The following is a 69,989-nucleotide window of genomic DNA, read 5'->3' as shown; positions in this document are numbered from 1 at the left end:
CCCCACACACACTGCCACCCCCCCCACACACTGCCACCCCCCCACACACTGCCACCCCCCCCACACTGCCACCCCCCCACACACTGCCACCCCCCCACACACACTGCCAACCCCCCCACACACACTGCCAACCCCCCCCCACACACACACTGCCACCCCCACACACACACACACTGCCACCCCCCCCACACACTGCCAACCCCCCACACACTGCCACCCCCCCACACACACTGACACCCCCCCCCACACACTGCCACCCCCCCACACACACTGACACCCGCCCCCCACACACTGCCACCCCCCACACACACTGCCACCCCCCCCACACACACTGACACCCCCCCCCACACACTGCCATCCCCCCACACACTGCCACCCCCCCACACACACTGACACCCCCCCCACACACTGCCACCCCCCCCACACACTGCCAACCCCCCCCACACACACACTGCCACCCCCCCACACACACACACACTGCCACCCCCCCACACACTGCCACCCCCCCCCCCACACACTGCCACCCCCCCACACACACACACTGCCACCCCCCCCACACACACACTCACTGCCACACAGGGCTGCTCTGTGGTTTACAGTAGATCAGTGTTTCCAGTCTCCAACAGATCTCCGAATCTAGAGACTGGTCAGTGTCTGATTTGGAGACCAGTCACTGGGGGCAGAGAATCCGCCCCCTCAGCTCCTGCAGCCAAAGCCCTCACAGATAGGGGGGTCGGAGCTGGACAAACAGCAGGAAGCTGACAGACAGCATATCACACTGTGCATCTTGACAACCTGCGCCTAATACTCTGCGGAATTAGGTAAGCAGGATGTCTCCCTCCAGAGAGAGAGAGCGAGTGCGCATTCCTTCCCAACAATCTAATTGGGGACTTTCCGTATACAGTAAACTTCCGGGTAACCGGATTCAACCCTTGCAGGACCTGACCTGAAAATGAAACATTAAAAAAAATTCTGCGGGCCCCAAATTTCCACGGACAAGTGCCGGCTCCGCCAACCCACATGGCGCCCATGGCTTCCCGCCTTCCCATCCTTCAATGTCCCCGTGTCGGCTTCTTTGTGTTTGTGTTACCCTCCGACACTAACCGTCCGCTGATTTGCTTAGCGAGGTTGGAATCCCGCCAACGGACAATGACAATAACTTTCTGACGTGAAGGCCGCCATACGAGTGTAATTTGTTGTTGTTTATACAGCGCCCCTCATGATTGAGAAGTAACATACAGGGCATTCCCGCATAAAAAACCGCAGCAACAAACATTGCTGGTAAATGCATTATAATGACACTTCCGAAATTCTGGCTCGGTGGTGGGTGGTGGTGGTGGGGGTTACTGTGTAGGTGTATGGCACTCAGTGTGGTTTGGAGACTTTGAGCCCAGTGATGGAGTGAGTGATGGGTTCCCACATGTGTCAGACACACACACACACACACACACACACAACAGCTGGGCAACGACTACACACTGGAGCAGCGGGGCATTGTGGGAAATGGAGGCGCTGGGCAGGTGGAGCGGGGCATTGTGGGAAATGGAGGCGCTGGGCAGGTGGAGCGGGGCATTGTGGGGTGTTGGAGGCTGAGCTGGAGCAGCGGGGCACTGTGGGAAATGGAGGCTGAGCTGGAGGAGCGGGGCATTGTGGGAAACGGAGGCGCTGGGCTGGTGGAGCGGGGCATTGTGGGGTGTTGGAGGACCCGGGGATTGTGGGACGCTGGAGGACCCGGGCAGTGTCTGGCGGGTGGGAGGCCGCTGACGGGAATGGCTGTGACAGGTGAGCGGCGCCGTTGCGGTCTCTGACAGGACAGCGACCCCCATAGCGCGGGCGGGCGGGCGGCGTCTCCCTCCGGCAGGAAAGGCCGGGGATTGGGAGCAGCAACGGCCTCAGCAACAGGCCCCGAACCCCCGGCACAGCCTCGGCCCCGCCCCAGAGCCGCCCACAGACTCGCGCCGTCACAACAACAACAGCAACAATCCCGGCGTTTGACCCGCGCCTCGTCACGTGCTCCAGGCGTCTCAAAGCGCTTCACAGGGTACACCGCAAAGTGTAGTGACTGCGCACTTGTGGGTGAACCGCGGCCGCCGATCGCGGGCAGCGGTGTCCCCGCCAACAGCCGCGGGTTCAGTGACCACATTATTGCTGTTATTATTTTGAAGGGATTATTAGCCCCAGAAAGCGATCCCCGGATCGATGTGCGATAACCAGAGACCGTGGAGTGCGTTACGGTGTCCCCGGCGCGGGGTCGAGCCCCGGTCCTCCCGCAGTAACCGCTGAGCCACAGCCTCAGCACTCGCGGCGTAGTCAGTGAAGCCATTTCAGACATCTCGACCGCATTCTGTCCTCTCGACGCCTCTGTCCGTCCGGTGTTTCCTGCCCAGTGCTCACCCCCCACTCCCCACGGTCAGACCTGATCTCTGGACCTCTCACAAACTCCTTTTCATTCCACTCTCTACAGTATATCCTGTGAAGCGCTTTGAGACGTCTCGAAAACGTGATAAAGCGCTGTGTCAGATGCCGGGATTACTGTGTTAGAATAATCCTCAAATTTGATATCTCCCAATTTTGCAAGGACACGGGGGGCTGGGGGGGCGCGCGGGGCTGGGGGGGCGCGGGGCTGGGGGGGGCGCAGGGCTGGGGGGGCGCGGGGCTGGGGGGGCGCGGGGCTGGGGGGGCGCGGGGCTGGAGGGGCGCGGGGCTGGGGGGGCGCGGGGCGGGGAGGGCACGGGGCGGGGCTGGGGGGGCGCGGGGCTGGGGGGCGCGGGGCGGGGGAGGGCACGGGGCGGGGCTGGGGGGGCGCGGGGCTGGAGGGGGCACGGGGCGGGGCTGGGGGGGCGCGGGGCTGGGGGGGCGCGGGGCTGGCGCGCGGGGCTGGGGGGGCGCGGGGCGGGGGAGGGCGCGGGGCGGGTGGCTCGGGGGGCGGGGCTGGGGGGGGCGGGGCTCAGGGGGGCGCGGGGCTGAGGGAGGGCGGGGGGGGGCGCGGGGCGGGTGGCTCGGGGGGCGGGGCTGGGGAAACGCTATATTGTTGGAAATGCTGTCGGATGAGACATTAAACCTCAAATTGTTTTTATAATGAATCCTGGTGCTTTCGGTGTGGATGCGCTCTCAGTGTCTCCCCCACTGACAGTCTCCCTGTTACAGACACCACAACATGGCGCAGGTAGAGAAGAAAGTGGGGCTTCTCCGCAAAGCCTCCTCCAGCCGAAAGCCTCTGAAGGAGAAAGTGGTGTTAATGTACGATGAGATCTTCAAGGTAAGATTCCACACGTCACTACCTCTGCTGTTTGATATGGCCGTCAGTGTCCATCCTCTTCATGCTGCCCAGAGTTATAACAGCTTCCTATATATCCAGCAGTATGTGTAACAGCTTTATATATACCCAGCACTGTATAACAGCTTCCTATATACCCAATACTGTGTGCAACAGCTTCCCGTATACCCAGCACTGTGTTATATAAATGCAAGTTGTTGTTATACTGTGTTGTATATACTGCACACCGTGCCTGTCTCCCCTATCTCCCCTGCTGGGGTATCGCTGTTGTGGGGAGGACAGACGGGAGGAGTAACAGGATGTTTATGTTGTGGGGGGGACAAATGGGAATGGTGGGAGTAACGGGATGTTGGTGTCCCCCCCCCCCCGCAGAATGAAGACCCGGCCAAGAACAACCCCCGCTTCTGGGAAGAGCTCTTCCTGATGAAGGTCAGTTTAGTCCCTCCCTCACCTGCCTCTCTCTCTCTCTCTCTCTACCCCTCCACCCTCCCCTTTCCCCCCTCCCCTTCCCCTCTCTCTCTCTCTCTCTCTCTTCCCCTCAGTGATCTGCCTTATAATATATAAAAATAATCCTTGCATTTCATATAGAGCCTTATCACATCGTTGAGATGTCTCAAAGCATTTCACAGAATATACAGTCGGGTGAATTGACTAAATATTTTGTGGGTGAAACAGTTGTTGTTGTCAATGTTTATGTGATGTTGTTGTAGTTGGTATTTACATGGTGGTGGTGTGTGTGGAGTAGGTAAACCTACAGTACCTGGAGACCAGGTTAGAGACACTGGATGGGGAGGAGTTGATGAAGCTGAAAGAGAATATAAACAGACTGTTCCAGCACTGCATCACCGCCCTGGGCGAGGAGCACCAGATCACAGTGGTCAACGCCCTGCAGGTCAGTCATTCCCCCCGATCTCCGCTCCAAACACAGTATTCTGTGTGGTGCTCTGTGTGCGCTGTGTGTGACACCATGTGACACTGCGCACTGTGTGACATTTTGTGTGCTGTGTGTGACGCTCTCTGTGTTTTAGACTCTGTGCACTGTGTGTGACACTGCACTGTGTATGACACTGTGTGCTGTGTGTAACACTGTGTGTGTTATATGTGATTTGCTCTGTGTTGCAGACACTCTGTGCACTGATCCGGGGGGTGCATCAGAAGAATAAGCCGACATCCGGCTTCGACATCATCAACCTACTGATGGGGTTCGACAAGGCGGAGCTCAGGATGAAAGTGAGGTCACTGTCTGTGCGTGGGCACTGGTGTGTGTGTGTGTGCGCGTGGGTTTGTGTGTGTGCGTGTGTGTGGGCACCTGTGTGTGTGCGTGCCTGAGTGGCTGTGTATTTGGGTTGGGTGTTGTGTTCTCCTCATGGCTGACCCTTTCTCCTGATTGATGCCTGTTTGATTCTCAGAACCTGATGGAAAGTCTGGACGCTCTGCTCTGCGGTGATGGCTCTGACAGTCTGAAGAGTCTATGTCTGAAGCTGCTGCTCTGCCTTGTGACGGTGAGAACAGCTGTCATCAGCCGTCTGCAGTGTGGAGAGAGCTTCACTCTGCATCTAACCCTGATCTGGGAGTGTGAATGGACAGAATAGATGGAGTCTACTGTGTCTCTAACCCTGACCTGGGAGTGTGGACGGACAGTGTAGAGGCAGATTTACTCTTAACATTTTTTAACTGAGTTCTCAGCTCTGTATCTCTGGTCTCATACACAGTATGTAAACATTCCCCACAGGTTACTGACAACATCAGCCAGAACACCATTCTGGAGTATGTGATGATCAACAGTATTTTTGAGGCGATTCTTCAGGTGAGGCCAGTGATGCTGTGTGTGTGTGGGGGGGGGAGGGGTGGGTGTAGGGGGTCTGTGTATGTTGGGGGGAGGATGGGGGCGGGGTATTATGTGTAAATGTATGTACTGGTGCGTTGATGGGGTCAGTAATTCAGTAGGTGTGGGGGCGCCTATTGGGAGGCTTCGTGTTCTGACTGAAGGTGTCCTTCCAGCATAGCCACCAGATGGCGCTGCAGCACAGTGTCTGACTCCCACCCTCACACAGTGTCTGACTCCCACCCTCACACAGTGTCTGACTCTCACCCTCACACACAGTGTCTGACTCCCACCCTCACACACAGTGTCTGACTCCCACCCTCACACACAGTGTCTGACTCTCACCCTCACACACAGTGTCTGACTCCCACCCTCACACACAGTGTCTGACTCCCACCCTCACACACAGTGTCTGACTCCCACCCTCACACACAGTGTCTGACTCTCACCCTCACACACAGTGTCTGACTCTCACCCTCACACATATAGCTCAGACATTGGCTGCTGAGTTTTCATTTTTATTAAATAGTGATAAATATTCAGCAGTGTGTGAAGGAGCCATCACCCCAGATTAATCACATCCCTGTGTGTGTGTCTGTCGTGTTTGTATCTGTGTGTATGTGTTTGTGTTGATCGTGTTTGTATCTTTGTGTGTTGTTGATGTTACACCAACAACAACACATTACATTTGCACAGCGCCTCTCATGTCGGGAGGACGTTCCAAAGCGATGGACAATGGAGGGGAAGGTGTCACTGAGCGTATGTGACAGGTGTGTGTTGTGATTGGCGCTGACCCACGGCTCTGTCTCTCCCAGGTATTGTCGGTGACATGTAGTCGGGTGCGGCACGGTTACCATTCTGTGGTGCTGCTGGCTCTGCTGGTCAATTACAGGAAGTACGAGGTAAGCGCAGTCCACTCTGCCCGACTCTCCTCATCCTGTATTCCCCCTCCCCGCACACTCCCCTCGCTTCCCTCCCCCCACCGCATCCCCTTCCCTCCACCCATCCCCCCACCTTCCTTCACGCTCTCCACTCCCCCTGCATCTCCCTTCGACACGGACCCACTGCGCCCCTCTCCCCCCGCACTCCCTCATCGCTGCAGTTGGGGTGGCTACTCTGTGACGTATTGTTGTGTCTGACAGTCTGTGAATCCCTACATCGTCAAGCTGTCCATCGTGGATGATGAGAACACACTGAACGTGAGTACCTGCAAGGGGTTGGTGGGGGTGGGAGGGCCTTCATGGAGCTGAACTGGCTCCAAGGTGACATGTTTGGCAACGGAATGTCAGAATCCAGCCAGCGCTCTGTGACGGTCTCTAGTCCAGTTTCTGAGCTAAACGTATCCACAATATCCCAGGGCACTCACTGCTGCTGACAGCACAGCCCGGCCTGTCTCATTGGCAGAACCTGGAAGGGCCGACCAGTCACTGGGGGAATCCTCCCACTAAGCTCCTGTTAACCCTGCAGCCAAAGCCCTAATGGGTGGGGTGGTCCAAGCTGCACAAACAAAGCTTGCCGGACAGTGACATTAATCGCAAGTTATGTGGTTTTAGGTGATTGGATTTACAGCAGTTACCCCAACACAAAGTCTGGGGTCTCCAAGCCTTGGCTCTTGCCAACCTGCGCCTAATACTTTTGCGGACTTAGGTAAGCAGGATGTATCCCTCCAGGGAGAGAGTGCATATTTCTCTCCAACAACTTATCTTTGGGATTTCCAAGTGTAGGTGGGATGCATGGAAATTTCAGACTGGTTTGGAGACTCTTAAGCACGGTGATGGATTTCCGCATATGTCAGACACCCAGCTGACCCCCGCCCACCCTCTCCCACTAAACCCACGTCTGACAAAGCCACAGTGAAACCCTGACAAGCTGACACTCCCAGCACCTGATCTGATGGTATTTGTAACCATCTGTGTTTCTCTTACAGGGGATGGGGCTCGTCATCTCCCAGGCCCTGGCCCAATACAACAGGTAACTAGCTCACTCGCTTACTGCCCACCCACCCACCCACCCACTCACTCACTCACTCACTCTTTCATTCTTTCACTCTCACATTCCAAGATCAGTGAAAGAGAATGAGAAATTAAGGTAAAATGTTTGAGAAGGGGTTGGTGGGGGTGTTTGTGCTGAGACTCAGTGAGGGAGTGATGGCCACTGTTCTCTCTCTGTGTGACAGACAATACAAGGACAAGGAGGAGGAGATTCAGGGCGGCTTCTTCTCTGCTATCAGCAGCATGGTGAGCACCGCCAGCATTCAGGCGCCGTATGTCAGAGGGTGAGGGTGTGGTGGGCAGGTAGGAGGGGAGTGCGTGGGGGGCAGCAGAGCTCGGGGTAACGGCAGTGGGTGTCGAGTGTGTGGTGGCAGTGGGCAGAGAGCGTGCCCCTGTGTGTGAGTGTGTTGTGTGGGTATGTGGTGTGTGTATGTGTGTGTAGCTCAGGGTGACAAGTTTGGTCTCTCTCCAGATGGGCAGTATGTTTATTGCGGACGCCGAGGAGAAGATTTCTGTGCAGTGAGTGACCCACAATCACCCTCAGCTCATACATGTGGTGCTCTGTAACTGAACTTCACTAAACCAGACTCCGTCAGCCCCCACCTCACCACAGGCTCCCCCCACCCCCCCCCCCCCACCAATCTCCCCTGTCGCTCACTCACTCACTCACTCAGTCACTCACTCACAGCATGTACCTGTCAGCACCCTGGGGGGTTTGGGGGGCAGTGTCAGTGCTGGCAGCACTTGCTGGGTTGGTGCTGACAGCCTGGTTCAGTTGGGCTGTTAATCCTGTGCCCACAATGTGAGTGTGTCTGTACTGAGGTTCAGAGTCCTCTTTCTTTGCATCTCTCTCTCTCTCTCTCTCTCTCTACCTCCTTTTTCTCCCCCGCTCTTTCTCTCGCTTTCTCTCTGTTTCTCCCTCTCTCTCCCCCTCTCTCTCTTTCTCTGCTTCTCTCTCTATCTCACTCTCTCAGAAGACAAATCCTGCACTCTATATAGCCTTACCATGTCAAAATGTTTTGAAACATTTCACAGTACATGTTGTGTATTGACTGTTTTTTGATTGTCTGATATTCAGGGAGATTCGGTGGTGGGATGGGGAGGAGAGGGGCGCGGTGGGGGAGAGGGGAGTGGTGTGGGGTGGTGGGGGGAGTGGGAGCTGTGGGGGATGGGGAGCTGTGGGGGAAGGGGGAGCGGTGGGGGAGGAGGCAGGTCACAGCCTCTTGTACCACAGGCAGACAGGATGTGAGGGATTGATTGTACTGAGGATACAGACTAATCGTGTGTCAGACAATGTTAGGGCAAGTGAGTGTCTCGGCTTGTTATTGGGAATGGGAGCGGAGGACATCTCTCTCTCTCCCCCGGTGCTCACCTGCATTCTCTCCCACTCAGAACCAATGAGGCCATCTTACTGGCTCTGTACGAGGCTGTCCATCTCAACAGAAACTTCATCACCGTGTTAGCACAGGTAGGTATACCACCCTGGGGTCTTCCCTCCCCACCCGCGAGTGACAGGGCCCCCCCCCCCAGGTGGGAGGTGTCCAGGTGGGAGGGGTGGGGAGGACAGAAGTGCAGTGTAGGAACATTTCACAACCAGCCAATGGTGTACTTGGGAGCTTTAGAGTTACAAGCGTTCCCTGTGTGTGTGTGTGTGTGTGTGTGTGTCCGAGTGTGTGTCCGAGCTAACAGGCCCCAGTGCTGTGTTTGCAGGGAGACAGCTGGTAAAGTGTGAACCTGTTATGACGTTCAGTTTTCTGCTTAAATCTCAGAGTCACCCAGAGATTGGACTCAGCACACCCATTACCCCAGTCACCCCGACAACACCCAGCACACCGCTAGGTACCACACCTCCCAGCTCAGACGGCAAGTCCTTCATCATTATCATAATAATAACAGCAATAATAATTCTTGCATTTGATTTAGCGCCTTACCATTTCGTTGAGACGTCTCAAACGTCAAGATACACTCCTCATTATCTCTCTCTGTCTCTTTCTTTCTCTCACTTTGTCTCTGTTTCTGTTTCTCTCTTTCTGTTTGTCACTCGCTGCCTCTGCCTCCCTATCTCTCTCTCGGTTTCTCTCTCTCTCCCTCCCCGTCTCTGTCTCTCTCTCTGTTTGTCACTCTCTCTCCCTGTCTCTCTCACACACACGTGCACACGAGTTATGTTCACCGATTCTTCTTGCTTTCTGCTGTTGCTGCATTAATGATTCTATGTAAAATTTTACTAATTTATTCATCTCCCTCGTCTGTCACTTGCGAGGTAATGAGGCTGGGACAGGCAGCTCTGATGTAACCTCTCTTGACTCTGCTCCTGCAGTAATGAACACTTCCGAGCTCCTGTTAGACCCGAACGTGCAGACGGGAAACCTCCTGATCACCTTCCTCAAGTACTGCTCCATCGTCATGCAGGACACCAAAGGTGCATCACAGAGACAGAGACCGTGCAGAATATAATCTATAATCATCCTTACATTTGATATCACGCCTTATCCCGTCGTTGAGACATCTTGTAGACATAAGTAGACCTTTCAGCTCCTCGAGCCTGTTCCCCCTATCTATAAAATCGTGGCTGATCTGTACCTCAACTCCAATTACCCGCCCTTGCCCCCTATCCCTTGATAATAATAATCCTAGCATTTGATATAGCACCTTATCACGTCTTTGGGATGTCTCAAAGCGCTTCACAGAATATACTGTAAAATGAATTATACAGCCAATTGATATCCTGACCAAACAAACATCTATCCACTCTGCCCCCCCTCCCATTCCAACACTGCCCTCCCGCACCAGCACTCTGCCCCCAACATTCTGACCTCCCCGTCGTTCCAGTCATGAAGATGTGAATGGATTCAGCCATGATCCACAGTCCTTTCTTCCTCATATCCGCGCCACAACTGGCACCGCCTTCCATCACCTCCGGAATATTGCCAGACTACAGCACTACCTCACCCCTCACGCGGCTGAAACTCTGGTCCACGCCTTTATCACCTCAAGGCTGGACTATGGGAACTCTCTCCTCGTCAGCCTTCCCGGCCCTCCCTCCACACTGCAGGTCATTCAGAACTCTGCAGCTCGTGTACTGTCTCGCACCAGACACTAAGACCACATCACTCCCACCCTCGCCCTCACCCTCACCCTCACCCTCGCCCTCGCTCGCCTACACCGGCTCCCCATCCCCCGGAGGATCGAATTCAAGATCCTCATCCTCACCTACAAGGCCATTCACGGCCTCGCTCCCTCCTACCTCTCCAACCTACTATCCCCCTACTTACCTGCCCGTACCCTCCGTTCCTCTGGCTCCGGTCTGCTCCACATCCCCCGCCCCAACTGCCCTACCATCGGTGGCCTTCAGCCCCGAGGCTCTGGAACTCCATCCCCCAGTGCCTTCACCGCTTCCTCCCTTTCCTCCTTCAAGGCCGGTCTCAAGACCTTTCTCTTTGAACGAGCCTTCAGCTCCCCTCTCGACTCTGTACCCCCTCCTCGCCCCCTCCCTTCCCTCCCCTCACCATTTCCCCCCTCCTCGCCCCCTCCCTTCCCTCCCCTCACCCTGACCATTTCCCCCCTGCTCGGGTCCTGACCCAACTGTACAGCGCCTTGGGATGTCCTCCCGACGTGAAAGGCGCTCTATAAATTAAATCTTGTTGTTGTTGTTATGGCGGAGAGAGTTCTAAACCGCTTCACAAAATACACTGTAATTCCTCCCATTGCCCCAGGCCCTACATTGTCAGAGGTGCCGTCCCTCAGATAAGATGATAAAATGAAATTGTGTTTGACTGTTCAAATGAAAGTCCCTGTGATGCAAGTCTGAGCCCAGCTATCGTGTGGACAGTTGTGACTGGCTGAGTTTCTGTCCGTGTCCGACCTGCCTGCCCTCTCCTGCTCATTCCACCCTTTTACCTTTCAGATGAACACCGGCTGAACAGTGCTCGGCTCTGTCTGATTATCCTGACGTGTATTGCTGAGGTATGTCTGAGACACTGTCTCGGCCTGACTGGAGCGATCACACCACGTGTCCAATCACAGCATCTCATCAATTCATCAACAACAACATAGCACCTTTCACGTTGGAGGACGTCCAAAGTCGCTAGACAGTCAGAGATATTGTACCCGAGCAGGGGTTTGGGATTAGGAGGGGTGGGGGTCTAGGGAGGTGGGGATAGGAGGATGCCCGAATGTGCAGTCGAGGATGAGCGTCTTGAGACAGGCCTTGAAGGAGGCAAGGGAAGGGGAGAGGCGAAGGGACTATGGGATGGAGTTCCAAAGGATGGGGGCAGAGAGACTGAAGGCCCGACTGCCGATGGTGGGGGTGGAGGGGAGCGGGCAGAGGACATGGAGCAGGCCGGAGCCCGCTAAGCGGAGGGAGTGGACAGGTCGGTGTGAGGTTAGCAGGTCACATCACTGAGTAACACTCATTCTATTCCGTCTTTACATTCATTCTATCCATCCCTCCCCCAAATAGCATACACTCTGTGTCAGGGAGGAAAGGCAGAGCGTGTTAACTTGTGATTGGAGGCTGTGTGGGTGGGTGGGGGGTGAGGCTGGGGACTGGGCTTGCACAGGTTGTGTAATTAATATGTTCTGTCCTCTCTGGTTCAGGATCAGTACGCTAACACGTTCCTTCATGACGATAACATGAATTTCCGTGTTAACCTGCACAGGATGGTGAGTGGAGCTGGGCAGGCTGGATGGGGGAGTGGGCGGGCAGAGTGTTGGTATGTGGGGGGCAGAGTGCTGGTATGTGGGGGGCAGAGTGTTGGTATGTGGGGAGGGGGGGGCAGAGTGTTGGGGGGCCAGAGTGTTGGTGTGAGGGGGGGCACAGTGTTGGGGGCGCAGATTGTTGGTGCGGGAGGGGGCAGAGTGTTGGTGTGAGGGGGGGGGCACAGTGTTAGGGGGGGCAGAGTGTTGGTGCAAGGGGGCAGAGTGATGGCGCAGGGGAGTGCAGAGTATGGGGGGGGGCAGAGTGTTGGGGAGACAGAGTGCTGGTGCAAGGGGGCAGAGAGATGGTGTGGGGGAGTGCAGAGTGTTGGGGGGGGGGGCGGGGGCAGAGTGTGCGTGCGGAACTGAGATGCAGCGTTATAATGACATTTAACTTATAATTTGCTGTTAGCCCATGAGACATCGCAAAAAAAGTGCAGACAAGAGCATCCCCTCACGGCCTCTGGTGTGCGCAGTGCTCGGTAAGTCATCACACCCTCCCCTCAGCGCTGGGTAAGCCAATCCCCCCTAGCTGGTATGTGACCCCAGCCGACAGCTGTGTGTGACCCCAGCCGACAGCTGTGTGTGACCCCAGCCAACAGCTGTGTGTATATTAATACATCCACAATTTAGACAACATCTGGGAAGGTGATTGTGTCACTGATTTAAATAAGCAAAACAGACTAATTAGGAAACAGACTTTCTCTATCTTGAAGAAAACATACCTGTTTTTTCTGCACTGTGAGCAGGTTTATCTCAGGCTGGAGAGGAAAGCGGGGGATCTGTTACACGTTGGGGAATAGTGAGGTTTAGTGAGAAATATCACACGGGAGCTGATGTTATTAGTGGGGGAATTAAACAGAGGAACCTCTAATTACTGTAATGTGCAGATAGCAGAAATATCACAATATCCCAGTATCCTGCCTTGCACTGCTTCAAACCCAGCAGCAAACACCGTCTCTCTCTCTAACTCTCCCTCACTCTGCCTCTCTCTCTCTCACTCTCCCTCTCTCTCCCTCTTCGCTCTCACTCCCTCTCTCTCTCTCTCGCTCTCCCTCTCTTTCGTCCTCCCTCTCTCGTGTGGGGTCACATTCCAGGCTGATGCTCCAGCACAGCGCAGGAGGGAGAGAGCGCCGCATTGTCAGAGACGCCGTCACTCAGATGAAACTGAGGATCTGTCTGTACTGCTTCAGGTGGTTGTTAAAGATCCTGTGGCGCTGTTGGAAAAGAGAAGGGAGTTCCTCTCTCTCCCTGTGTCCTAGCCAACAGTACCCCAGATACAATTAATCTATCGGCCGTGTTGGCCTCAAAGTACACAGTCACTACATCTGATTGCGATTCTCTGTGAAGAGCTTGAGATGTTTTGGGTTTGTAGGGGCTGGATCAGGTGAAGGGATTATTATGGGATGCGAGAACCAGTGAGAATTAGCAAGGCCTTTCGCATGTGTTGTATGAGTGTGGAGTGTAAAGCCTGTGTAACGCTGACTGTGTCTGTCTCAGATCTCATGGTGGAGTTCATGGTCACGCACATGATGAAGGAGTTCCCCATGGACCTCTACGTGTAAGTTCATCACCTAGAGTTCTTCCTTTCCTCTTTTTGTGGCGTCCTGTAGCAAAGTGATTAACACAAAGGAGCAAGGCCAGGAGATTTGTGGAGCGCTCCATCGCTGAGGGTACAGATGAAGGAAGAGATGTGGATTCCTGTAGCGTAGTCATAGTGGTTAGAGCACTCGCCTCGCAAGCGAGAGGACCTGGCGGGGCAGGACGAAACATTGGGCAAGTTTCCTTACTCCACACGCCTGTTTACCGAGCAGTGAATAGCAACCCGGTTGTTAGTCGATTGGTGGATTGGTTTTCCGGGTGTAATCCCTCCAGATAGTGCAGATGGGCTGGGGGGCCTGGGGGTTGGCTGACTCGGTGACTGGGGTATAAATAAGCTTCTCTCTGGTTTGGTGCCGCATTTGGAGTCTGATCTCTTTCTCTCTCTCTCTCTCTCTCTCAGACGTTGTGTTCAGATTGTCCACAAACTGATCTGTTATCAGAAGAAATGCCGAGTGCGGCTGCACTACACCTGGCGAGAGCTCTGGTCAGGTAAGCCTCGCCCTCACTGACCCCGGCCCACCGGCCCCGTCCCACCCCACATGGCCCCTCCCACCCCGCCAGCCCCTCCGCCTCTGACTGAGGGAATGTGTGAGAATTCTGGTTTAATTTCAGGACCAAGTGATATAAATAGTTTGGCTGCTCTGGGCTCTGCTCCACAGCTATTGGCTGTTGAGAGATGAGGAGAGAAGCTATGTATGTTTCCAACTCACTCACTGTCTCTCACACTCTGGGATTCATTCACTCACTCTCTCAATCTGTCACCCTCTCTCTCTCTCACTCACTCTCAATCTGTCACTCACATTCATTCTCTCACACTCACTCTCACACTCACTCACTCTCATAATTACTCACTCAATCTGTCACTCACTCCGTTTATCATTTATTCACTCTGTTTCACACTCTATATATCTCTCTCTCTCCCTCTCTTGCTCGCTCACTCACTAGGAATCTGTCACTCACTCTCTCGGTCTGTCAGTCACTGAGTTTCTCATTCTCTCTCCCCCTGGATCTCCCCCTCACTCACTCCCTGGCTCTGGCTCAGGCTGGTGCTGGGGCTGTGGACAGCTGTGGACAGCGATGAATAGTTGCACTCTCTCCAGTCTGAATCACTGCTGCTGACAAACTGGAATGTTCCTGACTGGTGTGGACCAGGCCTTGTTTGTGTCGGGAATGGCCATGTCTTATGGATTTGGTGCCATCAATGTAATTAGTCCCCATCAAGTGCTGCACATAGAACCAGAAAAATAATGTGAGCCACTCCAAACAGGCAGCTCCTGTGCCCTCCACTGCCTGTCACTGTGTCACTGCCACAGACTGACCAGGGGGGAGAGGGGGAACTTTCTCTCTCTCCCAAATCCACTCCTCACTCTGAGGTTAGATACAGAGTAAAACTCCCTCTGAGACTCCCTCTGTCTCTAACCCGTAATGTGTGAATGGCGAATTCTCTCCGAGTTGTTCACGGTAGGGATTGTATGGAGGTGGAGGATGTTGTGGTGTGTGTGGCTGGTGTGATGTTGGGGGAGTGTGATTTGCTGACCTGTGCTCTGTGTGATTGCAGCTCTCATTAACCTGCTTAAGTTCCTGATGTCCAATGAGACTGTGCTGCTGGGAAAGTACAACATCTTCACGCTGGCTCTGATGGTGAGATTAGCCGCACAATCCCTCCATACCCCGCCCCCGGCTCTGTCCCTCCATCTATCCCTCTCTCTCTCTCTCTTCTTCCCTCTCTCTCTCTACGCTGCCCCCTCGTTCTCTCTTTGTCCGTCTGTTCCCCCCTCACCACCATGTTGGGATGCAGTAACCATGGTGACCTTTTGCTCTGGGGCAGGTTGTGAATTTATTTAACGTCTTCATCACGTACGGGGACACGTTCCTGCCGACTCCGTGCAGCTACGATGAACTTTACTACGAGATTGTTCGCATGCACCAGGTCTTTGACAACCTGTACTCTATGGGTAAGTCATGCTCACAGCTCTCGCTCACTTGCTCACTCACTCCTCCCTCGCTCATTTGCTATCACTCACTCTCTTTCTCTTTCCTCGCGCTCTCTCCTCGCTCTCACTCCGCGCTCTCTCTCCTCGCACTCACTCCTCGCTCTCTCTCATTCGCCCCCTGTGTTTATCAGTGTTCACTCTCCACCATTGTAGCGTAGTGGTTAAAGCGCTCGCCTCATAAGCAAGAGGACCCGAGTTCGATTCCCGGGCAGGGCGAAATCTTAGGCAAGTTTCCTTACTCCACATGCCTCTGTTTACCGAGCAGAAATTAGGAACCTGGTTGTTAGTCGATTGGCGGATCGCTTTTCCGGGGGTAATAATCCATTTATTAAAAAAAAATTAGTCACTCAATCCATGACTGTTTGAGGGACACTGCTGTACGCAATTGGCTGCCACATTTCACCCCCAAAATATATAGGATTATTATTATTATTATTATGTATAAACCTGGCTGGGATCAGTAATTGAGCCACCGGGCGTTCTCACTCACTGTCCCCCAACGCTGTGTGTGACTCACTAAGGACTCGGGAAGTGCGATGAGTCTCCCAGAATATAGTGGTGAGGAGGCTACAGTGATGTGCTGAGACCCCACACTGACCATTACCCTGGGAGGTCTCTGCTCAACCCCATATTGGCAGTGAAGGTTTGAGATTTTTCTCTGTTGCAGTGTTAAGGCTGTCGACAAACAGTGGACAGTGGAAGGAACCGGCGAGTAAAGTGACACACGCGCTCATCAACATCAGGTGAGAACATGTCGGTAGTGATTTACATGCTCGTGGCAATTTACACCAGCACAGACACGCTGGAGAGAGAGAGCAGGGAATAGGATTAGAGTAGACAGCTCCAGTGAGGGAACGAGCACCAGCACAGACACAATGGGGAGAGAGAGAGCAGGGAATGGGGTTAGAGTAGAGAGTTCCAGTGGGGGAGCGAGCCCCAGCACAGACACGATGGGGGGAGAGAGAGAGCAGGGAAGGGGTTAAAGCAAAGAGCTCCTATTGTGTGTGACAAATGAGTCCATGTATCTACGTTAAGTGGTTTAATTACCTGTGGTGTACTGGCTGAGCAGAGAGCTGGGGTGATGTGGGGGAGGCTGGTGAGTTCAGTCACCCTGTTCATCAGAGCGGCTGACCTGCTCTGCACAAGCTGCCAACAGCTGGTCAATAGGTGAGTCAATCGATCGGCTGAAGCCAGGCTGTGATTCATCCTCCTGTCCTCTTAATCACACGTCCTTGCTGTGCTCCCACGTTTCCTCATACACACCATCTGCATTTTCCTGAGAATGTTTTTTAATGTAACACAACTTAATTAAGTCCTAAACCTATTGATGATTACTCCTGGAGTCCTGTAGCTCAGTGGTTAGAGCACTCACCTCGCAAGCGAGAGCATCCAGGTTTGATTCATGGGCAGGGGGAAACGTTGGGCAAGTTTCCTTACTGCACACACCTCTGTTTACCTAGCAATAAGTAGGTTGTTAGTCAATTAGTGGATGGATCGCTTTTCTGGGGGTAATGATTCCTTCAAAATTTAACAAATACATTTTTAAAGATTTGGTTACTCAATCCACAACTGTTTGTGGGACACTGCTGTGCACAATTGGCTGCCGTGTTTCGCCCACAAAATATACAGGTAATTCACTATATTCAGTGAAGTGCTTTGAGACATCTCAATGACGAGCTAAGGGGCTATATAATAAGGTTTATTATTATGAATCACTTTACATCGAGACTCATTATTAGCGTTGCAGAATGTTAATTTAATTACCAGATCTATTTCATAATCCAATTATTCCACAGTGTGAGCAATTGATATCTTCCATTTCTGTTAAACGATGATCAGTCACTCGGCAGTGAGGCTGCTCTACCCCCACCCTGTGCCCCTCCCCCCCATCCCCCCACCCTGCTGAGACTCCAGTATTACAAGGCTGATCAAATTCAGATTAACAATACAGAAAAGAAAGTGTCTCGGAGTGCTTTACACAGTGTCATTGACTCGAAATGAAGGTGAATGTTATAAGAATCCTGACGTTTGATGTGAGAATGTCAAAACACTACAGAGTTCTGTGTGAAGGGCTGTGTCTGTGTTTGTAGGCGAAAGCAGCAGCCAATTTGCGCACAGCAGTTCCCAACAAATAGCCATGAGCGATTTATCTGGGGGATTGTCAGCTAGGACACTGGGAGAGAGAGAAAAACTCCCTTCTCTTTTATGATAGCTCCGAGGGACATTTAACATCCACCTGAACAGGCACAGACAGGACCTCAGTTTAATGTCTGATAATAATAATGCTTGCATTTGATACAGAGCTTATCAAGTTAATGAGACGTCTCAAAGTGCTTTACAGAATATACTGTAAAGTGAATTGACTATATTTTGTGGGGGAAACGCGACAGCCAATTGCGCACAGCAGTGTCCCACAAACAGTCATGGATTGAGTGACTCAATTTGTTTTGGAGGGATTATTACCCCTGGAAAAACAATCCATCAATCGACAAACTCGTGAAGGAGTGTCCGACAATGTGGCACTCTCTTCCCCCCCAGCAATGCACTGGAGCGTCAGCCTGGACTGTGAGCTTGTGCCCCTGTAACCAGAGGGTGAGGGGCTGAAATTTTTTACAGCACATATTTGTTCTTCATTTTGTGTTTTTTCATAGTAAAGAAAGGGGAGGAATCAGATTTACCTGCTGTTTGCGCTAGAAAATCTAAAGTCAAGATTAACACACCACACACAGGCACCCAAGCCATACCAGACATACACATCACAGATACACCCCCCCCCCCACCACCACACACATACACCCAACCCACAGCACAGAGATAAATACATAGCACACAGGCACTCATCCATAGACACACAGACAGATTTACAGATACACTCACAGACAACACGCGCACAGCACTGTGACAGCTCACTAGCCAGAGATTTACAGCGTGTAGCTGTGGAACCAGAGCCTACAAATGAAGAGTGATGTAACAGGAACAATCTTTCTCCTAAGCTTTTAATTCCCATCATGTCCTCTCAGGACAGCGAGTGGCTGACCTCGGGTAATCTCTCTAATCCATCCCTTTCTCTTCTCTCCCCATTGCTGTAATTACACACACAGCGCATGAGGATCACTTGGTTTGTGGTGACAATCCACTTCAGATGATGTGATCTCATCCCATCCTCGGTCGGCTGTTTAGTTGTTCCGATCCCCTGGTCTCCACCATCCAATCTTCCAACTGTGATCTCCCCTTCCCTGTGTCTGCCCTCAACCACAGCCCCGCCTCCGCCCACTCCAGCCCCGCCTCCGCCCACTCCAGCCCCGCCTCCGCCCACTCCAGCCCCGCCTCCGCCCACTCCAGCCCCGCCTCCGCCCACTCCAGCCCGCCTCCGCCCACTCCAGCCCCGCCTCCGCCCACTCCAGCCCCGCCTCCGCTCACTCCAGCCCCGCCTCCGCCCACTCCAGCCCCGCCTCCGCCCACTCCAGCCCCGCCTCCGCCCACTCCAGCCCCGCCTCCGCTCACTCCAGCCCCGCCTCCGCTCACTCCAGCCCCGCCTCCGCGCACTCCAGCCCCGCCTCCGCCCACTCCAGCCCCGCCTCCGCCCACTCCAGCCCCGCCTCCGCCCACTCCAGCCCCGCCTCCGCCCACTCCAGCCCCGCCTCCGCCCACTCCAGCCCCGCCTCCGCCCACTCCAGCCCCGCCTCCGCCCACTCCAGCCCCGCCTCTGCCCACTCCAGCCCCGCCTCCGCTCACTCCAGCCCCGCCTCCGCCCACTCCAGCCCCGCCTCCGCCCACTCCAGCCCCGCCTCTGCCCACTCCAGCCCCGCCTCCGCCCACTCCAGCCCCGCCTCTGCCCTCCCTAGCCCTGCCTCCACCCACCCCAGCCCTGCCTCTACCCATCCAACCCAGACCCACCTCCACCCAACCCAGACCCGCCTCCACTCACCCAGCCCCGCCTCCACTCACCCAGCCCCGCCTCCACACCCAGCCCCGCCTCCACTCACCCAGCCCCGCCTCCACTCACCCAGCCCTGCCTCCACTCACCCAGCCCCGCCTCCACTCACCCAGCCCCACCTCCACCCATCACTCCCTCTGTGTATGTGTGTGACCCTCTCCCCACCCTGTTCTGTGTGTATGTGCGTACGCATGTATCAGACTTCTCTCCCTCCTCCCTGTGTCCGTTTTCCCCCTTTATGTGTGTGTGTGTCTCTCGCTCAGTGTCAACTCAGTGCATATGAGCTATTGATCAGTGCTGACGTGCAGTGTATCATTTGACAGTAATGGTTATGAGATGAGAGCTCAGAATATGAATGATCAAAGTGCAGCATTTAGCATTTATCCCCTGAACTCCTCCAATACAATCACATCCCAGCCTGGCGCATTGCACACAGTGGGGGGGAGGGGGCTGGTTCAGTGTTAAACCAGCTAACACTAACAGCAGCGATTCCACTAACTGGTGATCTTGTCAGCTAACCAGTGATCCAACACATTAATCCCACTCGTGATCCCACCAACCAGTAATTTCACTCACAGGTGATCCCACTAACCAGCCATCAAACCTGAATGTAGGAGGTTGTCGGTTTTAACCCTGTGTCGGGGTTCACAGTCCAGGCTGAAGCTTCAGCCCGGTGCTGGGTGGAGAGAACGCTGTTTTGTCAGAGACACCGCCTCTCGGATGAGACATTAAACCCAGGTCCTGTCTGTCTATTTTTGTCATCTCCATCATTCACCTCATAGCTGTGTGTAAAATGTCTGCCACAGTTGCCTAGAACACAATGAGGAGTGTGTGTATTGTTCTGACTCACACTCTCGTGGGCTGGTTTACTGTTGAGCCCAGCACAACACAAACCATTTTCCTAGAGACTTTAGGATGTTTGTAAAATATCCCTGATTTTATCTTGGGTACAACATCTGTTTATATATGTGGAGTCCTGTAGCTCAGTGGTTAGAGCACTCGCTTTGCAAGTGAGAGACCTGAGTTCAATTCCAGGCAGAGGGCGAAACCTTGGGCAAGTTTCCTTACTCCACACGCCTAATAATAATAATCCCTCCAAAAAACAAAAACAATAATTAAATTGGTCATTTTCAATCTACGACTGTTTGTGGGACATTGCTGTGCGCAATTGGCTGCCGCGTTAGCCCACAAATATACAGTCAATTCACTTTACACTGTGTTCTGTGAAGCGCTTTGGGACGTCCTCCTGACGTGAAAAGCGCTATATCAAATGCAAGGATTATTATTATTATTATTATTATTATTATATAAAGTGCCCTCAGTGTTGAGTGGGTGGGAGGCTCTGTCTAATTTCTTCCTCCTCCTGTTTCAGAGCCATTGTCAACCATTTTAACCCAAAGATTGAGTCTTACGCTATGGTCAACCACATCTCTCAGCTCTCAGAGGATCAGGTAGGTACTTGTCACCAGCACAGCTCTCTATATTTAGCGAGTCCAATTATTTCTCATTTTCTCCCTGTTGGTGTATTTCCTCTGTGCCCCCAGTCTGGCCTCTCATTGGACACTGGTTACCCTCTCGCCCCCACCCTCCGACCAGTGTCCATGTCCGAGCTCTTGGCAGTGAGTTTGGGCAGGTCAGAGGGGGTTGCAGGTGAGCCTGACCTCTGCCCACCCAGCTGTCACATGTGCACTGCCTTTAGAGAGCACTACAGAGGCACCTGGAGCAGGAAATCTGCCTGGTTTTCTCCTCCCCAACCCAAGGATTATTAGGGGAGTCCTGATGCGTATTGGTTAGAGCACGAGCCTGGAAAGCGAGAGGACCCCGATGTGATTCCTTTTGGCCTAAATTCATTAAAGAGTTATAATATTGGCAAAATAAATAATTTGGTCATTCAATTCACGACTGTTTGTGGAACACTTACTGTGCACGTTTGGCTGCCGCGTTTCGTGAACAAAATATACAGGCAATTCATTTTGCAGTATATTCTGTGAAGCGCTTTGAGACGTCTCAATGATGCAATAAGGCGCTATATCAAATGCAAGAATTATTATGATTTCATTAATCTCCTGCCAGACCTCATTACTACATTGCAAACTGTAGCTCTTCTCAGGCTCCGGCTCCCAGCACAGACACTGTCACACCTGCTGCCTGGTGAGATTCACAGGGCAAACTGCCAAGTCTTCCCTTCTCTCTGCACCTTCACTCACCCACCAACGAGCGAGCAAGGGAAACTAGCCTGTCATCATTCCCGGTGTTGGCCCACATCCAGGCCACTAGAGTGAAGATGAATTGAGTGCTGTTCCCTAAGCCTGTCTCCCAGACAGTGTCTGGGCCACAGAGGAGCAGGAACCAATTTCATTCCGTGCCGTGGCTAGCCCTTTGGCCTAAATGCATTAAAGAGTTACAAAATCAGCAATTTCTTTCTGAGGAAGTTTCTGTGACGCAGGAGTCGGACAGAGCAGAGCTCACCTCAATGCTCGTGACTACTGACTGAATACAGGCCCTGGGGGAGCGAGCACCAACACAGATACGATGGGGAGAGAGCAGGGAATGGGGTTAGAGAGCTGTAATCTCTCAAAATTGGGCGAGTGGCGATGATTTGGGGAGGGTAAATCATCCAGTGCTTTGGGACGTCCTCTTGACGTGAAAGGCGCTGTACAAATGTAATTTGTTGTTGTTGGGATGAGTAACCTTGGCCTATCTGCTGAACGCATCTGTGCAGAATAACGCTTTCAAAGCCTTAGCGAGAGAGAGAGGGGGAGAGAATGTTGCTGCCAATGGCTAAGTAGCACAAGCAAGTGCCAGTATTATTAGGGATTAAGGGATATGGGGATAAGGCAGGGTTAGGTTATTAGCTGGAGTTAGATTAGAAGATCAGCCATGATTCAATGGTGGGGCAGAGGCTCGAAGGGTCGAATGGCCTACGCCTGCTCCTACATGTTATGTTATAAATCCAGCACAGTCCTCAGGCTGAACATCATTAGACTGCCTGCTCATTTACTCCTACAGCAGGGTCAGTGAGAGCAGCGAGCAGTGCGGTCAGACCTGGGCAGCCCTCCCGAGGTGGGTTGATCCTGCCTGTACACATTACACACACAGCAGCAGCACTCTCTGTGTTACTGCTCCTAATTGCTGCCAGGTTGATCTGGAGGGTGATCTGGGCTATTGATGGAGTCCATTAGTGAGGGGATTGTGTGAGGTGGAGCAAAACTCAGCCGTTCGAGTTCTCACCCCGGAGTCTCTCACTGACTCCGAGTTTACAGTCTACACTCGTGCTCCAGAGCAGTGCAGGGGGGATTCATAATAATAATAATAATCTGTATATGGTATAACGCCATATCAAGTCATTGAGATTTGTGCTTCATAGGATATACTGTAAAATGTAGTGGACTGTGTTTTGTGGGTGAAACGCAGCAGCCAATTGCGCACAACAGCGTCCCCCCAAATAACCGTGGATTGAGTGACCCATTTTATTGGGGGTTGTTGGCCAGGACACAGGGAGAGAGAGAGAGAGAGAGAGAGAGAGAGAAACTCCCTTCTCTTTTCCAATAGCACAGTGGGATCTTTAACGTCCGCCTGAACAGACAGACGGGGCTTCAGTTTAACGTCTCACCCGAAGGCCAGAATCTCTAAGACAGTGCAATACATCCCATAGCATTGGAGCGTCAGTTTAGAGACTTCGTGATTCCAAATCCTGACGTGTGGGGCTTGAACCCACAGCCTTCTGACTGAGAGGCGACAGAGCTACCGCTGAGCCCAGCTGCCACACAAGGAGTTGCTGTAATGGGACACAGCAGAGAGCGAGCTCGGTTGCCTGTCAGATGTTATTTTCAAGACAGTGGTATTGATCAGAGTATCAGTGATTTCTTCCCTCTCACAGTCTGATTGCTGGTGAGCACTGCTTCAGCCTTAGTGCTCCCAGTTCATCCCAGAGCCAGTCACAATGAAGTAACCACAGCTACTGCTCATTACTCCCTGACCCGCACCCCCCCCCAGTTATACTCCAGCCTAGAACTCACTCCCAAGGGTGCGTTATTCTATGTCAACCCCCTCCCAAAACCTTTGTATTAGATTCCAGCCTCTAACTAACATCTGGGCGCGTTACAACAGTGACCTTAGGCACAGTTGAAGAGGAAGGTCTTCAGGCACAATCTGAAGATGGGGAAGGTGGGGGCGAGGTGGAGAGATAGAGGGAGAGTGTTCACAGGTGTGTGTATGTGGAGTGGGAATGTTGAGGGTGTACTGTGAGTGGTGTACTGTGGATGTACTTCCCCCGGCTCCGGGTGTGCTTCCTGGCAGTGAGGGGGGAAGTGTGTGACAAGAGAGCAGCCCAGGCACTGACACTGACCTGCCTGTTCCTGAAATAAGTCTGAATGTGTAGGAGGCTGTGTTATTAGAGTGCTGGCTTACAAGGTAGTGAGCAACTAGTTTGGAATGAGGTGGGAGCGTGGCCTGGCTCTGTGTGAGCGCTGTTAATGAAGCACAGATTAACTGTACATCTTGTCTCTTGTGGCATTAGACCCTATTACAGGTCCCCACACACTCGTGCTTATCAGGCAATTCCATGGGCTGATGGATTGTGGTGTGTGTGGTGTGTGTGTGTGTGTGGGTGGTTGTGTGTGTGTGATGTGCATGCTCACTTCTGGTGAATAATAGTCAGAATAATCCTGACATTTGAGCCAGTGCCTGTCATGTTTCAATGTCTCACCAGCCCCTCACAGGCAGTCACAGTCTAGTGTAATGACGGACGCGGCAGACAGTTTGTCTGAGGGCTGTGGTTTGCGCTGGGGCTGGTTTGTGTTGGGCTGAGCTGTGGAGAGGCTGGGCCTGGGTTGCATTGAGCTGGGCCACACTGCGCTGGGCTGTGTTGGGTTGGGCTGTGTGGAGTTGGTGTGTGTTGAGCTGGGCTGGAGGCTTTGTTGTGTTGGGCTGTGTGGAACCTGGGCTGTGTTGGGCTGGGCCACACTGGGCTGCACTGTGTGGAGGCTGCGCTGTGTTGGGCTGGGGCTTTGTTGGGTTGGACTGTGTGGAGGTTGGGCTGTGTCTGGCTGTACTGTAAGCTGTGTTTCTGGCAGGTGCTGGAGGTGGTGCGTTCTAACTACGACACACTGACCCTGAAACTCCAGGACGGCCTGGATCAGTACGAGCGATACTCAGAGCAGCCCAGGGAGGCCGCCTTCTTCAAGGAACTGGTGAGACCAAGAAGTTAATCATTCACACGAGCCTTACAGAGAGGCCATTCAGCCCGGCGTCCATCCATCTGTCTCTCCGTCTGTCTGTCTCTCCATCTGTCGTAAATTTAATTGTGGAAATCTCTTTACTTCCGTCTGAATGTGGAAACTGGTGTCAAATGTCTCAATCTTTACCCCCACAGCTGAGGCCCTGGTGAATCCTTATGGTTAGGAGCTGAGGCCCTGGTGTGGGCAGCTCAGGCCTGAGTGAGGCTTCATATCAACCTGTCTGCTCCCTCTGCTCAGCAGGCTCCGGCCTGCTCCATATCCCCCGCGCAGCCTGCCCCACCATCGGCGGGCGGGCCTTCACCCTCTCTGCCCCCACCTTTGGAACCCCATCCCACAGTCCCTTCACCTCGCTTTCTCCCATGCCTCCTTCAAGGCACATACCTTCTCTCAAGACCCTGCTCTTCGACCGGGCCTTTCGCCACCCTCCTAGCCCTACCTTCCCTGCCTTCCACCCCTCCTGATCCCAACCTCCAGCTCGGGTCCAGATCCCTAACTGTCCGGTGGCGTGGGACATCCTCCCAATATGAAAGTGTAAATGTAACTTCTTGTTGTTGTTGATGAGGCCTCACTGTGTTGTTGTGCCCTCAGGTCCGGTCAATCAGCCTGAACGTGAGGAAGAACCTGGCAGTGAGCACGCTGACCCAGGAGCTCTTACTGAAGGAATTTTCTACCATCTCCTGAAGCTCTCGCTGAGGACCCCACCGTCCTTTCCCACCTAGTGTGATTCCTCCCCACTGCTCCCCGGGGAAGACTTGGCATCGGGTGGGAAGTCGTTCTCTCTCTGACTGTCCTGTGATGAAGTGCTGAGGAACCTCCACACCACTCACTGCTTCACACACAGTGTGGGAGGGGCAGCGATTGTGGGGGCGATGTTGAGATGCTGAGCCGGTGATTGGTATTGGGTATAGTGTAAGCAGTGTGAGGGGTGGGTGGTGGCCTGGGGGGAGGGCTGATACATGGAGGCAGGGGGGTCACTGTGTGGGGGGGCGTCACAGTGTGTTGGGGATCACTGTGTGTGGGGGGGCCACTGGGTCCAGAGAAAGGGGGGACTGGGTTGCAGGGGTGTGTGACTGGGGGAGGTGAGTGGGGGGGGTGACTGCATGAAAGGGGGTGAGGGGTGTGGGTGGAGTCGGGGGGGGGGGTGGGGGTGCTGGGAGTGTAAATATCTTCTCCTGATAACACACTAACATTGACAGAGAATATCTCAGTGACGCAGCGAGTCAGACTCTGCTCTCCGTTCATCCTGCAGTCTCCTGCTCTGTTCTAGGCAGGATTATCCCGGGTCTCTCCGCTTTCTCCAGCTTTTCCTCAGTGTCTATAAACAGTCGTCAGCTTCATGCTCCATTATTTGATTTTTCGCCAAAAGGGTATTTAATTTGAACTACTGTAATTGGAGAAAATTTAAAGGGTTGTGCGTGTGTGTGTGTGTGTGTGTGTTCTGTTATTAATGGCAGTGTATCTATTGAGACTAACAGAGCCCTGTGCAGATTGCAAAATAAAATTGACTTTATAATCGCTTTCTATTTTTCTCCAGCAGCGAATTTAAACTCAGTAAAAGTCACACAACCAGCAGATTCCTTGTCAGGTATTTGAGGACCCTGCGCCCCCCAACCCCCAGCATTGCTCCGTACTCGCAACGTGTGGCCTCAGGGCCACAGGAACGCACAGCACTGGAGAAAATATTTCACTCCATCCAACTGATCCATCTGTCATTCCTGGGAGTGTGGATGCACAGTGTGGAGGGAGCTTTACTGTGTCTGTCAGACATCAAGTTCTGGATGAGAGCTAATTTTCTTCAGTTGAACGTCAACAAGACAGAGGCCCTCCTGATTAGCTCCCGTCAGTACCTCCACACCTCAGGCACTGACAGCATCACTATCCATGGGGCTCACTCCCCCTCACTGAGCCAGTCCAGAACCTTGGGGTCTTGTTTGACCCTCAGCTCTCCTTTCTACCCCACATTTGTGCCATGACCTGCTCTGCCTTCCCCACCTCCACAACGTTGCCCGGCTCCGACACTGTCACACCGCAGGCCCCCGAAACCCTCATACACGCCTTCATTACATCGAGGCTCGACTGTGAACTCATGGCTTGTCGGCCTCCCCATCTCCTCCCTCCACAAGCTGCAGATCATCCAGAACTCTGCAGCCCGTGTCCTCTCCTACACCAAGCTCCGCGACCCTGTCACCCCCATTCTCGCCGGCCCCACTGACTTCCCATCTCACAGAGGATATAGTTCAAGATCCTGGTCCTCACCTTGCTCACTCCGACCTCCTAACTCCTTACCATCCTGCTCGCTCCCTCTGCTCAGCGGGCTCCGGACTGCTTCACGTCCCCGGCCTTGCTTGCCCCACTATTGGCGGGCCTTCCGCCACTCTGCCCCCACCCTCTGGAACTCCATTCCGCAGTCCCTCTGTCCCTTGCCATCTTCAAGATCCATCTCAAGACCCTCCTCTTCGATTGTGCTTTTGATCTCCCTGCTTCCCCCCCACCCTCCACCCTCCCTGACCCCAACCCCCAGCTCGGGTCTGTAACTCTGTCTGTCCAGCACCTTGGAACGTCCTCCCGACTTGAAAGGTGCTTTACAAATGTAATTTTGTTGTTATCTTTAACCCTGACCTGGGAGTGTGGACACACAGTGTAGAGGAGCTTTACTGTGTCTCTAACCCTGACCTGGGAGTGTGGACACACAGTGTAGAGGAGCTTTACTGTGTCTCTAACCCTGACCTGGGAGTGTGGACACACAGTGTAGAGGAGCTTTACTGTGTCTCTAACCCTGACCTGGGAGTGTGGACACACAGTGTAGAGGAGCTTTACTGTGTCTCTAACCCTGACCTGGGAGTGTGGACACACAGTGTAGAGGAGCTTTACTGTGTCTCTAACCCTGACCTGGGAGTGTGGACACACAGTGTAGAGGAGCTTTACTGTCTCTCTAACCCTGACCTGGGAGTGTGGACACACAGTGTAGAGGAGCTTTACTGTGTCTCTAACCCTGACCTGGGAGTGTGGACACACAGTGTAGAGGAGCTTTACTGTGTCTCTAACCCTGACCTGGGAGTGTGGACACACAGTGTAGAAGAGCGTTACTGTGTCTCTAACCCTGACCTGGGAGTGTGGACGCACAGTGTAGAGGGAGCTTCACTCTGTGTTTAACCTGCGCTGTGTCAGGGAGGGATTGGTTGGGTCCAACGTCCCTCAGTGATTGAGCCAACGTCACACAGCTCAAACAGTTATTTCTGAGCAGAAAATGTTGTAAGTTACACACAGCTCCCCTAACCCCCATCTCCACTTTGGTGGTTCAGGGCTGCTGTGTTCATGTGCTCCCATTTTTCATATAGCGAGTTGTTTGGATCTGGAATCATTGCCTGAAAGGCTGGTGGAAGCCGATTTGATAACAACTTTTAAGAGAGAATTAGATAATTATTTGGGGAGGACAAGTTTGCAGGTTTATGGGGAGAGCGCGGGGGAGTGGGGTTGATCAGGGCTATGGGGAGAGAGCGGGGGAGTGGGGTTGATCAGGGTTATCGGGAGAGAGCGGGGGAGTGGGGTTGATCAGGGCTATGGGGAGAGAGCGGGGGAGTGGGGTTGATCAGGGCTATGGGGAGAGAGTGGGGCAGTGGGGTTGATCAGGGCTATGGGGAGAGCGGCGGAAGTGGGGTTGTTCAGGGCTATGGGAAGAGAGCGGGGGAGTGGGGTTGATCAGCGCTACGGGGAGAGAGCGGGGGGAGTGGGGTTGATCAGGGCTATGGGGAGAGAGCGGGGGAGTGGGGTTGATCAGGGCTATGGGGAGGGAGCGGGGGAGTGGGGTTGATCAGGGCTATGGGGAGGGAGCGGGGGAGTGGGGTTGATCAGGGCTATGGGGAGGGAGCGGGGGAGTGGGGTTGATCAGGGCTGTGAGGAGAGAGCGGGGGAGTGGGGTTGATTTGGAAGCTCTTTTCAAAGAGCCGACACAGACACGATGGGCCGAATGGCCTCCTTCTATGCTGTATAATTCTATGATTCTATGAGAGCAAGCGGGGGATCGGCAGATGGTTTCCTGGACACACGTAATGAGCAGATGGTGTTGAGTCTCATAATAAGTCAATCGTATCACAGTCCGACACACAGCAAGTGTGGGAATGAGAACATTTGAAAAAATAACTGTCCAATTTCTTCATATGGAAATCATCTCGACATAGACCTGTTGGGCCAAATGGCCTGTTTCTGTGCTGTGTATTCTATGTAAAAAAACGTTCCACATGAGAGTTTCTCTCTCCAGGTCCTCCCTCCTCATCGCTCTCCCCATCTCTGGACAAGTGCAAAGTGATGATGGAAAGAGAGCAGGGAACAGGAATAAGTGTCTGTGTCTGTGACGGGCAGCACAGTGAGTAGACGTGGTAGTTTGTGGGATTAGACGAACGAGCAGAGGAGATGTTTGACCAGCTTTCCCCAGGGAAATACCCAGGTGTCTGAACGTCAGTGTCTGATTGTCAGTGTTTGATTGTTAGTGTCTGACTGACTGTCAGATTTCAAGATCCTCAAATTTGTTTTCAAATCCCTTTATGCCCCGACACCTCCACCTTCTCCAACCTGCTTACCCCCCAACCCACTGCCTGCTGCCTCCACTTGACTGGCTCCTGCATGTCCCTCGTGCCCTCGGTTCCACCATTGGTGGCCGCGCTTTCAGCCACTACGCCCCGAAACCCTGGAACACTCGTCCCCTCCGTCTTGCTCCTTCCTTCCCCATCTTCAAATTGCACCTGAAGACCTTCCTTTTCGACCGTGCTTACGGTCACCTCCCCCCGACTCAGTGTCGTGCTCCACCACTGTCAAGCGCTCTGGGACGCTGCCCCGCGTGAGGGGCGCTGTTGTCAGGGGTTGTGCATCTCTTAGTCAGTGATTTTCACATATTCCCTCCAGCATCAATTAACATATTTATACTTCATCACATTCAATTAGACACACTCAGCACCTGAGCAGCTGGGAAGCCTTCACATTACACGGCAAACTCACTGGCCCAGAGGGAGTTTCTCACGGCCTCTCACAGGCCCTCATTACCATAAGTCAATCATGTTTATTGTTGTGAATATTCAACTCTGCAAATTTAATTACTAGAGAATAGAATTGATCACACACACTCCATCCAGCGCTCCCAGCTCACCCACAGCACAGGTTAGAGTCACAGTAAAGCTGTCTCTACAATGTGGTTCCACACTCCCAGGTCAGGGTTAGAGACACAGTAAAGCAGTAAATCATGTGAAGTGCTTTCAGATGTCCTCACAATGTAAAATCATTATCAAAAAAGAGCTGATCAGTTTCTTTGGCCAAATGATCTTCAGTTCTGTTTGAATCTCAGCGATTGCCCATTTTCCCCTGTGTTTATCGTTGTTCACTCCCCACTATTGTAGCTCAGTGGTTAGAGCACTCGCCTCGCAAGCGAGAGGATCTGGGCTCGATTCCCGGGCAGTACGAAACCTTAGGCAAGTTTCTTTACTCCACTCGTCTCTGGTTACCTAGCAGTAAGTGGGAACCTGATTGTTAGTTGATTGGTGGATCGCTTTCCAGGGGTAATAATCCACCCCTATATAATAATAATGTGGTCACTGAATCCACAACCGTTTGTGGGACACTGTTGCATGCAATTGGCTGAGTTTTTTCTCGCCCACAAAATAGAGTCACTACAATTTACGCTTTGATGACATGATAAGGCGCTGATATCAAATGCAAGGATTATTATTATTACCTTTGAAGCACTGGGAGACATTCCAGCTAATCAATGCTGTAAAAATCTTTCCTTGTTCTGGAAAGATTCTATTCTCTTCCGCGCCCCCCCACTCCCCTCTCTCTCGCTCTCCTCCTTGAGCCTTACCTCCGAGGACAATAGTGAAGACTTGTCTTTCAAGCCTGTCACTACCTGCCTTGACTCCCGCCCACGCTCCACACTGACATAATAATAATAATCCTTGTATTCCATATAGCACTTTAACATGTCTTCAAGATGGCTGAAAGCATTTTGCATGTCTCAAAGACCTGTAACAAAGGTGATGAGCCCAGACCTGTCTGCCATTGAAGCCGAGAGCTTGTCACAATTCTGGATGAAACCTGCCTTTTAAATCATCCTTTCTCTCTCTCTCTCTCTCTCTCTCTCGCCAGCTCCTCGCTCACCCCGAGGTAGAGAGAGTTCCTGTTCTGTGAGGGAGAGCGAGGCTGAGGCTTAAATAGACATGTTTCAGGGTCAGCTTTCTTGTTCCCTTCTTCCGAGCCATAAAATGGCTATAGTGACCCCAGCTCGGGTATTCAACCAGAGGCTGAGCTAGGTTAGTACTTTACCTGGGGAAGTGGGGGAGACTGGGGGGAGGGGGGAGAACTGTTGTCTTTAGTAGGTGGGGGGGGTGGGTTCAGTGTCAGGGTTGATTGCGGAGGATTGGGGGGAGCTGAGGGTTAGGGTCTCTTTACTTGGAGGATTGTCACACATGATCATTGTCCCAAGTCCTTGCCCATCTCCACTGGTTCCTAGCGGATCAATTTCAAGCTCTGGGACAGCTGTCTCAGGCTTTCTATGTGAGCCCCGCTCTACGCGTCACCATTGGTGGTTAAGGCTTCAGTTCCCATGTCTCTAGCCTTAGGAATCCCCTCACTTACCCCCCCCCCAGTTTTCCTCCCTTCTCTGTCTTTAATCTCACCTTAAATCTTACCTCTTTGAATGTGCCTATAGCCACCTCACCCCTCTCCCTTGCTCAGTGTCTGATCCCATCCCTATATTCACTTTGAGTTACTATCATTTCTCTCTCCTGATGTCCTGGCCAACAATCCCCCAAAATAAAATTGGTCTCTCCATGGTTGTGGGGCACTGCTGTGTGCAATTGTGCTGCTGTGTTTGTCTACAACTACAGTAATTCCTGTGAAGCACTTTCAGATGTCCTTCTGAGGTGATAAGGCGCTGAACCAAGTGCAAGGATTATTATTATTATTGTTATTATTGCTATAATACTCTGGGATGCTCTGCAGACTGAGACCGGGAGGAATTTCCGTGGCTGGTGAAGAGTTAAATCTTCCAATGAAGAAATCAGTTGAGTTCACGTGGCCTCAGCTGCCGTGCCCCAGATACCAACACAGTCTAATCCTCCCAAAAGCCCCACTCTGCTGCATATTTTATACACACAACATGTAGATTCATTAAACTGGATTAAATCCCTCCAGAGTCCAGCATCAGCACTGAGCAGCTGTCAGATGTATTCAGTCTCACATTACACAACGTGCCTGACACAGCATTATTTTCTATATTGTTTGCCCATAAAATACAGTCAATTCACTAATAATAATAATAATTTTTGCATTTGATATAGCGCCTTATCACATCTTCTAGACATCTCAAAGTGCTTCACAGATTACACTGTAAAGTGAATTGCCTGTATTTTGTGGGTGAAATGTGGCAGCCAATTGCGCACAGCGGCGTCCCACAAACAGTCGTGGATTGACTAACCAATTTTTTTATTATATATATTATAACAATACATTATAACATTCTATACATTGTAGTAACTATATAACTCGTAATATATAATATATATTGTACATTATATATTACAACTGTAATATTACACATATTACACATTCAACTGTACGAAGGGCAAATTTCCTACAGTTGAATGTGAACAAGACTGAGGCCCTCCTGATTGGCTCACACCAGTGCCTCAGCACCTCAGGCTCCGGCAGCATCACCTCCATGGTTATACACTACAGCTCACTACAACTCACCAGCCAGTCAGGAACCTGGGGGTCTTGTTCGACCCTCAACTGTCTTCTTCCCCACATCCAAGCCATGACCCGCTCTGCCCTCCCTCACCTCCGTAACATCGCCCGACTCCGCCACTACCTCACCCCTCAGGCGCTGGAACTCTTGTTCATGCCTTCATCACCTCCAGGCTCGACTATGCAAACGCCTGCGTGTTGGCCTTCCCAACCCCTCCCCTCACAGGCTGCAGATAATCCAGAACTCTGCAGCCCATGTCCTCTCCCGCACCAAACTCTGTGACCCCATCTCCCCCATTCTCTCCCGACTCCATTGGCTCCCTATCCTTCAGAGGATCCAGTTCAAGATCCTGATCCTCACCTACAAAGCCCTCCATGGCCTCACCCCACCCTACCTCTGTGACCTCCTAACCCCCTACTAACCCGCCCACTCCCTCTGCTCAGCCGGCTCTGGCTGCTCCACGTCCCCCGACCCACCATTGGCGGGAGAGCCTTCAGCCACTCTGCCCCCAACCTCGGGAATTCCATCCACCAGTCACTCCACCTCGCCCCCTCCTTAGCCTCCTTCAAATCCCGCCTCAAGACCCTCCTCTTCAACCATGTCATCGGTCACCCCCCTTCCCCTTCCTTCTCCCACCCCCTTCCTTCTCCCACCCCCCCCAACCCCAGCTCGGGTCTGAAATGCTGTTACTGTCCCGCGCCTTGGGACGTCCTCCCGACGTGAAAGGCGCTATACAAATGTAATCTTGTTGTTATTGTTGTATGCATGTATTATATATATAGTCCTGTAAGGGTTATTATTATTGGAAGAATTTCCACCATTTGGTCTGCTTCAATGTCAGGATAACATGATCTGACAGATAGGCTGAGACCGGGGGGAATTCAGGCTTCCGGGGGGGGCCACAGAAACTCAGACCCCGGGCCCTGGGGAAAGGATTTATTTATAACCAGGAAATTCTGACACACTCCATGTGTTCTGACTTCCATCATCTGAAAATCAGTGTCAAACGTAGAATTAAACAGCTTCTCACGTGTAGTAATAATAATCTTTACATCTGATCCTGGCCCATTCACTTCCAGAGGATGTCTCAAAGCGCTTCACAGGATTTGTGTAGAGCAACATCTCACAACAGCCATCAAGGGAATGAGAAATTAATCCGGGGATTGTCGGCCAGGAGAGAGAGAAACTCCTTTTTCCGATAGCTTCGATGTGAGGAGAGAGGGTGCAGGGGGATGAGGGAGGGAGAGATAAATGTAAATAGATTACAAACAAAATCCCTTCATCCAACTTGCATTCTCTCTCCCAACAAAAGTGGAGTGAGACTGGGAGCTCGCTCGCTCTCTGTTAGTTGATAAAAATATCTTGGTGAGTGGCTGTGCTTCAGAGACCAATTAATCATTCATTCATTCAGCAATTCAGTGGGAAAGGCAGAACATCAACTTCGTCTGAACTAGTTATTAACATAAAGACCTGGAGATAGACCGAGAGAGTGAGCCCCACATTAGCCCACCCCCCCCCCCCCCCCCCACACACACACACACACTGACCACATCACCCTCTCTAACCCAGGCCACAATCTCCGTGTTTCTCTCAATATCTTTTTATACAGACAAAACATGGCCTCAACACTGGAATCACTGGCAGGTGTAGTGACTGTGGATATGTGGACAAATGCGGCAGCCATTTGGCTCCATAGCAAAGACCCACCAACAGCCAGGAGGTGAACCTGGCTGTTATCTGGAGGATTGTTGGGCAAATGGGAGAGAGAAAGAAACTCCTTCTCTTTGCCAATACTGCCGCAGGATCTTTAATGTCCATGTAAACAGGGCACAGACGGAGGCTGTGGCTTAGTCAATATGTCGGAGACAACGAGGGAGGGTGTGTATGTCATCCTGTGTGTGAGATGCTGTGTGTTTGTGAGATGCTGTGTGTGTGTGTGTGTGTGTGTGAGATGTGTGTGTGAGACACTGTGTATGAGATGCTGTGTGTGAGCCATTCCTCCTCACTGGCTCTCTGATTGGCATCTCAGAGCCACAGCATCATCTCAGCGTCCATCATCTCTGTTGTATTTTATTGCTAGCAATCCTCTGCCACAGCTTCTAATCTGGGCATCATTGCGGTCACTCAGCTTAAAACACCTCACGAGGAATCACCGTCTAGTGGAGTGACTGTATTTGTGGGTGAACATGGCAGACAATTCATGTCAGTGTCCCACAGATATTATTATTATATTACAAACAGACATGAAGTGAATAACTAACTTTATTTGCCGACTGTCGGTCAAGTCACGGGGAGAAACTCCCTTGTTTTCCAATAGCCGCGGGATCGTCAACATCACCTGAACAGGCAGAAGGGACCTCGGTTTAACATCTCACCCAAAGGACGGCACCTCTGACAATGCAGCCGCCCCCCAGCGCTGCAGTGGAGCATCAGCTCACACTGTGTGATTCCAAGTCCCCATGTTGGGGCTTAAACCCACCACCTTCTGACCCCCCCCCCCCCCCCCACACACACACACACTCTCCTCTGTCTGTCTGTATTTGTCTGGTGTGTGTGCGAGAGGGAGAGACAAAGAGAGAGACATTGGAAGATCTGGATATAGAACATAGTTCTGGATGTTGCGGTGCGAAAAATGAACCAGAACTATCCACTCAGTCAGAAACTGTGTGTGTGACAGAGAGAGAAAGACAGACACAGACAGTGAGAGCGGGACAGCAGCTCAGGGAGAGGGGGACAGCAGCTCAGGGAGAGGGGGACAGTGGAGGTTTGGAGAGGAAAAGCTCAGAATTACTGGGAGGAAAATGTCCACAGAAAATAAAAGGCAGGAAACAACCTGCAGGAGATCAGCTGTGATCACAGGAACAACAGCCAGACTGAGTGATGGTGACAGCCACACAGAGGGGGGGAGTGAGAGAGGGGGTAGAGAGAGAGAGACACAGAGAGAGAGAGAGACAGGTACAGAGAGACTGCGAGAGAAGGACAGACACACAGTGGGACAGACAGACAGAGAGAGAGAGACAGACACCAGGAGATAGTGAGAGAGGGAGTGTGATAGAGAAAGGCATTTAAAGAGTGTATCTGAGAGAGAGAGAGAGAGAGAGCGCGTGTGAGAGAAACAGAGGAGAGAGAGAGAGTCTGTGAGTGATTCAGACATAGTGTATGTGTGTGAGAGAGACACAGAGAGAGGGACAGAGAGGGACAGAGAGAGAGAGATAGAGAGGGACACAGAGAGAGAGAGATAGAGAGGGACACAGAGACACAGAGAGAGACACAGAGAGAGAGATAGAGGGACACAGAGAGGGACAGAGAGAGAGAGATAGAGAGGGACACAGAGACACACAGAGAGAGAGATAGAGAGGGACACAGAGAGAGACACAGAGAGAGATAGAGAGGGACACAGAGAGAGACACAGAGAGAGATAGAGAGGGACACAGAGAGGGACAGAGATAGAGAGGGACACAGAGAGACATAGAGAGGGACACAGAGAGGGACACAGAGAGTGGGCGGGGCCTGGGCTCGGGGTGTGGGCGGGGCCTGGGCTCGGGGTGTGGGCGGGGCCTGGGCTCGGGGTGTGGGCGGGGCCTGGACTCGGTGTCCCGGGAATCCTGACGGGATGATGATGATGATGATGATGATGAAGGGGGAGAGCGGGACGCGGATCCCGGAGCGCAGAGCGATGAACGGCTATGATCAGTTATCAGGTAAAACCCGCAGCGCCGCGCTGTTCGCTGCGCTGTTCGCTGTGCGGTGCGGTGCTCTGTGCGGGGCGGTGCGGGGCGGTGCGGTGCGGGGGCCGTGTTCCGGGGTGTGAGCGCCTTTTCCTGGGGCGGGTGTTGCTGTTCTGGTTTATAATAACGATCATTGTACAATATAATAAGATATCAATGTACAAAATGAATATCATAATATAACAATAATCTTTGCATTGGGACAACAGCGCCTTCGAGACGTCTCAAAGCGCTTCACAGATACACTGTAAAGTGGAGTGACTGTATATTTTGTGGGTGAGACACGGCAGTCAATACATTATAATAGGGGCTGACGGGGGGGGGGGGGTGGGGGGGGTTGGGGGGTGGGGGGGGTTGGGGGGTGGGGTTGGGGGTTGGGGGGGTTATGGATGGCAGATATTTCCCCCTCGCATTTCCCCCGGTGAGCGCTCCGAGACGCTGCCCTGTGTGGAGAACGCTGTATGAGTGTAAGGTGTTGTTGTTGTCCCCCCCCCCCCCCCCCCTTACCCCCAGGGCAGGTTGTGTAACAGCTCCTTATCACGTCCTCGAGATGTTTCAAAGCTCTTCACAGAAAATAGGGTAAAGTGTAGTGACTGTGTATTTTGTGGGCGATACGCGGCAGCGTCTGCCCCACAAACAGCCGCGGATTGAGGGACCCAATCTTTTTTGAAGGGATTATTACTCCCGGAAAGCGATCCACCAATCGACTAACAACCGGGTTCATAAAACTCATGTGTCCAGAAAGGGCTGTTCGGGTTAACACTGTACACTCGGTGTCCGCACATAACAAACCTGTACATACTATTGCACCTGAACGTGTCTGAAGTGATTATTTGCTCAAATAGAGCTATTTCCGTGAAAGCCTTTCCCCTTTTCCCCCACTGCACGATTCCTAGTTATCAAAAAAAACGTCTGTTCTGCAAACCTCAACAGATAATGTCATTTAGTGTCACTGCAGTTCACCTTTCTATGCGTGAGCCCGGCTCACGGGCAGGACCGGGAAGGGCCGACCGGTCACTGGGGGCCGGGAATCCTCCCCCTCAGCTCCTGGTAACCCCACAGCCAAAGCCCTAACTAACGGGGAGGGGGGTCCTCGCTGGACAAGCAGCGGGAAAGCTGCCAGACAGCCCTCTCTCTCAATGGCAAGTTATGTGGGTTAGACTCCCAACGGTTACCCCAACACACACTCTGGGGTCCCCCCAACCTGCGCCTGATACTTTCCGGAATTAGGTAATCAGGAAGTGTCCCTCCAGGGAGAGAGAGAGAGAGAGAGAGAGAGAGTGCGTAATCCGTTCCAACAGTCTATCTCTGGGATTTCCATGTGCAGGTGGGATGTGTGGAATTCTCTGCTTGGTTTGGAGACTCTGAGCTCGGTGATGGGTTTCCGTGTGTGTCAGACACCCGGCTGACCCCAAAACAAAACCTTTCTATAATTTCTGTACAGACCCTCCCGGGAAACACTGAATACTGTGTGGTGTGCAGTGTGTCTCTGACCTACTATATGTTATAATCTTTCATAACTGCAGCCGTAGCATTGCAAATCAGACGTATTCCTTTGTAGTAACATTCCCTGACAAAATAATCCTCTGTCCAACATTCCTGGGAACTCCTATTGTTCCTCCAGTCACTTTCCCTCAAACTACATTTTGGGAACTTATTCTATATTTTGTATCAAGTGAAAGAAAAGAAATCCAAGTTTAATATGACTTTGCTTCGCTATAGTCCTCAACCTAACAATCTTCATAATCCTTGCATTTGATATAGGTCATTGAAACGTCTCAAAGTGCTTCATAGAATATACTGTAAGGTGCAGTGACTATGTATTTTGTGGGCGAAACGCAGCACCCAATTATGCTCAGCAGCGTCCCACAAACAGTCGTGAATTGAGTGACCACATTATTGTTTAATTGTGTGTTGTTACATGTATGTGTGAGCAAACACATTGTATGTGCCGAATGGATGGCTATTTTTACTACCTCTGTGCGCTGTTTTAGACTGACGGGGAATGTCACTAATGTCATACAGAATGCACAAGTTTGAATTTACAGTGTATATTAAAAAGAGGAGAGTTATTTTAAAGACAACTTCCTGGACAGTACATCAATGTCATTTTAAATTCCAATGAGAGTAGAGAGAGTAAAAGCTCTGGTTAAACTGTGCGTCCACACTCCCAGGTCAGGGTTAGAGACACAGTAACACTCCCTCTACACTGTGTGTCCACACTCCCAGGTCAGGGTTAGAGACACAGTAAAGCTCCTCTACACTGTGTGTCCACACTCCCAGGTCAGGGTTAGGGACACAGTAACGCTCCTCTACACTGTGTGTCCACACTCCCAGGTCAGGGTTAGAGACACAGTAACGCTCCCTCTGCACTGTGTGTCCACACTCCCAGGTCAGGGTTAGAGACAGTAACGCTCCTCTACACTGTGTGTCCACACTCCCAGGTCAGGGTTAGAGACACAGTAACGCTCCCTCTACACTGTGTGTCCACACTCCCAGGTCAGGGTTAGAGACACAGTAACGCTCCTCTACACTGTGTGTCCACACTCCCAGGTCAGGGTTAGAGACACAGTAACGCTCCCTCTACACTGTGTGTCCACACTCCCAGGTCAGGGTTAGAGACAGTAACGCTCCTCTACACTGTGTGTCCACACTCCCAGGTCAGGGTTAGAGACACAGTAACGCTCCTCTACACTGTGTGTCCACACTCCCAGGTCAGGGTTAGAGACACAGTAACGCTCCCTCTACACTGTGTGTCCACACTCCCAGGTCAGGGTTAGAGACACAGTAAAGCTCCTCTACACTGTGTGTCCACACTCCCAGGTCAGGGTTAGAGACACAGTAACGCTCCCTCTACACTGTGTGTCCACACTCCCAGGTCAGGGTTAGAGACACAGTAAAGCTCCTCTACACTGTGTGTCCACACTCCCAGGTCAGGGTTAGAGACACAGTAAAGCTCCTCTACACTGTGTGTCCACACTCCCAGGTCAGGGTTAGAGACACAGTAACGCTCCCTCTACACTGTGTGTCCACACTCCCAGGTCAGGGTTAGAGACACAGTAAAGCTCCTCTACACTGTGTGTCCACACTCCCAGGTCAGGGTTAGAGACAGTAACACTCCCTCTACACTGTGTGTCCACACTCCCAGGTCAGCTCTGCTGAAGACTGTGTGTAAGCTGCTGATGGTGTGGGAGTGTGTAGCCATCAATGAAATAGATTTATTTAACAATAAAACGTTGTGAAGGTATTAAACTGTTACAGTTTAGATGTTTGAGCAGAGCTGCTGTTTAATTAAAGCTCGTATTGTCTCTGGGTGCTGAGCGGGTCACGGGTATTCGAGAGAGTGTGGAGCGAGAGAGTGCACGAGGGTGTTATGCTTTCTATGGGACATTATATAACATTCTGTAACACGAGTCCAAATAACAGCTCATCCACCCCCTCCCTCTCTCCCTCTCTGTGTCTCTCACCCTCCCCTCCCTCTCTCCCTCTCTCTGGCTCTCACCCTCCCCTCCCTCTCTCCCTCTCTGTGTCTCTCACCCTCCCCTCCCTTTCTCCCTCTCTCTGTCTCTCACCCTCCCCTCCCTTTCTCCCTCTCTCTGGCTCTCTCTCGCTTGGTCTCTCTCTCCCTCGCTCTCTCTTGCTCGGTCTCTCTCGCTCTCTCTCTCCGCCCCTCTTTCTCTCTCTCGGTCTCTCCCCACATGTCTGATGCTATTTAATGTGAAAGCAGATGAATTGTATACACTGTGTGATTAATGACACCTCTTTATTCCCTGTAATTACTCTTTCTCTCTGACGTTCTTTAACTGAAAACCACAGTTTGAAATGATTGTACTTTTATAGCTGAGTGTAATTGTTCCAGTTTTTCTCCACTTCACATATAAACTTTGTTCTTTGTCATTCATCACCATTTCGCCCACAAAATATACAATCAATTCACTTTACAGTATATCCTGTGAAGTGCTTTGAAACGTCCCGAACACATGATTACGCTCTATATATCAAACGCAAGGATTATTATTAACTCCCCCACCCCATGTCTGGCTATGGCTGTATATTATATAATAACACAGTGTGTGACTGGCTATAGCTGTATATTATATAATAACACACTGTGTGTGACTGGCTATAGCTGTATATTATATAATAACACACTGTGTGTGACTGGCTATAGCTGTATATTATATAATAACACACTGTGTGACTGGCTATAGCTGTATAGTATATAACATACTGTGTGACTGGCTATAGCTGTATATTATACAATAACACACTGTGTGTGACTGGCTATAGCTGTATATTATATAATAACACACTGTGTGTGACTGGCTATAGCTGTATATTATATAATAACACACTGTGTGACTGGCTATAGCTGTATATTATATAATAACACACTGTGTGACTGGCTATAGCTGTATATTATATAATAACACAGTGTGTGACTGGCTATAGCTGTATATTATATAATAACACACTGTGTGACTGGCTATAGCTGTATATTATATAATAACACACTGTGTGACTGGCTATAGCTGTATATTATATAATAACACAGTGTGTGACTGGCTATAGCTGTATATTATATAATAACACACTGTGTGACTGGCTATAGCTGTATATTATATAATAACACACTGTGTGACTGGCTATAGCTGTATATTATATAATAACACACTGTGTGTGACTGGCTATAGCTGTATATTATATAATAACACACTGTGTGACTGGCTATAGCTGTATATTATATAATACCACTGTGTGACTGGCTATAGCTGTATATTATATAATAACACACGGTGTGTGACTGGCTATAGCTGTATATTATATAATAACACACTGTGTGACTGGCTATAGCTGTATATTATATAATAACACACTGTGTGACTGGCTATAGCTGTATATTATATAATAACACACTGTGTGACTGGCTATAGCTGTATATTATATAATAACACACTGTGTGACTGGCTATAGCTGTATATTATATAATAACACACTGTGTGTGACTGGCTATAGCTGTATATTATATAATAACACACTGTGTGACTGGTTATAGCTGTATATTATATAATAACACACGTGTGTGACTGGCTATAGCTGTATATTATATAATAACACATGGTGTGACTGGCTATAGCTGTATATTATATAATAACACACTGTGTGTGACTGGCTATAGCTGTATATTATATAATAACACTGTGTGACTGGCTATAGCTGTATATTATATAATAACACACTGTGTGACTGGCTATAGCTGTATATTATATAATAACACACGGTGTGTGACTGGCTATAGCTGTATATTATATAATAACACACTGTGTGACTGGCTATAGCTGTATATTATATAATAACACACGGAGTGTGACTGGCTGTAACACTGTGTTATATGGAGACCGGTGGGGAAGGAGGATCTTTACTGTGTCTCTGAGCTGCGCTGTCTCTGACCTGTGTTTGGGTTGATTGACAGGAGACATGTTCTGTTCCCAGCTCTCGAAAAATTCATCAAAGCCGAGGCTGGGAGCCGCCGGAGAGGAGTCGTGTGCGTCGCTCACTGCCCTTTTGTCAAATTAATTTAATCTATTGTTTGTTCCAAGACCCCAGCGTGTGGGGGAGCCAGGCTGGTTAGTGCTTTACATTAGTGTCTGTCCAATACAGCCTCCCTGTCTCTCTCCCTCAATCCCTGCCCGAGTCTCGGCATTACACAGAGAGTGAGAGAGAGAGAGAGAGAGAGAGAGAGGAATGGGGCAGAGAGGAGTGCAGAATGTTGGGGATAGGGTGAGAGAGGGAGAGAAAGAGAGAGATCAGGATGTAATAGCGAGAGGGACAGTATAATAGTCATTTTTATTTATAAAGTGTCTCATGTAAAAGAACCTCCTGAGGATTTACAATGTCACATTGATCAGAAATGAAGTCAGCGTTGTTACAGAGATGCTTCTGTGAAGCGCTTTGAGACGTCTCAATGACATGATAAGGCACTATGTCAAATGCAACGATTATTATTATTATTAAGTATTTTGGTTAGGACCTTGGGACCTGCAGTGCTGCCGGTGTCTGCATAGTGTCTACCGGGCGTTTGGTATAACTTTTGTTTCTTGCTCGGCCGGTGTCCGACACATTCAGAAACCCAACACCATAAGAGAATCGAAACCAAACTCCGAGTTCACATCATGTAAACCACCGGCACCTGGAAATGCTCAGGTCGGGAGTGGAATGTGCAGTCTCTGTCTGGAGGAATGCATCTTCAGAGCGTTACGGGATCTTTAATAATCCAATCACCTGAACAGGATACAGCTTAATGTTTAACGTCTCATCTGAAGGATGGCGACTCGACAATGCTGTGCTCCCCACAGCACTGCACTGGAGTGTCAGCCGAGACTGTGAACTCAACGTCCCTGACATGGAGCTTGACCCCACAACCTCCTGAGCTGGAGCTTAGCTGGGCTGACCCTGAAACGGAGGGGAGGGTGGGCCGAATGGCCTTGTTCTGTGCTGTAAAACACTGGGATTCTTTAAACAGTTTCCCCTTTTCCGAACTTCCTTAAAACCAGTGACTATGTTTCTCTGCCTTTGGTCCTGTGGCTCCAGTACAATACACAGCAGCTAAACCAGCCCCATACCCTGTGTTTAGTGTTTCACTGGTTACAGAGAGTTGGGAGCTCCATCTACTGGAGAATAATACTAATAATCCTTACATTTGATATAGTACCTTATCACGTCGGAAGGATATTTCAAAGCGCTTCACAGGATTTGCGGTGAAATGAAGTAACTGTGTATTTGTAGGCAAACTCGGCAGCCAGTTACGTCCCACAAACCCCATGAAACAAGTGAGCAATTTTACTTGGGGGCTTGTCAGCCCGGAGACCAGGAGAGAGGAACACCATCTTTTTCTGAATAGTGGCACAGGATCTTTAACATTGACCTGAACAGGCAGACGGGGAGTGAGGTTTAATGTCTCCAAAGGACAGCACCTCCTGACAACGCAACACACACCCAGTGCTGCATTGGAGCATCATCTTAGATGGGACTTGAACCCACAACCTTCTGACGGTGAGGAGAGAGTGCTACCACTGAGCCAACCTGATAGAAGCAGCACCACAGGAGAGTTGCAGAATTATTGCAGCCCCCACCCCCCCCCCCCTCCCACCCACTGTTCAGATTATCAGAAGAAGCCCCTCTGCGCACACTGTCCCTGGAGGCACGAACCTTCTTGACCTGATTTCTGAGAGGATTAGGTGTCGGTTGGCGAGAATCCTCCACAATGGTTCAACGTTACAGGTGTGAGATGCAGTAGCAGGTCTGTCCGTCCCCCGCAGGGGGAGCAATAGAGCACGTTTGGGGTCCGCAGTTGCTGGTCACCGCCAGGAGGGGGCGGCGCTGCTCCATCTTATTCACACTCCACCCACTGCCAAAGCAGCAGTTCACACAGCAATCAAAGGCAATGTCCGGAAGCTTCTGAGGGATTTGTGTTTGGGGTCAGGCAGTGGTGTCCGGCACGTGCAGAAATCCATCACCACCGCTTGCTTAAGCCTCCAACAGGTAAACTGGGTCTCCTCGTTGTTGAACCAGCTCCAATGTGCCATTGCTGGCGACGGAATCTCCGCAGCTGTCTGTGACTGTCTCCAGTCAGGTTCCCTGAGCCACGCAGTCAAAGCCATAAAGGGTAGGGTGGTCCAACTTGAACAAGCATCGGGAAAGCTTACCACACAGTGCTCTTAATGGTAAGCTACATGGTGTTAGCTGGTTAGACTCCCAACAGTTACCCCCCCAAGCCTTGGCTCTTGCCAACCTGTGCCTCATGCTTTCCAGAATTAGGTCAGCAGGATGCCACCCTCCAGGGAGAGAGCGCATTCCATTCCAACAATCTGTCTCTGGGATTGCCATGTGTAGGTGGGATGTATGGAACTCAGTTTGGTTTGGAGACTTTTAAGCAATAGTGATGGGTTTCAGACACACGACTGACCCCCCAAAAAATGCAGGTTTAGGAGCTGATGTTGGTCACTGCCAGGAGGTGATAGTGATGGTACATGCCTGTCCCACACAGTGTCCATGTCCACTCTGACCACCTCCAAAGTAACAGTTTATATTTAAGCTTTACTCAAAAGCCATGTCTGAAAGCTCGTTACACAATGAGATTAATTAGAAAATAAGTGAATGTTGTTTTCTGGTCAACCGGGTGTCTGACACTCGGAAACCCATCATTGTGCTTAAGAGTCTCCAAACCAAACAGAATTCCACGTATCCCACCTACACATGGAAATCTCCTCGTGTCTGGAATAGAATACTCTCTCTCTCGCACGCTCTCCCTGGAGGGAGCATCCCGCAGGTTGGCGAGAGCCAAGGTTTGGGGACCCCAGAGTGTGCGTTGGGGTATCTGCTGGAATCTAACCAGTTAAAAACACACATAGCTGCCATTGATGTCGTTGTCAGGTGAGCTTTCCCGCTGCTTGTCCAGCGAGGACCACCCGATTCAGTTCAATGTCTCATCTAAAGATTGGCATCGCTGACAATGCAGCCTCCAACGCTGGAGTGTCAGGTTCGACCCTGAGTTCACAGTTCACAATGTGAGGGTTGAACCCCCGACATCCTGACCTGGGGGGTGGGGGGGGGGGGGGGGGTGGGGGCTGACACTTGGCTTTAAAGTGAAGTTCAACCTTTGGTGAGTTTACAGAAACAGTACGACAGAAACAGTGTGAATGACAGTCGGTGTCTGTCTGGAGTGTGGAGAGGTCACTGTGTAACATTGGTAAACACAGACATGGGACCCGGACGCACAGGTTTACAGCCGTGAGGGGTGAGTTCAGGATAGACACCAGGAAGGTTTTTAATTAAAAAAAATTCTCTCTCTCCAGCGATGGGTGTTTGTAACATGGCTGAGTCTGTCGTTACCTTGGCAACTGTCATCATCTGTCATTTGCTGCATCCGACCCAGCGGAGATTTGTGAGGAGGAATCTGTGTGTCGAGAGAGGGAACGAGAGAGCGAGGTGGGGAGAGAGAAAGAGAGAGAGAACCCAAAGGAGAGAGAGAGAGAGAGAGAAGGGGAACAAGAAATTGAGGTGAGGAGAGAGCGAGCAGGACAGAGGGAGAGGGAATGAGAGGTGGGGGCACAGTGAGAGATTGAGAGTTAAAAACCGAGGGAGACGGAGAGAGGGCAAGAGCAAGAGAAAAATATCCCATTCTATAACTTGTGAGAACGTCGGCTTTGGTCACTTGTCAGGTCAGAGGTGGTGAGCAAACGAGAGAGGGAGAGAGAGAGAGAACGAGACAGACTGATAGAAACAAAGGGTGAGAGAGAGACCAAGACAGACCAGGAGGGAGAGAGACATTAAGAGAGAGAGAGAGACGGGGAGGGGGATTTGCGAGGAGAGTAGTGAGGTGTCAGACTCCCCCGCTCTGGGCTGTGGGTTTGATGTGACTGTCGCACCTCCCCCACCCCCCCTCGCTGTAAGACCCCCAGCCCAGCCGCAGACAGGAGAGGATGAACAGGTGCCGAGCGCGGTGCAGACACCAGCTCAGAAAAGTCGCTCGTTACTTCTTCCGATTCCTCACCGGAACCCTGAGCCAAGGTACGATCTCCGGATAACTTCACTCTGTCTCTAACCCTGACCTGGGAGTGTGGACACACAGTGTAGAGGAGCGTTACTGTGTCTCTAACCCTGACCTGGGAGTGTGGACACACAGTGTAGAGGGAGCGTTACTGTGTCTCTAACCCTGACCTGGAGTGTGGACACACAGTGTAGAGGAGCGTTACTGTCTCTAACCCTGACCTGGGAGTGTGGACACACAGTGTAGAGGGAGCGTTACTGTGTCTCTAACCCTGACCTGGGAGTGTGGACACACAGTGTAGAGGAGCGTTACTGTGTCTCTAACCCTGACCTGGGAGTGTGGACACACAGTGTAGAGGAGCTTTACTGTGTCTCTAACCCTGACCTGGGAGTGTGGACACACAGTGTAGAGGAGCTTTACTGTGTCTCTAACCCTGACCTGGGAGTGTGGACACACAGTGTAGAGGAGCTTTATTGTGTTGCTGACCACAGATTGTGGACAGAGTAATTCTCTCTCTCGTTTTCTCGGCTGTTAATGAGGTGCAGCTCCTCTTTGTCACCTGCGGAGATGAGAATTTTAAATATTTAGTCCTTAATTAAAACCTGACATTCCGTGAATAGATAATCACAGTTATTAATTCCTTAAACATCTCCAACAGATGATGAAAAATACCAATTCTGAAGGGAATAGATAATGTAGACCAGGAGAAGCTGTTTTATCTTGTAGTGAACAGTGGAGCCAGAGGTCATGGCCTGCGATTAAAAGGGAGTAAATTCAGAACAAATCTGAGGAGACACAACTTCAGGGAACGAGCAGTAAACTTATAGAACAGGCTCCCCGGGGAGACAGACGGTGGAAACAGAAAGTGGTGTTTGTTTTTATGTTCTTATGTTGCTGATGTCAGATTAGATTCCCTCTCAGCCGGTCTGATCTGTGATAACAGAACAAGTCTGAGCCCAACAGAGGCTTCACTTTAACACTGAGATTTAGGTTTGAGCCCCACATCAGTGACTTGGAGCTCACAGTCTGGGCTGACACTCCTGTGCAGTGCTGGGAGGCAGATTAATAATAATAATAATAATTGCATTTGATATAGCGCCTGATCATGTCATTGGGACGTCTCAAAGCGCTTCACAGGACATATTGTAATGTGAAAAGATTATTTTGTGGGCGAAACACGGCAGCCAATTGCACACAGTAGCGGGGAATTGGAATTGATGGGATTAGTTGAGGTACAGATCAGCCGTGTTCTCATTGAATGGTGGAACAGGCTTGAAGGGCTGAATAGCCTACTCCTGTTCCTAATGCGGATCTCTCTCTCTCCCTCTCTCTCTCCCCCCAGCGTTGTGCTGGAGTGTCAGCCTGGCCTGTGAGTTCAGAGACCCTGATGTGGGGGGGGTTTGAAGCTCCTGACTGGGAGGTGAGAGCGAGCGAGAGGGGCTGAGATCTGAGAGGGACAAAGAAAAGTCTGGAATCTCTTCCCGGAGCGAGATTAAAGAGACAGGAATGTTGTTATGTCAGTGTCGGTGGCAGTTAATCTGAGATCAGATCAATAACAGACTTTAATATAGAATTCTCTGTTACTGACTGAGCCCCATCTCAGTCCTGCTCTGCGCTCAGATTATTCCGAATTCTGCAGCTCGTGTCGTCTCCCGCACCAGGCTCCGTGACCCTCTCATCCCCACCCTCGCCCTGGCTTCACTGGCTCCCCAGCCCTCAGAGGATCGAGTTTAAGATCCTTGTCCTCGTTTTTAAAGCCCTCCACGGCCTTGCCCCTCCCTACCTCTGACCTATTAACACCATATCATGGGGCTTGCTCCCTCTGCTCAGTGGGCTTCGGCCTGCTTCATGTCCCCCGCCGGCCCGGCCCGCCCCACCATCAGCGGTCAGCTCTTCAGCCACTCTGCCCCCACCCTCTGGAACTTCATCCCACGGTCTCCTCTCCTCGCTCCCTCCCTCACCTCCTTCAAGGCTCCTCTCAAGACCTTCCTCTTTGACCACACCTTCAGTCACCCTCGTACCCTTATCCTCCCTGGCCTCCACCCCTCCTGATCCCAACGCCCCGTTCGGGTGTAGACTCTGCATTGTCCATCGCCTTGGGACGTCGTCCCAACGTGAAAGGCTGATGAAGAGGGCGGGGGCGTGACAGTTGCTGGTGGGGAGGGCAGGGCCGGAGAGAAGTTATATGACACGTGGGTGTGATTGGTGTGAATAATTGATAACAGACACACCTAGCAAGAGTGTAACCCCCCACCCCCACCCCGTGCCGCTCACTGTGGGGTGTCTGACCGCGGTGAGAGCTCTGTGATCTCTGTGATGGAGGGGATAGAGGCCTCGGATGATCAGAGCGACCAACTCCTATACCTCTTCCTGATCGCGATTCTCCTCATCGTGTCCTACAGACTGACCATTCGCTGCATGTTGCGCATCCGACAGCGAGGTGAGAGTTGGCAAGGGGCTAATAATAATAATAATAATAATCCTTGCATTTGATACAGCACCTGATCAAGTCTTTGAGACGTCTCAAAGCGCTTCACAGGATACACTGTAGATTTTTTGGGAGGAACCACAGCAGCCAATTGCGCACAGCAGCGTCCCACAAACAGCCGTGGATTGAAGTGACCAGATTATTGTTTAATTGTGTGTTGTTGCATGTATGTGTGAGCAAACATTGTTATTATTCCTGGGAAAAAAGTGCCGCCAATCGATTAACAACCGGGTTCCTACTCACTGCTGGTAATCGGAGGTGTGCGGAATAAGGAAACTTGCCCAACGTTTCCCGCTGCCCTGGAACCAAACCCAGATCCTCTCGCTTGCGAGGCGAGGGCTCCAACCACTGAGCTACAGAACTCCACAATGGGGAGGGAGGGGGACGGGAGCCGATCGATCCCAGTGAGTGCCGTCCACCCAACAACCAGCACTGGGACAGACACGAGCATCGGACAGGAGCTAATGGTTTCCTGTTTCCTGGCCTGTGTCACACACACAGTGGCGCTGAGAGTGGTCTGGGCTCTGTCACTGTGACTGATGTTGAGAATGTTCCACACTGACATGGCAGCGTGTGAGAGGCAGATTAATGTTGGTTTAAATTATGAATGAATCCAGTGAATGAGTGGCCCTGAGGGTGGGTGTGGGGTGGGGGGAGAGCGTGGGCGGAGGGGTTGGGGATTGCACAGAGTGAATGACACAGAGCAGCTGTGGGCCAGGCTAGTCCGGTCCGGTCTGGGTCAGACTGGTCAGGGTCAGGCCAGGTCAGAGCAGCTGCTTTTGCTGGTTCAGATCAAAGGTCTGTTGGAGGTTTTGTGGTGTAATGTAAGTCAGGGGATCACTGGGTCAGTCTGGCCGCCTGCGAGCACCAGAGTCTCCAAACCTGACCAGAGCCTCTGGCAGTGAGCGGGTGTGACATCCGGGCTTGACTGCGCCAACTCCCTGCTCACCAGCCTTCCCGACTCCTCCATCCACAAACTGCAGATCATCCAGAACTCTGCAGCCCGTGTCCTCTCCCGCACCAGGCTCCGCGACCCCCTCACCCCCACTCTGCACTGGCTCCCCATTCCCCAGTGGATAGAGTTCAAGATCCTCGTCCTCACCTTCAAAGCCCTCCATGGCCTTGCTGCTCCCTACCTCTGCGCTAACTCCGTCACCAACCTGCTCACTCCCCCCGATCGGCAGAAACAGTGGCCAGAAACTAGAGACTGAACAGAACTGTTTCCCCAATAATCTGACTGTAAAGGTTCAGTGGCGGCAGCGGCCTCCAGGGGACAGGGCAGCTCTTCACATCTCTATTCACTTGGCCTTTCTCATTCATAACCTCTCTCCCTGTCTCTCTCTCTCTTTCTCTCCCTGTCTCTCTCTCTCTTTCTCTCCCTGTCTCACTCACTCTCCCTGTTTCACTTTCTCTCTCCCTCCCTCTCTCTCCCCACCCCCCCCTCCCCCCGCCCCCTCTCAGGAGTGGGACCCTTAATTGATCTATTTAGCTTCTCTGTTCCCCACACTTACTGCTCTCTGTTTAATTATAATAATCCTTGTATTTGACATAGTGCCTTATCACGTCGTCGAAAGTGTAGTGTAGTAACTGTGTGTTCTGTGGGTGAAACACAGCAGCCAGTTTTATTACAGCAATGTCCCAACAGCCAAGAATGAAGTGAATTTTATTATATGGAAGATAAAAGCCCCTTGGGATCTTTTCCGTCTAGCTGAACAGGCGGGGAGTGAGGTTTACCATCTCTTGTGAAGACATTAGGATATCCTGCAGCTTAGTGTAGGGCTGGGAGGCGATGCTATACGTGAAAGGGTTAATGTCGTCAGCCAGACGCTTTCTCTCGGCCCCGCAGACAGAGGTGATTAAGCTGAGAGGAGACGAGAGAACATTCTGGAAGATCCGTTCTCTCGGGTTACATCCTGCCCTCCGAGCGGAGAGAACACTCCATTACACCATCGATTACATTAATAGTTCATCAGTCGTCTCCTCTCCAGCTCCCCTGATCTCCCTTCACCCCCCCAACCCACTTCCCCTCCTCCGCCTTCCTCTCCCCCCTCCCGTTCCCTCCTTGTTTCCCCCTGCTCCCCCTCCTGCTCTCCTGGAGCCAGTTCAGCTTCAAGGAGACCCTCTCACCCCCACTCCCATTCTCCCCCCCCAGGAGGACAATAATAATCCTGGCATTTGTTACAGCGCCTCATTACGTCTTCGAGACGTCTCAAAGTGCTTCACAGAAAAGTGACTGTATATTTTGTGGGTGAAACTCAGCAGCCAATTGCGCACAGCAGTGAGTGTCCCACAAACAGACAGGGATTGCATGACCAAGTTATTATCATTATTTTTAAATTCCCAACTAGTTAGTCCCTAGTTGTTAAGGGAAGGGCTTCTGACCATTGGCAGTGTGAGTGAGATGGTGTTTCTCGGTGTGTGAGGTTAGGAGTGTTCAGTGTGAGAGGGAGTGAGCACCATCCTTGTATTGGAAAGGATTTAATATTACATGAACATGAGACGTTCAGTGTCTGGGAGAGGAATGTAGAGCGTCAGGAAGTGATCGATGGTGTGAAAGTGATGAGAGGCTGAGGTCCCAGCAGAGCAGCTGAGAGGTTGGTCCCAGGCTCCGCTCCCCGTCCCCACCAGACACTGGCCTTTGAGAGGGGAGAGGGCTCCTCCTGTCCGAGCCAGGCCAGGCTCCAGCTCCCTCACCCCGGCTCATGGCAACACCGCAGCCATCCCCCAACCCCAGCCCCCACCAGCGATACAGAGGTCAAGTGACAGTCACAAGGGATTCCCCACGGGATTCCTCCCCAACTCCCACAGCACGTGCCTCAAGCTGAAGGGTTCTTCCCTTTGCTTCCTCATAATGTAGAGGGAGCGTTACTGTGTCTGTAACCCTGACCTGGGAGTGTGGACGCACAGTGTAGAGGAGCGTTACTGTGTCTCTAACCCTGACCTGGGAGTGTGGACGCACAGTGTAGAGGAGCTTTACTGTGTCTCTAACCCTGACCTGGGAGTGTGGACGCACAGTGTAGAGGAGCGTTACTGTGTCTCTAACCCTGACCTGGGAGTGTGGACACACAGTGTAGAGGAGCTTTACTGTGTCTCTAACCCTGACCTGGGAGTGTGGACACACAGTGTAGAGGAGCGTTACTGTGTCTCTAACCCTGACCTGGGAGTGTGGACACACAGTGTAGAGGAGCTTTACTGTGTCTCTAACCCTGACCTGGGAGTGTGGACACACAGTGTAGAGGAGCTTTACTGTGTCTCTAACCCTGACCTGGGAGTGTGGACACACAGTGTAGAGGAGCTTTACTGTGTCTCTAACCCTGACCTGGGAGTGTGGACACACAGTGTAGAGGAGCTTTACTGTGTCTGTAACTGTGTGAGTGAGTGTGGCGAGGGTACTGGATTATGTAATAATATAATAATCCTTGCATTTGATATAGCGCCTCTCTGTGTGTGTGTCTAACTTAAACATAATGTGTTTGACAGAGAGAGAGATAGCGTGTCAGAGAGATTTAATCTTCTAATATTTACTCAAATCCCCTTCACTGACCCTCAGGCTGTGTCTGGCTGTTGTGTTAGTGACTAACACCTCCAGTGTGGAGGTTGAGGAGTTATAATAATAATCCTTGTATTTGATGTAGCGCCTTATCACGTGTTTGTGACATCTCAAAGCGCTTCACAGGATATACTGTAAAATGTAGTGACTGTATATTTTGTGGGTGATACTCGGCAGCCAATTGTGGATTATTATTCCCGGAAAACGATCCGCCAATCGACTAACAACCAAGTTCCTACTCACTGCTGGTAAACAGAGGTGTGTGGAGTGAGGAAACTTGCCTAAGGTTTTGCTCCAACCAGGAATTGAACCCTGAGAGTGTGAGTGACTCGAGCTGAGAAATAGGGAACGTATTTGGGTCAAACACACCGCCCCAACCCCCCGCCTCAGCCCATTGAGGCCACACACAGCTGCCCGCTCTCTGCATTGCTGATAAACCACAATCGATTTTTGGCCAGAGATGATGTGAGCCACGGCTGCCTGTGCTGTAGTTGGAGTCAGGTTACACTCCACCACAGCACGTTAATAATTCAGTCACTAACTCCATTTCTCACACAAAAACAGGAAGCTCTCGACCAAAAATTGTCTCGGGACAGCGGTCCTGTCCTAATGGGTTGCTTTCTTCTCAGAACGAGAGCGAGGTCAGCAATGCTTCTTAGTGAGAGCTGGAGTCCTCCATCTTGATGGAGTGGATGGAGGGAGTGGAGCTACATTGGTGAATAAATAATAATAATAATATTCCTTGCATTTGATATAGCGCCTGATCATGTCTTCAGAATATACTGCAAAGTGAATTGACTGTATATTTTGTGGGCAAAACGCAGCAGCCAATTGAGCACAGCAGCGTCCCACAAACAGTCAGGCAGTGCTATCAGTGGTAATCTGTGTGGGTTTAGCTGGTTAGACTCCAGCAGTTACCCCAACACATGCACTGGGTTCCCGAAGCCTTGGCTCTTGCCAACCTGTACCTAATACTGTCCGTAATTAGGATGTGTCCATCCAGGGAGAGAGAGAGAGCGCGCGCGCATTCGATTCTCCAATCTATCTCTGGATTTTCTATTGTAGATGGGAGACTCTTCAGCACGGTGATGGGTTTCCACACGTGTCAGACACCCGGCTGGCCAAAAAGATTTATTATTCCACTTTCCAACCCTCCGTGTGAAAACGTTTAATCTGCCGTCCCCGTGTGAGCCTGACCTTATGCTGACACAGGCCAAGCCTGTGACCCCCACGGACTGACATTGATTAACGTCAGAATCAATTTTACATCCAATAAATTCAAGTGGATCCACATCAACTATAATTCAGTCATAATAGTCCTGACCGGGGAGTGACAGGTATTAATAATATTACTACCACTAATAATAATCCTTGCATTTGATATAGCGTCTTATCATGCCTTTGAGATGTCTCAACGCTTCACAGAATATACTGTAAAGTGAATTGACTGTATGTTTTGTGGGTGAAATGTGGCAGCCAACTGCGCGCAGCAGCGTCCCACACACAGTCCTGGATTGAGTGACAAAATTATTATTTTTTTAAAAGGGATTATTACCCCCGCAAAAGTAATCCACCAATCGACTAACAGCTGGGTTCCTACTTACTGCTGGGTGTGTGTGGAGTAATGACATTTGCCCAACGTTTCGCCCTGTCCTGCCCGGGAATCGAACCCAGGTCCCCTCGCTTGCGAGGTGAGTCCTCTAACCACTAAGATAGAGAAGAGCTGGTGCAAATCCAGCATCGGTCTCTGAGCTCAGAGCTGTGCCCAGGACTGGCAAGTGTGTAAATAATCACGTGAATAGGCGTGTAATCTGTACTCGGATATTTAACACATCAGCACAGAGCAACCAGTAAACTTGTTTGGGTTAGACCAGTGTCTGTGCTGGGGCTCGCTCCCCCACTGGAGCTCTCTAACCCCATTCCCTGCTCTCTCCCCATCGTATCTGTGCTGGGGCTCGCTCCCCCACTGGAGCTCTCTACTCTAACCCCATTCCCTGCTCTCTCCCCATCACGGGTAAGACAGAGAGGAAGAGTTAGAGAGAGAGAGACGGTAAGAGAGGGGGAGACAGAGTATAGTACAGAATCCTTGTCAGAGAGAGAGTTGGTCTGTAATACAGAGTGTGTGGGAGAGCGAGAGAGAATTGTTTAGAGTGTGTGTGCATTCTCTCTGAACCCACAAGCCATTGCTGGAGTCAGAGAGCGTACAGGTGATTCCTGGGCTGTTTCATAGGTATATTAGTTATATAGGAGGGTTTCTGAAAATAAATCTCTCTTTGTGCTACTGGTAACCTCCAGCTAAAGAGAAGTAAAAAGCAGGCAGTCCGCGAGCTAACCTGCTGTGTGCGGGCTGCCCCTCCACTGTCTATGGTAACCTGTAACTGGGACAGTCCACAGCCAGGGAGGCAGTGAGACAGAGAGAGAGTGGGAGAGAGAGTGACAGAGACAGAGAGAGGCAGCGAGAGAGACAGAGACAGAGACAGGCAGCGAGAGAGACAGAGACAGAGAGAGGCAGCGAGAGAGACAGAGAGAGAGAGAGGCAGCGAGAGAGACAGAGAGAGAGAGAGGCAGCGAGAGAGACAGAGACAGAGAGAGACAGCGAGAGAGACAGAGACAGAGACAGGCAGCGAGAGAGACAGAGAGAGGCAGCGAGAGAGACAGAGACAGAGAGAGGCAGCGAGAGAGACAGAGAGAGACAGAGAGAGGCAGAGAGAGAGACAGAGACAGAGAGAGACAGCGAGAGAGACAGAGACAGAGACAGGCAGCGAGAGAGACAGAGAGAGGCAGCGAGAGAGACAGAGACAGAGAGAGGCAGCGAGAGAGACAGAGAGAGGCAGCGAGAGAGACAGAGACAGAGAGAGGCAGCGAGAGAGACAGAGAGAGACAGAGAGAGGCAGAGAGAGAGACAGAGACAGAGAGAAGCAGCGAGAGAGACAGAGAGAGAGTGGGAGAGAGAGTGACAGAGACAGAGAGGGGCAGTGAGAGAGACAGAGAGAGAGAGAGGCAGCGAGAGAGACAGAGAGAGAGAGGCAGCGAGAGAGAGAGACAGAGACAGAGAGAGGCAGCGAGAGAGACAGAGACAGAGAGAGGCAGCGAGAGAGACAGAGACAGAGAGAGGCAGAGAGAGAGACAGAGAGAGGCAGCGAGAGAGACAGAGAGAGGCAGAGAGAGAGTGGGAGAGAGAGTGACAGAGACAGAGAGGGGCAGTGAGAGAGACAGAGACAGAGAGAGGCAGAGAGAGAGACAGAGAGAGGCAGAGAGAGAGACAGAGACAGAGACAGAGAGAAGAGGAAAACACATGTTCAAGTATAAAGGAGAAAAAGTCACAAAAACATCAGCGAGAGAGTGAGTGAGTGAGAGGGGGAATGAAAGGCAGTGAAAGAGAGAAAGTGGGGGGACAGAGGCACAGAAGGGAGATGGAATGTAAATAGAAAGTATGTGTGTGAGAGAGAGGGAAAGTAATAGTGTGTAGAAGAGAGAGAGACACTGAAGACTGAAATCCATCAGCTGTTACCGTGGAAACCATATTAAGTAAATCAATGCTGGTGGTTTCGGGGGGGGGGGGGGGGGGGGTCTGTCTGTGGCTGTGAGTGTGGTTCTGTTACCGCCTCCCCCCAGTTCACTGCTCACCTCGCACGCCCCCCCCCACCCCTTCACCCCTCCCCATGGCTCAGAGTTTATCACCACATAATCACCTCAGAGAATACAGAAAGAAATCAGAGAAAAGTTTTGGGACGGACGGCAGTCTGCACCGGTTCTCTCTCTCGCTATCTCTCTTGTTCCCTATCTCTCTCATTCTCTCCCATTCTATTGCTGTCTCATTCTCTCTCTCTCTCTCTCTCTCGTTCTATCGCTCTGCGCACGCAGAGAATGTTTTTTTGGCAAATGTTAGTAATAGTGAGTGAGAAGCTGAAGAGGTGAAGATCGAGATAGAAATATAGAGTGAGAGACAGTGAGAGAATTATATAAAGACAGAGAGAAAGAGAGAAAGGGACTGAGAAATTGAGCAAGAGACAGACTGAATGATAGAGAGAGTATGTAGAGACACAGCGAGAACAAAACATATATATAGAGAGAGACAAAGTGAGAGATATAGAGCGAGAAACTAAGAGATCTCACAAGAGGCAAACAGAAAGAGACTGAACAAGAAAGAGAGAGAGGTACAGAGACGGGGAGAGAGACATACACAGACGGAGAGACAGAGAGAGATACGGACAGAGCGAAAGACAGAGAGAGAGAAGAAGAGTGAGAGAGAGGGAGTGTGGGAGAGAGGGTGGGAGGGAGTGTGGGATGTGTTAGCCTCTCACTATGGAGGTGGAGGGGTTGGAGGTGATTGCGGTGCTGGTGGTTCTCCTCCTCTTTGTGAAGGTCCTGGAGCAGTTTGGGATGTTCGAGCCCATCGTGTTGGAAGGTACTGTAACAGCAGCCCCTGCTCCTTCACCCCCCATCCCCTCCCGCAACCCCCCCACCCTCCCTCACCTCCTGTCCTCTCCTACAGCCCACCCCCCCACCCCATTCTCCCCCTTCCCTCTATCCTCTCTAGCAATCACACCCCCCCAACCCTGTCCTCTCCGCCTCTCCCTCTCCCCCTCCCATCTCTGTCTCAATACCTTTCAGCCCAAACTGACAATCAGCGGCTGCAGAGCAAGTGAGAAGCTCTCACACACTCTCCTCGTGTCCCTGTCAATCCTTAGTTCTGGGTCAAACACTGAGCGGCTAATTTATTGGTGATTCTTACTGTCTTGTGTCCATAGAGCGTCTCTACCGCTTCTCCCCCCCCCCCTCTCTCTCTCCATCTCCCTCTCTCTCTCCATCTCCTTCTCTCTCACCATCTCCGTCTCCCTCTCTCACCGTCTCCATTTCTCTCTCTCACCATCTCTGTCTTTCTCTCTCACCATCTCTGTCTCTCTCTCTCTCTCTCACACCATCTCCGTCTCTGTCTCTCTCTCTCACCATCTCTGTCTCTCTCTCTCTCTCTCCATCTCCGTCTCTCTCTCTCCATCTCCGTCTCTCTCTCTCACCATCTCTGTCTGTCTCTCTCTCTCTCTCTCACCATCTCCGTCTCTCTCTCTCGTTCCCTCTGTCCTTCTTTCCCCATCTCAGCTAGTGAGAACAGTTTGCTAGCAGCCAACCCCCACCTCTGACACACTCACTAACCCTCGCTCACCCCCAGCTCGGGTGTAAACCCTTCACTGTCCAGTGCCTTGGGACGACCGCGCGATGTGAAAGGCGCTGTGTAAATGTCTGTTGTTGTAAAATCCTCTGGGATGTTGTGTCTCACCTCACCCTGAACAGCAGGAGTGTAATGACTGGTAGTGACTGTGTATTTGTAAGCAAACACTAATTATAATTTATAAACTAATCATTGCATTTGATATAGCGCCTCATCTCGACGTCAAGATATCTCAAAGCGCTTATATACTGTAAAGTGACTGTATTTTGTGGGCAAAACACAGCAGCCAATTGCGCACAGCCGGGCCCCACAAACAGCCATGGAGCGAAGGTCCAGTTTTATTTGGAAGATTGTCGGCCAGGACACCTGGAGAGAGAGAGAGAGAGAGAAACTCCCGTCTCTTTTCAGATAGTGCTCTGGGATCTTTAACATCCACCTGAACGGGCAGTCAGGGCCTCAGTTTAACATCTCATCCAAAGGACGGCACCTCTGACAATGCAGCCGCCCCTCCACCCCCAGCACTGCACTGGAGCATCAGCTTAGACTGTGCCTCAGTGTTGGCTCCTGCGTGCACAGTGTATGTGTGTGTGTATTTCTGTCTGTGTGTGTAACCCTCACTGGGGTGTGTGTGTGTGTGTAACCCTCACTGGGGTGTGTGTGTGTAACCCTCACTGGGGTGTGTGTGTGTGTGTAACCCTCACTGGGGAGCTGAGGGTGATTGGTATCTGTGTGTAAGACGAGATGTCAGTGTAGCTGATGTCAGATGACGTGGCTGATGGAGTGAATGACTTTATGACTGGAATCTCCTGGTTGAGATCCCAACAGGAAGAACAAGCTGTGGGAAGTGGCCGGGCAGCTCGGTGGGGGGCGGTGTGGGGGTGGGCAGGACCTGGTGGAGATCTCTAAATTGGACTGAATGTGCGAGACGTGGCAGCCAATTGCGCGCACAACAAACATTTGTGGATTAAGTGACCTAATTTTTTTAAGGGATTATTACCTCTGGAAAAGCAATCCGCCAAACGACTAACAACCGGGTTCTTACTCACTGCTGGTAAACAGAGGCGTGTGGAGTGAGGAAACCTACCCAACGTGTCGCACTGCCCGGGAATCAAACCCGGGTCCTCTCACTAACGAGGCGAGAGCTTTAATCACTGAGCTACAGGACTCCAGTGTAACACAGTCTGTGAATCTCAATGTAAACCTGAAATTTTTTTTTGAAAAGATGAAACCAGGATAGCAAACAAACCACGTTTATACCCCCTCCACCCCCTCAGAGTGTGTGACCCCCTCTCCCCCCTGTGCTGTGTGAGTGACCCCCCCCTGTGCTGTGTGAGTGAGTGACCCCCCCCCTCTCCCCCTGTGCTGTGTGAGTGAGTGACTGATGACCGTGTCTCTCTGTTGCGCTGTTTATGAAGATTTTCATGTTTGTGTGATTTTGTGGCTTTCAGGGAACACTGCACCAAACAGCAAAAAACTATTAAAGCAGCGATTGCTGAAACTCTTACCGTGCTGCCTCTCCCCAAGGCCCTCCTCGCTCACCCAAAGCAAGTCTCCATCTCCTTCTCTCCGTCTCTAACCTGGGCTGGTTTGTCAGGTTACCGTGTCACCAGGCTGTCTCCACAGCTTAACCTAACAGAGCGGCTCCACCGGGCACTGAGCCGGTCTCCGGCTAATCTTCTACACTGCGATATTCAACCACTTCACAGCACCGTGTGTGTGTGTGTACTGTAGCCGTTTGCCTGTGTGTGTATGTGGATGTCACACAAATCCGCCGATGTTCTATCAGCTCGTCTGGCGGACATCAAGGCCTGGTTGAGTGTAAACTTCCTGCAGCTGAATATGGACAGGATGGAAGCCATACTCCTCGGCTCCCGTCAATGTCTTCACTCCTACGGATCTAAACTCCTCAACCTCCCTGGGCTCTCCCTCTGACTGATATCCCCTACATCCAGTCCCTGACCAGAACCGCCTTCCTCCACCTCCGCCACATTGCCATCCTCCGACCCTACCTTACCTTAAATGCAGCCAAGACCCTCGTGCATGTGTTTGTCACCTCCCGCCTGAATTACTCCAACGCACTCCTCGCTGGTCTCCCCAGCTCCACCATTCACAAGATCAGCTCATTCAGACTCTGCCGCCGCATACTGACCAAACTCCGTCCCCATATCTCACCAGTTCTGGCCCCGGCTCCACTGTCTCCCCATCACCGAACCGATCGACATCAAGATCCTCTCACTTGTGTCCAATCCCTTCACTCTCTGGCACCTCCCTCCCTCTCCAACCCCCTCACTCCCCAATTCCCCACCCGGTGCCTCCGCTCGACTGGCACCGGCTCCTGTCGTCCCTCACACCCTCCGCCCCACCATCGGAGGTTGCGCTTTTAGCCACTAGGCCCCAGAACTCTGGAACACTCTCCCTCAATCCCTCCGCCTTGCCCCCTCCCCTCTTTCAAGTTTCCCCAGAAAACTTCCCTCTTCGACATGTCTATGCCACCCACCCCCCCACTCGGAATCACACTGTTAACTGCTCTGAGACAGTACCCTGCGTGGAGGGTGCTTTATAAGTGCAAGTTGTTGCTGTGTGTGTGTGTGTATGTACTGTAGATGTGTGTACTGTGGACACGTGTGAATATATTTTTTATAGCTCTGCTCTGTATATGAATACTGCAGTAAGAATCTGGATTGAGCCTTGCTGCAGAGGGGATGAATATTGACTGTGAATGGGAGAGAGGGACTGGGAGAGGGATAAATAAAGAGTGACTGGGAGAGGGATAGAGAGAGAGAGTGACTGGAGAGGGTTAGAGAGAGTGACTGGAGAGGGATAGAGAGAGAGTGGCAGGAGAGGTCTACAGTGACTGTATAGAGAGAGGGAGAGAGCTTTTGGGTTGCTCGGCTCAGGTTTGAGGTCAGGTTTCTCTGACAGTCTTCAAGCCCTTGTCCCTCCCATCTTTACTTTGTCTTCAAAGCCCTCCTCGGCATTACTCCTTCCTACTTTTGTGATCTGCTATTCCCATACCAACCTGCCTGCTCCCTCCGCTCAGCAGGCTCCAGCCTGCTCCACTTCCCCAACCGCCCTCCCCTCCATCGGTGATCAGGCCTTCAACCTCCCTGCCCCCACCCTTTGGAACTCCAACCCACGGTCCATTTGCCTCGCCCTCTCCCTCCTCTCTCTTGCCTCCTTCAAGACCCATCTGAAGACATTCTTCTTCGACTGCACCTCGACTGTATAAATGTAACTTCTGGTTGTCAGTGAGGGAGCTCTGAGCCTCTCTGCCCTCACTCTCTGGTTTCTCTATTGTCATCTCCCAAGATCAAGTGGCATTTAAGAATATCAGAATTTTCCACATTTCAGCAGCAACAAAGTGAGTCTGACAGATTGGCTCCGACTTTAACTCATCATTGATTCGAGCCTCAGAGAACGAGAGAGCGAGAGACAGAGAGAGCGAGAGAGAGAGAGAGAGAGAGACAGAGAGAGAGAGAGACAGAGAGAGAAAGATGGGATCAAAGGATTCTAGTGGGAATAGTTTACAACTAATGGGAATTTAAAAGGAAGATGGGATCAAATCCAGACTGTTGCGCTGACTGATACTCGTGAGTTATTGTAATGTTAAAGCTCATCCATTAGCTCCACAATATTCACAGCTTCACTCTGTCTGTCACTGACCTGGGAATGTGGACGGACAGTGTAGAGGGAGCTTTACTGTGTCTCTAACCTGTGCTGTTGCTGACCTGTGAGTCCCAGGTGCTGAGAGACGGTGACCCGAGGTGTTACAGGCGTTGATGGAGTTCTTTCTGTCACTTGTTGGTTTAATGTTTCCGTGTTGACGAGCCAATGAGTGTGCGTGTGGGTCCGTGTGGCGGTGGCTCACCTTTCCCCACGTGTGTGTGTGTTTCCAGACAGCATCGAGGATGACTTTGAGCTCTCCACCGTGTGTCACCGCCCGGAGGGGCTGGAGCAGCTCCAGGGACAGACACAGTTCAGCAAGAAGGAGTTACAGGTCCTGTACCGTGGCTTCAAAACTGTGAGTCATGCCCTCCCACCACCCACCCCACCCCTCGCTTGTTTCTTGCTCACCGGCTGTCTGACACACACAGAAAACCATCACCGTGATCACCAGACTGAGAGGTCCATGTATGCCATTTACAAACATAAATGAAATGTGTATGGAATGGAATGCACACTCTCGCTCTCTCTCTCCCTGGAGGGACACTTCCTGCTTACCTAATTCTGGAAAGTATCAGGCGCAGGTTGGCAAGAGCCAAGACTTGGGGACCCCAGAGTGTGTGTTGGGGTAACTGCTGGAGTCTAACCAGCTAAAACCATATAACTTGCCTTGATGTTTCTGTCAGGCCAGATTGCCAGCTAGGACCACCCTACCCATTAGGCCTTTGGCTTGCATGGAGCTAAGCAGCAGGCAAGTTGACCAGAGAGAGTAAAGCCTGATTTGATGTGCTCCTTATCAAGCATAACAGACAGTTACTGTTGGTGTGTGTGTGTGGATATCCCCCTAACCTGCCATCTCTCCCTCTCTCAGGAGTGCCCCAGCGGAGTGGTCAATGAGGAGACCTTCAAACAGATCTACTCCCAGTTCTTCCCTCAAGGAGGTGAGCGTCAGGCCTGAACTTCACTACTGACACCCTAGGCTCCTCGCCAGCAATCCACAAGCCCCAGAGATGTTAAAGGAGCTTTACTGTGTCTCTAACCCTGACCTGGGAGTGTGGACGGACAGTGTAGAGGGAGCTTTACTGTGTCTCTAACTCTGACCCAGGAGTGTGGACGGACAGTGTAGAGGGAGCTTTACTGTGTCTCTAACTCTGACCCAGGAGTGTGGACGGACAGCTGTGGGATAATATTCGGTTTTGTTACTGTATGTGGTTACTGTGTGAGACACTGTGTGATATGTGTTACAGACTCCAGCATGTACGCACACTTTCTATTCAACGCTTTTGACACAGATCTGAATGGCTCGGTCAGCTTTGAGGTAAGACATTAACATTATCATAGATAGGAAGAGAGCTCCAGTGGGGGAGCGAGCCCCAGCACAGACACGATGGGGAGAGAGAAGGGAATGGCGTTAGAGTAGAGAGCTCCAGTGGGGTTCTGTGGTTGAGTTGGGGTCTCGCTGTGCTGACTGACTGATGGTTTCCTGTGTTTCTCAGAACTTCGTGATGGGATTGTCTGTCATCCTCCGGGGGACGGTGGATGATAAACTCAACTGGGCTTTCAACCTGTACGACTTAAACAAGGATGGTTCCATCACCAGAGAGGGGAGTCTTGTGTCAATAAAGGGCCGCGGGGGAAGAGGCCACGCGCGGTGTGAGGGTATCTGTGGGGGAGGGGCTGCTGAGGAGGGGCCACAAGGGAGGGAGTGGCGTTGGACTCCAAAAGCCGCTGAAACCCTGGTCCATGCCTTTGTCACCTCTCGGCTGGTCCTCGCCGGCCTCCCCTCCACGACCATCCATAAAATCTGCCGCCCTCATTCTCACCCGCACCAAACTCCACTCCCCGATCACCCCAGTCCTCGCCAGACTGCATTGGCTGCCTTCAAGATCCTCACCCTTGTCTTCAAATCCTGCCACTCCTCTGCCCCCCCGACCTCTCTGACCTCCTCTCTCCTCACAACAGTGCCCGTTGCCTTCGTTCCACCGGGTCTGGCCTCCTCCTTGTCCCCCGAGTCCTCCTCTCCACCCTCGGCAGCCGTGCCTTCAGCTACTATGCCCCGAGGCTCTGGAACTCCCTTCCTCACTCCCTTCCCCTCACTCCCTATTTTCAGATCTCTGCTGAAGACCTTTCTTTTCGACTGCAGCTTTGGTCCCCTTCCTCCCCCTCCCCCTGGCCCCCTCCCCCTGGCCCCCTCCCCCTCCCCCTGGCTCGGCCCCGGGATCTGTCACTGTGAAGCTCTGAGACGCTGCCCAGCGTTGGGGGGCACTATATACATCCAAGTTGTTGTTGTTGTTGGGGACCAATCGTAGAGATTTTTCTTATTTGACCGTTTGATTGACAGGAGATGTTGGATATAATGAAATCCATTTATGACATGATGGGGAAGTACACCTTCCCATCAGTGAGGGACGAGAGCCCGCGAGAGCACGTGGAGACCTTCTTCCAGGTAACAGCCCCAGAGCCAGGAGGCACTCTCTCTAACCCTGACCTGGGAATGTGAACCCACAGTCTGGAGGGGGTGTTCCTCTGTACCTGAGCTGCTGCAGCCTTGTGTTGCCCCCTGATGGGTGGTTAGAGAACAGGTTGAGAGGATTCACAGTCTTTTGGGGCGAAAGAGTGAAGCGCCTACTTTACGGGGGGGCACGAGGAAGGGGGCGGAAAGCCAATCGTATCAGAATCTCCCGGGGGGCAGGCAGGAGGACGCAGGCTGGGGGCTGGGGCACAATTTCAGGATGGACACCGGGAAGTCTTTCTGCCCCAGGGGGTAATTGCGGACTGGGGCAGGTCCTGGGGAGAGTGAGGCTGGGATGTATTTCAGAGATGGAGGGGGGGGGGGGGCAGGCGGGAGTCCCCAGGGGAGGGGTCCACACCCCCAGTCTCCCTCAGGATTTTTCACATGGTTTTTATGTTACAGAAAATGGACAAGAACCGGGATGGAGTGGTGACTATTGAGGAGTTTATAGAGACATGTCAGAAGGTGAGACCCTCTGCACCCCCCCACCACCACTGGGTGGTCTTTGAAGCCATGTGCTGGGTGGAGGGGAGGGGGTGTGGGTGGGTGGTGGGGGTGCGGGTGGGGAGGGGTGTGCGGGTTGGTGCGGGTGGGGAGGGGGTGCGGGTGGAGAGGGGGTGTGGGTGGGTGTGGGTGGGGAGGGGGTGCGGGTGGGGAGGGGGTGCGGGTGGGGGTGCGGGTGGGGAGGGGGTGCGGGTGGGGAGGAGGTGCGGGTGGGGGTGCGGGAGGGGGTGCGGGTGGGGGTGCGGGTGGGGGGTGCGGGTGGGGGTGCGGGTGGGGAGGGGGTGCGGGTGGGGGTGCGGGTGGGGTGGGGGTGCGGGTGGGGTGGGGGTGCGGGTGGGGAGGGGGTGCGGGCGGGGCTGACGATGTCTCCTCTCACAGGACGAGAACATTATGAAATCGATGCAGCTGTTTGAGAACGTCATCTAATGGCTCGTTAGCGAAAACCAATCAGAGTGGCCCTCACCAGCCCCCCCCACCCCCCACCCCAGCCCCGCCCCAACAATACCTAGCCCCGCCCTTCACCAGCCCCACCCCAACCTGGTCCCTCCCCCAACAATACCTAGCCCTGCCCCTCACCAGCTCCGCCCCTCACCAGCCCCGCCCCTCACCAGCCCATCCCCTCCTCTCACCAGCCCCTCCCCTCACCAGCCCCTCCCCTCGCCAGCCCCGCCCCCTCGCCAGCCCCCCCCCCGCCTCGCCAGCCCCGCCCCTCACCGCCCTGCGTGGCTGCAATGTTGAGGAGACCGTCTTTCAATTGCGACTGTTATATATTTGGGGGCACTTTCAGTTTTGGGGGGTGCGTGTGGTGGTGTTGGTGGGGGGGCAACTTGCATTGGGGGCCTGTGATGATGGTGGGGTTGGGTCAGGGGTGTTCAGTGAGACATCCTCTCAACGTGGGGGAGGGAGGGAGGGGGGGGATGAGGAGGTGAGAGTATCTCTCGGCTCCTGGTAGTTTTGGAGAATTCCAGGAGCACGGGAATGGTTCGGGATCTCTGAATGATTCTGTAGCGCACTGGGCTGGTGGGGGGAGTCGGGTTGGGTGCGGGTTGGCCTGAGAGGGACAGGGCTGGGCTGGTTGGGGGGGGTCTGGGCTGGGTGCGGGTTGGCCTGAGAGGGACAGGGCTGGGTGGGGGGAGTCGGGCTGGGTGCGGGTTGGCCTGAGAGGGACAGGGCTGGGCTGGGTGGGGGGGTCTGGGCTGGGTGTGGGTTGGCCTGAGAGGGACAGAGCTGGGTGGGGGGAGTCGGGCTGGGTGCGGGTTGGCCTGAGAGAGACAGGGCTGGGCTGGGTGGGGGGGGTCTTTGCTGGGTGCAGGTTGGCCTGAGAGGGACAGGGCTGGGTGGGGGGGGTGCTGGGCTGGGTGGGACAGGGCTGGGGGGGGGGGTCTTTGCTGGGTGCAGGCTGGCCTGAGGGGTGGGAGCTGGGCTGGGGGGGTGCTGGGCTGGGTGGGGGCTGGCCTGAGAGGGACAGAGCTGGGTGGGGGGGCGGCTGGGCTGGGTGGGGGCTGGCCTGAGAGGGACAGAGCTGGGTGGGGGGGGGGCTGGGCTGGGTGGGGGCTGGCCTGAGGGGCGGGAGCTGGGCTGGGGGGGTGCTGGGCTGGGTGCGGGTTGGCCTGAGAGGGACAGAGCTGGGTGGGGGGGGGCTGGGCTGGGTGGGGGCTGGCCTGAGGGGCGGGAGCTGGGCTGGGCTGGGTGGGGGCTGGCCTGAGAGGGACAGGGCTGGGTGGGGGGGGGGGGCGGGGTGGGGCTGGCCTGAGGGGCGGGAGCTGGGCTGGGGGGTGCTGGGCTGGGTGGGGGCTGGCCTGAGAGGGACAGGGCTGGGTGGGGGGGGGCGGGGTGGGGCTGGGCTGGGTGGGGGCTGGCCTGAGGGGCGGGAGCTGGGCTGGGGAGGGGGGTGCACAGTGACTGAGGCCGGTGGCCTGACACACGTTACTGTTGGAGCCTCTCCTGTACCATCTCCCTCACGTGCTGCCAAACAAGAGTGAGCGAGAGGTGAAACACTCCCATTGCCACAAAGCCATTACCTGTTTGTACAGTTTCATTGTATTTGGGCGCATTTAGGGGATTGGATTTTCGATGGGGGGGGAAGGTCTGGGAAGGTTGTGGGAGGAGCCGGGAGGGCTGCTCTGATTGCTTCCCTAACGAGTCAGTACCCCAACACACACTCTGGGGTCCCCAAGCCTCGGCTTTTGCTAACCTGCGCCTAATGCTGTCCGGAATCAGGTAATCAGGATCCGTCTCCCTGGGGAGAGAGAGAATGTGCATCCCATTCCCACAGTCCAACTCTGGGATTTCCATGGGATTCTCTCTGGAATGCATTGATTTCTCGGTTTGGTTTGGAGACTGTTAAGCACATGATGGGGTTTATGTGTGTCGGAAACCTGGCTGACCAAAAATAAATTTCCCTCTTTTCCCTCCCACATAAGCTTCCTGGGCACGGAGTGATTTTGGGGGCAAAGGTAAACTTTTATTGTTTGTAATAAGGTAACGGGAGCCGAGGAGTCATTGCTTTACCCGGAGAGTTGTTAAGGTCACTGCCTGAAAAGCTGGTGGAAGCTGATTCAATAATAGCCTTCAAAAGGGAATTGGATGGAGACTCAAAAAGGAACAATGTCAGGGCTATGGGGTAAGAGCGGGGGAGTGGGGTTAGTTGATAGTTCTTTCAATTAGTTGATGGCACAGGTCCGATGGGCCGAATGGCCTCCTTCCGTGCTGTAAGATTCTATGAGAGAGCAGGGGGTTAGAGGAGAGAGCTGTGGGGGAAGAGACAGCGGGAGATAAGTCAGAGAGACATACAGACAGAGAGATAGAGACACAAAGAAATTAGAGAGTTACAGAGAGAGAGAGAGCGATGGAAAGACCCCAAAACTCCCCTGTTCCCCCAGCCCCGCTGCCCCCAGCCCCGCTGCCCCTGCCCGCTGCCCCTGCCCGCTGCCCCCAGCCCCGCTGCCCCCAGCCCCGCTGCCCCCTGCCCCGCTGCCCCAGCCCCGCTGCCCCGCTGCCCCAGCCCCTGCCCCCAGCCCCGCTGCCCCCCTGCCCCGCTGCCCCCTGCCCCGCTGCCCCAGCCCCGCTGCCCCCAGCCCCCTGCCCCGCTGCCCCCAGCCCCGCTGCCCCCCTGCCCCGCTGCCCCCAGGCCCCTGCCCCGCTGCCCCCAGTCCCGCTGCCCCCAGCCCCCTGCCCCCAGCCCCGCTGCCCCCTGCCCCGCTGCCCCCAGCCCCGCTGCCCCAGTCCCGCTGCCCCCAGCCCCGCTGCCCCCAGCCCCGCTGCCCCCAGCCCCGCTGCCCCCAGCCCCCTGCCCGCTGCCCCCAGCCCCCTGCCCCCAGCCCCCTGCCCCGCTGCCCCCAGCCCCCTGCCCCGCTGCCCCCAGCCCCCCTGCCCCCAGCCCCCTGCCCCGCTGCCCCCAGCCCCCCTGCCCCCAGCCCCCCTGCCCCGCTGCCCCCAGCCCCCCTGCCCCCAGCCCCCCTGCCCCGCTGCCCCCTGCCCCGCTGCCCCCTGCATGTCGTTTGTTAACATTTATCCAGAATCTTCCAGCGCGATGTCCCCAATCCTCTTTGTGGAGGTTTCTGGGTCACAGGGACACGTGCATACTCACACTCACTCACTCACTCACTCACTCACTCACTCCACTCACTCTCGCTCGCTCGCTCGCTCACTCACACTCACTCACTCACTCACACTCGCTCACTCACACTCGCTCACTCGCTCACTCACTCACACTCGCTCACTCACTCACTCATTCACACTCACTCGCTCACTCACTCACACTCGCTCACACCCACCCACACACATGCACACGTACTCGGGTTCGTGCTCATGTTCACAATCATTCACACTCGTGCACAGGTTAACGAGGTCACATGCATGTGTGTACTCGCTTGTCTCCCCGTCACAATAGCGAGGGCGGGTCACCGTGTGGTCATTGGGGGGGAGGGGTCTTGGTGCCAGAGGGAGGAGTCTCAGTGCTAGGGGCGGAGTCTTGGTGCCAGGGGCGGAGTCTCAGTGCCAGGGGCGGAGTCTCGGTGCCAGGGGCGGAGTCTCGGTGCCAGGCGCGGAGTCTCGGTGCCAGGGGCGGAGTCTCAGTGCCAGGGGCGGAGTCTCAGTGCCGGGGGCGGAGTCTCAGTGCCAGGGGCGGAGTCTCAGTCCCGGGGGCGGAGTCTCGGTGCCAGGGGTGGAGTCTCAGTGCCAGGGGCGGAGTCTCAGTGCCAGGGGCGGAGTCTCAGTGCCAGGGGCGGAGTCCCAGTGCCGGGGGCGGAGTCTCAGTGCCAGGGGCGGAGTCTCAGTGCCAGGGGCGGAGTCTCAGTGCCAGGGGCGGAGTCTCAGTGCTGGGGGCGGAGTCTCCGTGCCTGGGGCGGAGTCTCGGTGCCGGGGGTGGAGTCTTGGTGCCAGGGGCGGAGTCTCGGTGCTGGGGGTGGAGTCTCGGTGCCAGGGGCGGAGTCTCAGTGCCAGGGGCGGAGTCTCAGTGCCAGGGGCGGAGTCTCAGTGCTGGGGGCGGAGTCTCAGTGCCAGGGCGGAGTCTCAGTGCCAGGGGCGGAGTCTCAGTGCTGGGGGCGGAGTCTCAGTGCCAGGGGCGGAGTCTCGGTGCTGGGGGTGGAGTCTCGGTGCCAGGGGCTGAGTCTCGGTGCCAGGGGCTGAGTCTCAGTGCCAGGGGCGGAGTCTCAGTGCCAGGGGCGGAGTCTCAGTGCTGGGGGTGGAGTCTCGGTGCCAGGGGCGGAGTCTCAGTGCCAGGGGCGGAGTCTCAGTGCCAGGGGCGGAGTCTCAGTGCCAGGGGCGGAGTCTCAGTGCTGGGGGCGGAGTCTCAGTGCCAGGGGCGGAGTCTCGGTGCTGGGGGCTGAGTCTCAGTGCCAGGGGCGGAGTCTCAGTGCCAGGGGCGGAGTCTCGGTGCGGGGGGTGGAGTCTCGGTGCCAGGGGCGGAGTCTCAGTGCCAGGGGCGGAGTCTCAGTGCCAGGGGCGGAGTCCCAGTGCCGGGGGCGGAGTCTCGGTGCCAGGGGCGGAGTCTCAGTGCCAGGGGCGGAGTCTCAGTGCCGGGGGCGGAGTCTCGGGACCATGCTTTGCATTCTATTCTAAATATGTATATTTTGTATGAATAAAATTCACAATTGCTATGCAACACAACCATCGTATTGTTTCTTGTATGCGAGTGTGTCTCTGTGTGTGTCTCTGTGTGTGTCTCTGTGTGTGTCACTGTGTCTCACTGTGTATGTGTCACCGTGTGTGTGTGTGTGTGTATGTGGAGACTGGGAGTGTGAGGTGACGGAGCGCTTGTCACACACACATATACACACACACATATACACACATGTGACTGAGGTAAACAGTGAAACCGAACTCTGTCCCCGGCAGTTCAACATCACCCAAATCACACAGGTGGCCTCCAGGGGATTGCTGTCTAGTGTAGTGACTGTGTGTTTATCAGCAGACAAGGTCCCACAAACAGCCACAAAGGTGCATAATTATGATACCGAGTTAGGTCGGGCAGTAAATAGTGAGGACTGTAACCAACTGCAGGCGGACATACACAGAATGGTGGGATGGGCTGACATGTGGCAGATGGACTTCAATGTGGATAAGTGTGAGGTGATACACTTAGGGAGGAAAAATGATAGGAGGCAATATAGACTTGGAGCTCAATCTTAAGGGGGTGAACGTACAGAGAGATCTGGTGTTCAAGTAAGCGAATCATTAAAGGTGGCAGAGCAGGTAGATAGGGCAGTAAAAAAGGCATTTGGTGTACTGAGCTTTATTAGTGGGGCACAGAGTATAAGAGTAGGGGTTATGGTTAATCTGTACAAAACACTGGTTAGGCCTCAGCTCGAGTACTGCGTCCAGTTCTGGGCACATTACCTCAGGAAGGACATTAAGGCACTGGAAAGGGTGCAGAGGAGATTCACGAGAATGATACCAGGAATGGGGAACCTTAGCTATGAGGACAGTGGAGAAGTTAGGACTTTTCCCATTAGAGCAGAGAAGGTTACGTGGGGACCTGATAGAGGTCTTCAAGATCATGAAAGGTTTCGACAGGCGAGATAGGGACAAGCTGTTTCCGCTGTAGGTGTGTCTGTGACCTGTGGTCACAGTCTTAAGATATCTACCAAAAGAAGCAGAGGGGAGGGTTAGGGTTAGAAGAAATGTTTTCACTCAGTGAGTTGTTGGGATTTGGAATGATCCGCCCGAAAGGGCAGTGAAGTCCGATTCGATAACAGCTTTTAAGAAAGAACTGGACAGGTATCGGGGAAGACGGTTTGTGGGGTTATGGGGAGAAAGCTGGTGAGTGGGGTTAGTGAAAGTGACGCTCTGTCAAAGAGCCGCACAGACTCGATGGGCCGAATGGCCTCCTTCTGTGCCGTAACATTCTATGAATCTATGAATTAATCCATGGAGGATTTTCGACTGGGAAACCGGAGGAAAGAGAGAGGGAAACTCCCTTCTCTTTTCCAACTGGATCTTTAACATTCACCTGAACAGGCACAGATGGGGAGTGAGGTTTAATGTCTCGGCCGCACTGCATTGGAGTATTTGTGGACTGTGAGTGAGCTC

General features: G+C 52.7%; 2 protein-coding genes across 4 annotated transcripts; both read left to right on the top strand.

The window, feature by feature from the left end:
• Positions 1 to 1,674: 1,674 nt before the first annotated feature.
• Positions 1,675 to 25,591, top strand: armh3 (armadillo like helical domain containing 3). 2 transcript variants are annotated; one of them, XM_042337021.1, is made up of 26 exons: positions 1,675 to 1,782; positions 3,148 to 3,259; positions 3,650 to 3,706; positions 4,023 to 4,169; positions 4,400 to 4,507; positions 4,687 to 4,779; positions 5,010 to 5,084; positions 5,918 to 6,004; positions 6,245 to 6,301; positions 7,030 to 7,073; positions 7,279 to 7,339; positions 7,566 to 7,612; positions 8,486 to 8,561; positions 8,863 to 8,956; positions 9,411 to 9,512; positions 10,998 to 11,056; positions 11,690 to 11,755; positions 12,201 to 12,270; positions 13,289 to 13,349; positions 13,791 to 13,879; positions 14,949 to 15,031; positions 15,219 to 15,345; positions 16,052 to 16,127; positions 20,694 to 20,772; positions 24,397 to 24,513; positions 25,150 to 25,591. In XM_042337021.1, exons 2-26 carry the CDS (start codon positions 3,158 to 3,160, stop codon positions 25,240 to 25,242), a joined length of 2,070 nt encoding a protein of 689 aa, XP_042192955.1. In that variant the 5' UTR covers positions 1,675 to 1,782; positions 3,148 to 3,157; the 3' UTR covers positions 25,243 to 25,591. The 2 variants fall into 2 exon arrangements, with proteins under 2 accessions (XP_042192955.1, XP_042192956.1); XM_042337022.1 differs by lacking the exon at positions 11,690 to 11,755 and having other exon boundaries at positions 25,150 to 25,590.
• Positions 25,592 to 35,835: 10,244 nt separating this feature from the next.
• LOC103186589 (Kv channel-interacting protein 2) lies at positions 35,836 to 63,901 on the top strand. 2 transcript variants are annotated; one of them, XM_042337049.1, is made up of 9 exons: positions 35,836 to 35,994; positions 58,228 to 58,323; positions 60,676 to 60,800; positions 61,314 to 61,383; positions 61,690 to 61,760; positions 61,939 to 62,046; positions 62,784 to 62,888; positions 63,357 to 63,419; positions 63,837 to 63,901. In XM_042337049.1, exons 1-9 carry the CDS (start codon positions 35,907 to 35,909, stop codon positions 63,882 to 63,884), a joined length of 774 nt encoding a protein of 257 aa, XP_042192983.1. In that variant the 5' UTR covers positions 35,836 to 35,906; the 3' UTR covers positions 63,885 to 63,901. The 2 variants fall into 2 exon arrangements, with proteins under 2 accessions (XP_042192983.1, XP_042192982.1); XM_042337048.1 differs by lacking the exon at positions 58,228 to 58,323.
• The last annotated feature ends 6,088 nt before the right edge of the window (positions 63,902 to 69,989 follow it).

This window comes from Callorhinchus milii, unplaced genomic scaffold, assembly GCF_018977255.1.
Source record: "Callorhinchus milii isolate IMCB2004 unplaced genomic scaffold, IMCB_Cmil_1.0 Scaffold7, whole genome shotgun sequence".
In the NCBI taxonomy this organism is placed as follows: domain Eukaryota; kingdom Metazoa; phylum Chordata; class Chondrichthyes; order Chimaeriformes; family Callorhinchidae; genus Callorhinchus; species Callorhinchus milii.
Note: the sequence above shows the minus strand (reverse complement) of the source record. Positions and strands in the feature narration are given on the sequence as shown.

Excerpts from the sequence above, each read along its gene's own strand:
- armh3 (XM_042337021.1), top strand. The coding sequence starts at position 3,158 with ATGGCGCAGGTAGAGAAGAAAGTGGGGCTTCTCCGCAAAGCCTCCTCC. Across the intron at positions 8,957-9,410 it reads CACACCTCCCAGCTCAGACG|TAATGAACACTTCCGAGCTC; the intron begins GCAAGTCCTTCA and ends CTGCTCCTGCAG. Across the intron at positions 20,773-24,396 it reads CTCAGCTCTCAGAGGATCAG|GTGCTGGAGGTGGTGCGTTC; the intron begins GTAGGTACTTGT and ends TGTTTCTGGCAG.
- LOC103186589 (XM_042337049.1), top strand. The coding sequence starts at position 35,907 with ATGATGATGATGATGATGATGATGAAGGGGGAGAGCGGGACGCGGATC. Across the intron at positions 60,801-61,313 it reads TGTACCGTGGCTTCAAAACT|GAGTGCCCCAGCGGAGTGGT; the intron begins GTGAGTCATGCC and ends TCCCTCTCTCAG. Across the intron at positions 63,420-63,836 it reads TTATAGAGACATGTCAGAAG|GACGAGAACATTATGAAATC; the intron begins GTGAGACCCTCT and ends CTCCTCTCACAG.